Source organism: Chiloscyllium plagiosum, unplaced genomic scaffold, assembly GCF_037043375.1.
Source record: "Chiloscyllium plagiosum isolate Xiang-an unplaced genomic scaffold, Cpla_swu_hap1 HiC_scaffold_9, whole genome shotgun sequence".
NCBI lineage: Eukaryota > Metazoa > Chordata > Chondrichthyes > Orectolobiformes > Hemiscylliidae > Chiloscyllium > Chiloscyllium plagiosum.
This window is the reverse complement of record NW_028270147.1, coordinates 51,267,043-51,339,131: the sequence shown is the minus strand read 5'-3', so window position 1 is coordinate 51,339,131 and position 72,089 is coordinate 51,267,043. Positions and strand designations below refer to the sequence as shown.

At 39.3% G+C, this 72,089-nt stretch overlaps 1 protein-coding gene across 4 annotated transcripts; it reads right to left on the bottom strand.

Annotated features, from left to right (window-relative positions):
• Positions 1-16,387: 16,387 nt before the first annotated feature.
• On the bottom strand, positions 16,388-62,866 carry stil (STIL centriolar assembly protein). 4 transcript variants are annotated; one of them, XM_087990614.1, is made up of 18 exons: positions 62,671-62,843; positions 55,821-55,984; positions 55,432-55,520; positions 55,239-55,346; positions 52,244-52,359; positions 50,837-51,021; positions 48,616-48,863; positions 44,645-44,728; positions 40,679-40,765; positions 38,862-39,012; positions 35,554-35,663; positions 33,692-33,779; positions 31,876-32,949; positions 28,112-28,295; positions 24,171-24,402; positions 23,326-23,536; positions 22,161-22,402; positions 16,388-18,271 (listed from the first exon to the last, which is right to left on the bottom strand). In XM_087990614.1, the coding sequence occupies exons 3-18, from the start codon at positions 55,473-55,475 to the stop codon at positions 17,494-17,496; spliced, it is 3,942 nt and encodes a 1,313-aa protein (XP_087846740.1). In that variant the 5' UTR covers positions 55,476-55,520; positions 55,821-55,984; positions 62,671-62,843; the 3' UTR covers positions 16,388-17,493. The 4 variants fall into 4 exon arrangements, with proteins under 4 accessions (XP_087846740.1, XP_087846741.1, XP_043555189.2 ...); XM_087990615.1 differs by lacking the exon at positions 55,821-55,984 and having other exon boundaries at positions 62,764-62,866; XM_043699254.2 differs by lacking the exon at positions 55,821-55,984.
• Between the last annotated feature and the right edge of the window lie 9,223 nt (positions 62,867-72,089).

The window sequence follows — 72,089 nt, the reverse complement described above, 5'->3', positions numbered from 1 at the left end:
GTGATAACACTGGAGATAGTGCAGAGGAGATTTAACAGAATATTGCCTGGGCAGGAAATTTTAGTTATAAAAAGAGATTGGACAGTTGTTTACCTTAGAGAGGAGGAAACAGAGGAAAGTGTCATGACTGAGATGTATAAAATGATGAGCGGCATAGATAGGATAGATAGGAAGACTGTTTCCCCTTAGCAGAGGGATCAGTGACCTTGGGCATTGTATTTAAGGTAAAGGATGGGAGGTGTAGAGGGGATACGTGGAAAAATATTTTTACCCAGAGAGTGATAGGTATCTGGAACTCGCCTGTTAGGGTATTGCTCATAACATTTAGGAAATATTTAGATATGCGCTATGCTTGAAATGGGTTTAGAATAGTCAGATAGTTGGTTTTGCCTGGTGCAGACCCGATGGCTTTCTGTGCTGCAGATCTCTTTGACTCTATAACATCCTCCAATACCTTATCTATTTTTGGAACCAACCGAGAGCCGTCCTAACGTCATTCATTATCAGACCATTTTGTTTCACTTTAGACTCCTGAAATTTTACTACACAGAAATCCCAAGGTTACACCCTTGGTTCACTTAATTTCTTCATCTGCAGCTTAATGCATGGTAACGATATCCGCCTGTCTCTTCTTTTCTCTCAATTATTTCACTATCTCTGTACCATTGAGCTGATTCACAAACAATAATCTTGGATGAAGTCCATTTTAGCCTAATAAACATTGTAAAACAGGAAACATCATCTTCAACCCCCATTATATATTCCACATTTCCACCATGGTCTTCAATCCTCTTTCTGCTGTTGGTCTTAAAATAACCCTGACTGTGCACCACATCATTCAATCTCAAGTTGAGTTTCTCTCACCTTATCCTTTCCATTACAAAGACTGCACTTCAGTACAAGATTCTACAGAAACAAAAGAGAAGAGGGATTTTCAAATCAATTTGTTTATAGAGGGCAGGAATTATAGGAGATGTAGTGGTGAATACACTTAGAAATGCACAAAACTTAAAAAAAACTTGGTTTCAAAAGAAAGCAGCAATGTTTAGAAAACATACACTGATATAGTGAAGTGTAAAAATATAACACGATGTGGGAGTTAAAAACATTCAGGGAGGGAGTAAGACTAAACATACTTAAAGTCTTTGGAAAAGAAAGTGTGCTGAAATGATATTAAAATAGAAATAATGGAAGGGTTACTAAAAATATTCTTAAAGATAATTGAATAGCAAAACAAAAACACAATTAAGTTTGGGGGAGAAACAGAGGTGCATTTAATGGAAGCAAGAGTCAAAAGGAAGTAGCAGTCACTGTTCAAAACAGCAACATCTAGAAAGAGTGCTGAAAGTAGCAGCAGGATTGAATTGACAGACCACAAGGTTGAATTTAATTCCCTATAGCTGTTGCATGGAGAGACCGATAAATCTCGTAGATTTCTACAACAGAACATAATGTTTAGGCTATGGAATTAGTAATACAAAAATTGGATCAATGGTTCAGTACCATAAATTCAAATCCCACTATGGCAGCTGGGACCCTCAATTCAGCTAAACAAACAAATATGAAAAAAAAGTATCAAGTAAGGGTTGCCAAACAACAGAGTTGTTAAAAATTCAATTGGTTCATAAAGTCATTAAGATAGGAAATCTGCTGTCCTCATCCAGATGACCTACATGACTATAGGCTTACAGCAATGCTATTGACTCTTAATGGCCCTCTGAAATGGCAAAGAAGGCCACTCAAATGCATCATATCACTACAGAAAAACTCAAGAATGAAACTGGACAAGTCACCAAGCATCAATCTGAAAACAAGACATTAAAACAACATATCCAGCTCAGTTGAAGCTGTAAAATCCACACTAACATCAGGGATTGTGTGCCAAATTGGGAGAGTTATCCTAGAGATTACATTGACTGACTGCAAGGCATGATTTGGTGTTTGTGTTTATACCTCAAAATCTTCCATCATCATTCCAGGGTATACTCTGATTGGCAGGAAATGCCCACCAGAGGTGGTGGCACCACAATTATAGACAGTCAAGAATGAATGGCCTTGGGAGTATTCAACATTCACTTCAGGCCCTAGGACGTTTTCTGACATCCAACCAAGAACAGATGAGGTGACATCTTGTGAATTTCCACTTTCTTTCCTCCCTCAATTCAGGGATTGAAACTCAAAGAGAAAACTGTACATCGACTTGTGTAGTACTTAGTACAAAGATGGTGGTCACTGGGGTCAATGGTCTCAGCTTAGCAGAACCTCCTCAGGGTAGTGTCCTAGCCTTAGCAATCTTCAGTTGCTTCAATGCATGACCATCCATAAAAGGGTCACAATCGGGATCAAAAGGATCAATTTAGCAGATTTGTTTTAAAATAAAAAGCAGACTTTGGTTTCAAATCATAGTATAATGTTACTAAGCAAAGAAAGCAAAATTTTAATTGGTACATTTTTTAAAAACTTGAACTCCATTTAAAAGTAACTGAAGCATAGTTTTTGTAAGACTTCTTAAACATTCAAACTTTAAGCAGTAATTATTTATTTACAAAATAAAATGAATAGGTCAAAATTTAATAATTCCATTTAAATTGCCTAAAGAATTGACCAAAGTGACCAGAAATTTTCAAATGTAAAATGGATACAGAAAATTGTTTTTGCCCAAGTGTCTTATGTTGTTGAAAAGCCTTATCAAGGTTTCCAATAACATTTGAAACAAACTGTGCAGAAGAAATTCATTTGTTTTGCAGCATCTGTGGATGGAGAAACAGAGTTAACATTTCAAGTTGGGTATAATTCTTCTTTAGAACAGAAAGAGGTTGGAAAGTGGGTTTTTCTATTTTTGACAGAGAGGAAGAGGACCAAGCGGGCAGATGGTGTAGAGGTCCAGCTGCAAAAGACAAACAGGTTGTTAACGGAGCTGAAGTAGAAAGAGTTGTAAAATGGATGCAAATTAAGGAGTGAAAGGGAGAGAATGGGTCTGCTCCATTAAGAGCACAGTAAACAAGATACAAAGAAAGCTTCTGGTGAGGTGGAGGCTGTGGGGAGGGGTAGGGGAAAGTGGGGAGAAGAAAGAGAAAAGAAGAACACTAGAAAAATGGAGGACAGATACCATGCAGTCAGTCTCTGAACTGATGGAATTCAATAGAGACATTTTGGCTGTAAAGTGTCTAAATAGAATTGTTGTTCTTCACATTTGCATTGTGCTTCATCGAAACGTTGCAGCAAGCCCAAGACAAACAATAGCATGAGAGCTCGGTGGTTTATTGAAATAGCAAGTAACTGAGGATGTCAGAGTTCTTAAATCGCAGTAAAATTTACTGAGCACTGAAGATGACACCATTGCAACTTGCACTGTTAACCTATGTATTAGATTTGATAAATGATGGCCAGGATAAAAATAACAAAATTGAAATCCCAAAAACTTATTTCTGCTGCAATGAAGAGATAGGGATTGCCATCTGGTGGTTAAACTTGGAATTTCATTGCTATTACAGTAATTTGTAAACAATTCATACTTTTGTCCCAGTTTTTACAGGCCAAAAAACTTCACAACCTCACAATGCTTAAAGTTCCCTCAAATAGATAAGATAACCTAGATGAGTATCCAAGTATTTGATAATGGCTGCTATACTTCATTTAGACAAGCGATTAATTCTATATATCACACCAAAATCTGAAGTAAATTCATTAAGCTGAAAGTTGATTAAAAATTCAAGATGCAAATATAATCATTTTATTTACTCATGTTTAAAGGTAGGAATCTCAGTCGTTAGCACTGCTGCCTCATATTGCCAGGGACCCAGGTTCAATTCCAGCCTTGAGCGACTGTCTGTGTGGAGTTTGTACATTTTCCCTGTGTCTGCATGGGGTTCCTCCGGTTGCCTCCCACAATCCAAGTGCAGGTCAGGTGAATTGGCCATGCTAAATTGCCCATAGTGTTCAGAGATGTGTAGGTTAGATGCATTAGTCAGGAGTAAATGCAGAGTAATAGGGCAGGGAAATGAGTTTGGGTGGGATTCGGAGGGCCGGTGTAGACTTGTTGGGCCAAAGGGCCTGTTTCCACACTGTAGGGATTCTGTGATCTAAGATCTGGATTTCCAAAGTTCATATTTTGCCAAGGAAAGGTTTTATTTCTTCTTTGCCAATCTATAAATGTAGTTTGCTCACACAGGTTCATTTTCATCTTTTAAACTGGATTGTTTCATTAAAAAAAACTGATTCAGTAACAAGAGTTATTATAGGTCTAATATAAAAATAATGTCAAAGGGTTGATAACATTCATGGAATCAGGTGAAGTTTGTAAAACTGGCTGAACACTTAGTGAAACTAGAAAATGAAAGATTATGTTCTGATTGAGTAATGTTGCATGAATCTTGGGTATGTATGGCAAACATTCAAATTGTAGGGCCTGTAGGCTATTTGACTCCTTGAATTTGTCTCACGCTATTCAATAATTATGGCTAATCAGATTGTGCTCTCAAACCCACGTTCCTATTCACCTCCAATAACCTTCCAAACTCTTGATTAAAGAGGGACTATGTAGTTTTGCTTTAAAAATACTTAATGAATCTACCTCAACTGCTCTCTAGATATCAAGAAAGACCAGAGTATAAAGGAAGTAGAAAAGAACTGCAACAAGAAATTTGGAGAGTTAGTAGGGATAACAAAACATCCTTAGGCAAGTAGGATTTAGGAGAATCCCAAGGCATTTTATATATATATTAGGAGCAAGTGAGTAGCTAGGGAATAAGTAGATCTAATCAAAGGACAAAGGAGGGAACTTATGTATGGAGCCAGAAGACGTAGGTGAGGTCCTTAATGAGTACATCACACCAGCATTCGCCAAGAAGGTTATGGATGATGGTAGATTACGAAGGGATATGTTAATATTCTAGGGCATGTTGGTTTTAAGATAGCTGTGTTGGGTGCCATGAAAAACAGTAAAGTAGATAAGTTCTCAGGGCCTGATGGGATCTATCCGTGGATACCGAATAAGGTAAGGATGGGAATCTTTGCAGTTTTGATAGAGATTGATGCCCTCCACGGGCAAGGTTCGAGAAGACTGGGAGAATAGCCAGTGTTGATCTTTTGTTTTAGAATGGCAACAGGGATAATCCAGGAAATTATGGGCTGGTGAACCTACATTAGTAGCAGGGAAATTATTGGAGAAAACTATTAGAGAGAGGACTTTTTCATATTTGGAGAAGAATGGATTTATTGGGATAGTCAGCATGGCTTTATCAGGGATGTCTTGTCTCACAAACCTGATTGAGCTTTTGCAGGACATGAAGAAGATGACTATTAAGGGTAGAGCAGTGGATACTGTACATGGATTTTACTAAAGCATTTGACAAGGTCCCTCATGATCAACTGGTTTAGAAGATTAAATCATATGGGATCCATAATGAGTTGGTAAGTTAGATACAAAATTGGCTTGGTCATAGAAGACAGAGGGTAGTTGTGAAGGAGTGTTTTTCTGATTGGAGGTCTGTAACCAGTGGTGGTTCATAAGAATCATTACAAGAACTCTGCTGTAAAGGGAGGTGAAATGCAAGTGGAAAGTATACAGTAAATGGCAGGACCCTGGGGAACATTGCTAAAGAGGAATCTTACAGTGCAAATCCATAGCTCCCTCAAAGTGATAACACAAGATGATAAACATGATAAGGAAGGCTTCAGTGGTTGGAGCATTAAGTATAAGATTTGGCAAGCCATGTTGCAGTTATACAAAACTTTAGCTAGGCCATATTTGGAATATTGTGTACCGTCCTGGTTACCACACTACAGGAAGAATGTGAAGGCTTTAGATAGGGTATGAAAGACCTTTACCAGGATGTTGCCTGTGTTGAAGTGTAGTAGCTATAAGGAGTTTGATGAACTTGGATTGTTCTTGCTCGAGTGTTGATGGCTGAGAGGCAGCCTGATAGAAATATATGAGGTGTGGATCGGATGCACGGTCAGAGTCTTTTTCCCAGGGTGCAAATGTCAAATACTAGAGGACATAGGTTTAAAGTGAGGGTGTAAGTTTAAAGGAGATATGCAATGCAAGGTTTTTCTTTAAAACAAACAGTGGTGCCTAGGACACAATGGCAGGGGAGATTGTAGAAGCAGATACGGAGCAACATTTAAGAGGCATTTAGACAGACATGTGAACAGGCAGGGAATAGAGGGATATATTCCATGTGCAAGCAGATGGGATTAGTTTAAAATGGCATCATGATTGGCACCAAAATGGTGGGCCAAAGGGCTATTTCCTGTGCTGTACTGTTCTATCTTCTGTAACTCAAGATGCTCAGAAGAAAATTCTCAAATCTTAAAATAGAAGACCTCTGATTTTCAAATTGTGTCCTCTAATTCCTATTTCTCCCACAAAAGAGAAAGTTCCTTTGGCATCCACCTTGTCAATATCTCTCAGGATCTTGTGTAACATCAACTTATTTTTTTAAACTCCAAAATAGGCTCAGCATGCCCAGCTTAACCTGGAATGAGGGGATTATCTTAAGCATCAGTCTAGTTAACCTTTTTTGAATTGCTCTAATGCATTTACATCCCTTCATAAATAAAAGGAAACTAAACAGAACTCCAGATGTGGCCTAAAACACTCCACACAGTAGCAAACATGCCTTTTTAAAATATTCTATCCTCCTTACAATAAATGACAATATTATTTTTTCCTTCCTAATCACCTTCCATATCTGAACACAGACTTGTTGTATGGGACATAACATTTGGATCCCTTGAAGTCATGAAATCAATCATTTTAAATAGTACACGGTTTTTCAATTCTTTCTGCCAAATTGGATACGTTCACCTTTCCCTGCATGATACACCATTTACCAAACTTTTGTCCACTCACTGGTGGACCAGTTTATAACCTTTGCAAATTCCTCACGTTTCCTTTACAACTTACTTTCCTATCAGCAAATGTTGCAATCATACATTCAATTCCTTCATCCAAGTCATTGGTATAAATTATGATTAGTTGAGGCCCAAACAGTGATCCATAGTACTCATCACATCCTGTCAATCAGAGAATGACCCATTTGCATCTACTGTTTCCTGTTAGCTAAACAGTCCTCTGTGGTGTCATGGTACCACAATACCATGAATTCAGAAGAGAGTAGGCCTAGAGCATTTAGGAATGGAATCAAGAAACACTTTTTCCCTTGTAAAGATAGTGAAAATCAAGAACTTACTTCAAAACGTTGTGGATGCTAAAGCAATTGAAGATGAACATTACTGGTTATCTAGTTGCCGACCATTGCCTTTGCAAATATAGGAAATCGTAGTCGTCCTGCCAAACTGCCCACAAACAGGATTAAGTATGATGTATGAGCTGTCGCATTAAACAAAGTCCAAATGCTAAAATTACTCAAGTTCCTCAATATTAAAAGATGCCAAAGCTCTATCACATTTTTTGTATCTCTACACTGTAAAAGATTGCACCTGCAAGTTAAAGAAATAAGTATTAATTCCTAAAATCTATGAGAACATTTTATAAATTTATACAACTGCAACATTTGATGAGATCCAAGTCCTGTTTCTTTTTAGTTTTCAGTCCTTTCCTCTAGAAATATGAAGTTTTTTCATGAACTATTATTTGCTTAAAATAGCCTCTCTTTCATCATGCAAGGACTGGTGTTAAAATAGCTTTTTTTAAAAGAAAAAAAATTTCCTCAGGACTTACAAAACCATCTTCCATTCTTACCTCTGAATTGCTGTAACTATTGTCACATGAGTGACTGTGGCAATGAGTTTGTACATAATGTGGTCCTACATATAGCAAATGAATTAAGGACCATAAAACATGTTTTAGTGGTGAGAGAAGGCGAAATGTTTGAGAAAGCATTAGATGAATTTCTCATATGTAATAGTGATCTTGGTTTTTATTTCATTCACTGGCATATTTTTTAATCAGAAAGAAAAAGTAAGTCTTATGTCACCACCTCATTACATCTACATATTTTATAGTCACTATCAAGTAGGAAATGCAGCAACTAAATTACACAGCAAGATTCCACTAACAGCAATATGACAGTAACATGGCCAATTAAAATACAAGTGTTGATCAAGGTCTAAATGTTGGCAAAGCAAAGCACTGCTTTTCAGAATATTATTGCGGTATACTTTATTGCCAGCAAAAATGTTAATGAATCTCCTTTTTAAGATATCACGATACTGTGCAGCATTCCCTAAATATCTAATGGAGTACAAGCTAAATTGTAATCAAGCTTCTGATGTGCCTGAAAAGGTAAGGGTACCATTGAGCCATATGTATGGTACTTACTCAGTATTGCTTTGAAATGTTAACTTAGATTATACCTCTCGCTAACTCAGATGATGGGAATGCTAAGTGAACCAAATAGAAACACCTTTCCTTGCTCTAAGTTTTTAAAATGAAAATAATTGCATTCACCAGTCACTAAACAGTCTTTGGTGCTTGAAGTTGGTCTATTCTTTGACACTGTGTCTTGAGTTTGGAACAATTTTGTTTAAAAAAAAAGAATAAGACAGACAAAGGTAGTGACCACATGGTCAGAGAAAGAAACCTGGCACAGCAGTGAATCTGCAGTTACAGCCTTTGCTGTTTGACTTCAAGTATCTCTGGACATCAGAGTGTATCGAGGAAAACTTAATAAACAGTGAAATTCACAGCTGACCTTGGAGGAACCCGTGTGGGAGAGCTCACAGCACAGAAACAGACAAGTATATAGTTTTTAATTGTAGTCTTGCTGTAAATCTGCAATAGTGAGTAGAGTGGATTGTTTCTGGACTATATGTTGTATGAAGATCCGCCTCGGTTAAATTTAAAATATAAGCCATGAGTATTAAGTTAGCCTGGAGCAGGGCTTTTTTTTTTCAGAGCAACAAGAGAATGCTATTTTCTGGGTCTGTAAATTGTGGAAGAGCAAAGATGGCCTTTAGTAGAGTGACTTGCTCTTCCTGTCGGATGTGGGAGTTTAGGGAGATTTTCCATGTTACTGATGATTATGTCTGCAGGAAGTGTCTGGTTACAAATCCTATCAGATTGCATGGATCAGTTGGAGCGGCAGTTAGAGGTAATAAGGGATTTACAGGAACTTGGGATGTGACAGGTGGCAGTTACAGAAAGGGAGAAAAGTCACGGATACCACCAGGTAGATGGGTTAACTCCAGGAAAGGTAGGAGGGATAGGCAAATGAGTCAGTATTCTCCTGTGGCTATCCCTACCTCAAACAAGTATGCTGTTTTGGAAAATGTAGGGTGAGATGGACTCTCCGGGAAACATAGCACAACCAGACAAGTTTCTGGTACTGAGAATGGCTCTAATGTAATGAGGGGTATGTCGGTTCCTAGTGATCAACTGTAATAGGGAACTCTCCTGTCAGAAGCACATACATATGTTTCTGCAGCTGGCAACAAAAAATCAGAATGGTGTGTGCCTCCCTGGTGCCAGGGTCAAGGATATCTTGGAGAAGGTGCAGAATGCTCTCAAAGGGGTGAGGGACCAGCAGGAGGTCATTGTACACTTTAGAACTAATGAAATAGGAAAGGAAAAGGATGAGATTCTGAAGGGAGCATGAAGAAAGAAGGCAGGAATTTTAAAAAGAAGTCCTTGAAGCTAGTAATATGTGGATTACTCCCAGTGCTACAAGCTAGTTGCTACAAGATAGTGACGGTAGGAATAGGAAGATAGAACAGATGAATGCGTGGCTGAGGAACTGGTGCAGAGGAGAAGGGTTCACACTTTTGGATAGTTGGAATCTCTTTTGGGGTACAAGTGACCTGTATAAGGATGGACAGATTGCACACCTGATTTGGAAGTGGACTGTTCTGTTCTTGAGGCAGGAACAGCGGGAGCTGTAACCAAGAAGGACTCTTGTGTGTTGTTAAGGTAAGGCTTTTCAATTCGTATTTCTTGTGTATCATGTGATCGATTAAAAGTTTAATTGGTTAATTGAATAAGACTGGAACAGAAAGTACTAGAAATTATTTAATACATTAACTTTTACAATTTATTAAATAAATAGTTATGGCTGGACAGGTGATGTGCTGTAGCTGTGTGATGTGGGAGCTGGCTGATCCCATTGCGAACGGAAGTGACCACATCTGCAGCAAGTGTTGGTTGCTGGAAGAACTCCAAATCAAAATTGATGCTCTGGAATCTGAGCTTTAAACTCTGTGGAACGTCCAGGAGGGGGAGAGTTACCTGGACACTTTGTTTTAGGAGGCAGTCACACCCAATAGATTAAGTAATTCAAATTCAGTCAGTGATCAGGGACAACAGGGCGTGACTGTAAGTGAGGCAGGTAGGGGGATTCTGAGTTCAGGTGGAGGACCCTCAGCCCTTGACCTTGCCCAACAGATATGAGATTCTTGTTCCCTGTATGGATGAGGGAAAGGGCTATGGACAGGATGAGCCAGCTGACCACTCAAGAAGGGGGAGCAAAAAGACAAATAATTGTTATAGGGGATTCTATAATTAGGGGACCAGATCGGGAGTCCTGTATGGTGCAATACCTGCCTGGTGCCAGGGTGCAGGACATCTCCGACCAGCTTGAAAGGATATTGGAGTGGGAGGGGGAGGATCCAATTGTTGTGGTCCACACTGGAACTAACAACATAGGCAAAGCTGGGTAGAAAATCTGTTTTAGGGATTATCAAGCACGAGGAAGGAAATAGAAATACAGGTTCTCAAGGATCATAATCTCTGGATTGCTACCCGAGCCATGTGCCAATTGGCACAGGGATAAAAAAAGTTAGGGAAGTAAACATGTGGCTAAGGGATTGGTGTGGGAAAGAGGGATTCCATTTCATGGGGCATTGGCATCAGTTTTGGAACTGGTTGGGGGGCAGGGTGGGCAGAATCTGTATCGTTGGGACAGTATCCACCTGAACTGATCTGGAACCGTGTTCTAGAGAAAAAGATAAATAGGGTGGTCAGTAGGACTTTCAACCTGAGTCGGGGGAAGGGAAAGCAAAAGTGACAGAGTATGGAGTTAAATGGAAAGATAAGCAGCAGGATAGCATGTGTGCAGGTGGGTTTAAGCTCGAGGCATGCAGCAAAAATGAAGGATAACTTAGGACACCTTACAATTTCCAATATCTCTAATAATGATAAGAAAGTTAGCATTAGGGTATTTACCTGAATGCTCGTAGTATTCGTAACAAAGTAGATGAATTAACAGGTGGTGGGCATCACAGAGACATAGTTCCAGGGGGTTCAGGACTGGTAGTTAAACATCCAAAGATTTACAACTTATGGAAAAGAGGTAGGCAGAGGGGACAGGGTTGCCTTGTTAGCTAAGAATGAAATTAAACCTGTGGCACCAAATGACATAGGGTCAGATGATGTTGGAGTCTGTGTGGGGGGTGTTGAGGAACCACAAATGGAATTATGTACAGACTTCCTAACAGTGGTCAGGACCAGGGGGCAAGATATACCAGGAAGTAGATAGGACACGTCAGAAAGGTAAGGTCACTGTGATCATGGGAGACTTCAATATGCAGGTGGACTGGGTGAATAATATTGCTGGTGGATCCAAGGAAAGAGAATTCATGGAATGCTTACAGGATGGTTTTTTGGAACAGCTTGTGATGGAGCCCACAAGGGAGCAGGCTATTCTGGACTTTATAAAAGATCTTAAAAGAGAACACTTAAGAGGCAGCGATCATAATGAGTTCAGTCTGCAGTTTGAAAGAGAGAAGGCAAAGTCGGATGTAATGGTGTTACAGTTAAATAAAAGGTAATTACAGGAGCATGAGAGAGGAACTGATGAAAATCGACTGGAAGCAGAGCCTAGGGGGAAGACAGTAGAGCAACAAATGGCAGGTGTTTTTGGGTGTAATTGTGGTCACAGTATTGAGGGTCGTCTCAAAGAAAGATTATCCGGTTGTGGGGGGTGCTGGAATTAGACAGTCATAGCTGACAAAAGAAGTGAGGAAATGTATCAAAGAAAAAGAGACAACCTATAAAGTGGCTAAGAGTACTGGGAAATCAGAAGATTGGGAAGACTACAAAAACAAACAGGATAACAAAGAGAGAAATAAGGAAGGAGAGGATCAAATATGAAGGTAGGCTAGCCAGTAATATTAGATTAGATTCCCTATGGTATGGAAACAGGCCCTTCGACACAACAAGTCCACACCGACCCTCCAAAGAGTAACCCACCCAGACCCATTTCCCTCTGCCTATTGCAACTAATACCATGGGCAATTTAGCATGGTCAATTCACCTGACCTGCACATCTTTGGACTGTGGGAGGAAACCAGAGCATCCAGAGAAAACCCACGCAGAGGGGAGCGGGGGGAGAATGTGCAAACTCCACACAGTCACCTGAGGCTGGAATCGAACCTGGGTCCCTGGCACTGAGGCAGCAGTACTAACCACTGAGCCACTATGCCGCCCTAGAAATGATAGTAAAAGTTTCTTTCAATACAAAGAAACAAACAAGAGGCAAAAGTAGACACTGGGCCACTCCAAATTAATGCTGGAAGGCTAGTGATGGGAGATAAGGAAATAGCTGAAAAACGTAAGTACTTTGCGTCAGTCTTCACAGTGCAAGACAGGAGTAATATCCCAACAATTATGGAGAATCGGGGGCAGAGTTGAGTATGGTAGGCATTGCAAAAGAGAAAGTGCTAGAAAAGCTAAAGGGTCTAAAATGTGATAGATCTCCTGGCCCTGAAGGGCTGCATCCTAGAGTTCTGAGGGAGGTGGCTGAGGAAATAGCAGAGGCGTTGGTTGTGATCTTTCAAAAGTCACTGGAGTCAGGGATTGTCTCAGATGATTGGGGGAGAACAAAAAAAAAATCACTGTTGTAACCCCCTTGTTCAAGAAACGATCAAGACAAAGAGAAAATTATAGGCCGATTAGCCTAAACTCTGTTGTTGGTAAAATTATAGAATCCATGGTTTAAAGATGAGATTTCTAATTTCTTGCAAGTGGGGGGTCGGATTAGAACAGGTCAGCATAGATTTAGTAAGGGAAGGTCGTGCCTGACAAACCTGTTCAAATTCTATGAAGGGGTAACAAGTAGGTTAGATCAGGGAAACCCAGAGGATGTTATCTATCCAGACTTCCAAAAAGCCTTTAATAAGGTGCCTCACGGGAGGCTGCGAAGTAAGGTGAAGCCCATGGTGTTCAAGGTGAGCTACTGGCATGGATTGAGGACTGCCTTCGATCAGACTGCCGGAGTTGGGATAAAAGGTTCTTTTTTTGGATGGCAGACAGTGACAAGTGATGTCCCACAGGGTTCAGTAGTGGAGCCGCAATTGTTCACTTTGTAATGATCTGGATGAAGGGACTGAGGGCATTCTGGCAAAGTTTGCTGATGATATGAATTTAGGTGGACAGACAGGTAGTACCGAGGTGGTGAAGAGTATGCAGAAAGATTTACAGTTTAGGAGAGTGGTCCAGGAAATGGCTGATGAAATCCATATTAACAAACGCAAGGTCTTGCACTTTGGGGAAAAAAAAAAGAATACAGGCATGGAATGTTTTCTAAATTGTAAGAAAATTCATAAAGCCAAAGTACAAAGGGATGTGGGAGCGCTAGTCCAGGATTCTCTAAAGGTTAACTTGCAGATTGAGTCCGTGATTAAGAAACCAAATGTTGTCATTTGTCTCAAGAGGTTTGGAATATAAAAGCAGTGATGTGCTTCTGAGACTTTATAAAGCTCTAGCTCGGCCCCATTTAGAATACAGTGTACAAGTTTAGGCCCCACACCTCTGGAAGGTCATACAGGCACTGGAGCATGTCCAGTGGAGATTCACATAAATGATCCCTGGAATGGTAGGCCTAACATATGATAAACAGCTGAAGGTCCTGGCCCCAAAGATCTAATAGAAACTCACAAGATAATGCATGGCTTAGAAAGGGTGGGAAGTTGTTTCCGTTAGGCGGGGAGACTAGGACCTGTGGGCACAGCCTTAGAATTAGAGGGAGTCAATTTGGAATGGAAGTGAGGAGACATTTCTTCAGCCAGAGAGTGGTGGGTCTGTGGAATTCATTGCTATGGAGCTCGGTGGAGGCCGGAACATTAAATGCCTTCAAGACAGAGATTGACAATTCCTTTCGAGATCAAGAATTTAATAGCTACAGGGAGAGTGCAGGAAAGTGGAGTTGAAATGCCGATCAGCCATGAATAATTGACAGAGTGAACTTCATTGGCCGAATGGCCTTATTGCTGCTTTTATGTCTTATGGACTAATATACTGGCAGGGAGATTTGCTAGAGGTGCTTAGGAAGATTTAAACTAGTAAGGTGGAGGATTAGGACCTAAGAAGATAGTGAGCAAAGAGATCAATCTGAGACTTGTACAGTTGGGAAAAGGAACAAGTCAAAAGTCAGGGGAGGCAGGAACAAAGCAGAGAATGGAGGAAGGACTGATGTATTGAAATAAATGCAGTTCAATTTAAGTTAACAGGGAAGGCAGATGAAGGGAAAAAATAGGGCCCCTCAAAGATCAGCAAGACAGCCCATGTGTGAAACCGCAGGAGATGGGGGAGACACTAAATGAGTATTTTGCATTAGTATTTACTGTGGAGAAGGACATGGAAGATATCGAATGTGAGGAAATAGATGGGGACATCTTAAAAAAAAAAGTCCATATTGCAGAGGTGGTGGTGCTGGATGTCTTAAAACACATGAAAGTGGATAAACCCCCAGGATTTGATTGGGTTACCCTAAAACTATGCAGGAAGCTAGGGAAGTGATTGCTGGGCCCCTTCCTGAGACATTTGTATCAGCGATGGTCACAGGTGGGGTGCTGAAACACTGGAGGTTGGTTAACGTGGTACCACTACTTTAGAAAACTGGTAAGGAAAAGTCAGGGAACTATGGATCACTGGGGCAAGTTGTTGGAGAGAATACTGAGGGATAGGACTTAATGCATTTGGAAAGACAAGGACTGATTAAGGATAGTCCACATGGCTTTGTCAGAGGGAAATCATGTCTCACGAACTTGAAGTTTTTAAAAGTAGTATCAAGAGGATTGATGAGGGAACAGCAATGAACGTGATCTATATGGACTTCGGTTAAGGCTTTTGAGAAGGTTCCTCATGGCAAACTGGTTAGCAAGGTTGGATCTCATGGAATACAGAGAGAACTAACCATTTGGATACAGAACTGGCTCAAAAGGTAGAAGACAGAGGGTGGTGGAGAGTTGCTTTTCAGACTGGAGGCCTGTGACCAGTGGAGTGCCACAAGGATCGGTGGTGGGTCCATTACTTTTCATCATTTATATAAATGATTTGGATGCGAACATAGGAGGTACAGTTAATAAGTTTGCAGATGGCACCAAAATTAGAGATGCAATGACAGTGAAGATGGTTATCTCAGTACAAAGGGATCTTGATCAGATGGGCTGGGAAGTGGCAGATGGAGGTTAATTTAAATAACAGTCCATTACTAGAGGGCATCGGTTTAGGGTGAAGGGGGATATATTTGAAAGGGACCTAAAGGGCAACTTTTTCACGCAGAGGGTGGTGTATGTATGGAATGAGCTGCCAGAGGAAGTGGTGCAGGCTGGTACAACAACATTTAAAAAGGCATTTGGATGGGTATATGAATAGGAAGGGTTTAGAGGGATATGGGCAAAAGGCTGGAAAATGGGACTAGATTAATTTAGGATACCTGGTCAGCATGGATGAGTTGGACTGAAGGGTCTGTTTCCGTGCTGCACATCTCTAGGACTATTCTTTGTACGACTAAAACTCAATATGTAGGGGCAATTTACTGCAGATGCTGTAATCTGTACTGAAAAACAACAAATGCTGCAATCACAGCAGGTCAGACAGCATCCACGGAGAGGGAGCACCTGGGTGGGTTATTCAGTGTGGACTAGTTGTGTTGAAGGGCCTGTTTCCACACTGTAGGGAATCTAATCTAATCTAATGTTTTGAGTCTAAATGACTCTTCAGAGCTGAAGTAAATTGTGGAAGGCTTAGCATTTATGCTGCAGTTTTGGGGTGGGGAGGGTGTGAGAGAGAGTGATGGCTGTAGGGTGCAAGTGGAGAAAAGATGTTGAGTTCAGATAGTGATCGGAACGTGAGAATGGCAAAACAATGGTGGGCCCTTTCTCAACCAGCATCCTCCACCACTAGCCCCATACCCCTCTCCCCCAAAACTACAGCATTATTGCTGTCCCCTCCATATTTCACTTCAGCTCCGAAGAGTCATCTAGACTCAAAACATTAGCTTGCTCTCTCCCCATGGATGCTGGAGATCACAGCAAGTCAGACATTATTTAAAGTAAAACTCAATATGCCTCTTAAATTAATGACCCACATTTCACATTATGCTTAAAAGACAGCTATTCGGCTAGTCAAACGTGAACAGTGCAATTACAAACAAAATATTAGGAAATATGATAGTTTAGATGGTGAAGAAACACTACATGCAGAAATTATGCAATGTTTTATTTATAAATTGTCCACAAAATCCAGTGATTGAACAAAGTAACTTGCAGAAGTCACAGAAAGGTAAGAATTGATCCAATGGCTGTATGACAAACTGACCAAAAGCACAAATATCAGATTGAAACATTGATAAACACCTTACACAGTAATGTAAAAAAAAACACATGAACATCCCTAAATTTCTGTAAATTTTAGCTACAAAGGTTTAGCCAAAACTATTAAGAATTCATTCACTGGCACTTTCAATTGAGTGGAGGGGAGCATAAGTACTTAGGAAAAATTGGATGGTCAAAGCCGTAGCCTTCTCGAATAATGACATTTGTGTTAGCATCAAGTTTTCAACTACCCTACCAAGTCAAATTTTAATCCACCTGAAAGGTTTTGCATTTATACCAGATTAGAGATACCTTCTCTTTATGGTATAGTTTGTCTTGCATTAGCAATCATTCATGATCTTTCACATTAGTTTTGTATATAACAAATCATTAGTTTTCAATCCAGCAATAATTCAAAATAAATTGTTAAGTACAGGCAAAATTTTATGAAATTCTGGAGGCATGCACACAAAAGGGAGACTACTTATTTCTCATTTTGTTCTCCACTGATCACAATGTAGAACAAAAATGCTTATTGGAACATGAAATTAGAATTACCCACTGAGGAAACGAACTTCAAGTATGAACTCCAGGTCTCCATATTTATTGTTGTAGTTGATTGTTCGCTTGACACTGACCACAACCGGTATGAAACTACACAACTATATTTATCCACAGATTATAATTCGGAGACAGTTGTACTACACAAGTTTCTACCAAGTATAAAAACCCCATAAATTATATAAACAAATTACAGTATGAGCAGAATAGAATATTTACAATGGACTTTCCACTATACTGTAGTTGACAGTTGATAATTGTAATTTTACATTAGCAATCCTTTACTAAATGTTGCATATTTAACTGACCTATGTTATAATACATTAAATTTGTGATCTTGACCATATTTGGTATGAAAAAATGGTGTCTACAAAATAGCTTGTTTCTTGGGAAGTGTCTTGGTTTTTCCAATTGGAGTTACATCAATCCAGTTAATTAGAAGAGTTTGGGTAGTTGTCGGAGCCGATTTACATCCAGAATGTTGCCCACTGCATCACTGCTTTTTGTAGACTTGTGTGTCTCTAAGACAGTTGGCCTTACTTTCTTGGAAAAGTCTGAAATTCTTTCAATTCCATTTTCTTTTTCAGGGTTTTTGGTGGAACTGATTTCTTTGGCAAACTTATTCGTTTTAGGTTTTGGATTATTTCGAATCTGCTGACAATGACAGTCCTGTGTATCCACATTCTGTGGTTTTGTGGGAGAAATTTCATTAGTAATGTTTCTTAGAATGTTCCCATCTGCCTTTGGGAAAGACTCCGGTGTACAACAGTTTTTAAGCTGGGCTTCAACCACTTTTTCAGAACTTGTTTTTTTAGCAGAAGGAATTTCTGATTGAGATTTTATAGGCCGTATGGCAGAATCTGACAAAACATCCTCCTCTTCACTGCTATATGTTTCTTCTACGAGTCCATACCTCCTCATGTATTTGCGTGTGGCAAATGACATGTTATTGGGTGAAATTAAGCTCAGGCCAACCATGCTTCCATCTCTGTTCATTTCCAGTAAGTTATTTAGAGATGGTGATTCGCAGTTACCACTACGTCTGAGAGATATCTGGGAGAGCTGAGCATCATTCAGGTACTTCAGAGCAATAGCATTGGCCTCCATGCTAAGGTCAACCCCAGCAGCTCCAAGGTCAACTGCACCAACGTTGACAAAGGAAGTATAGTTCAACCTTGGGATAACGGCTTCAGGGTTTATGCGAGCCAATGTGCTGAAAACAAGAAAATCATATTACAAATGCAAACATGCATATTATAAAAGTTTTTGTCTGGCACTACCATGCACATCAGCTAGATATACGTTAGGGATGTGATGCTTTTTGTGTATCATTGGAACAAGGCAGCAGATCACCATGATCTACTCAATGTTAAGAGATAGTAATGCTTAGCCAACATCCACATTGTGAATTAATAAAATAACTTCAAAGTTTTTACTAATCATTATGTAAGCAAATACAAAATCTATTTCTCACCAGCAACATTTCACAAACTTAATCTATTAATGAAGGAATGCTCAGTAGAAAAGACTCCCTATCTTTTGATAGCCAACCTGAACGTTAGCACTTTTAACATTCAGCACTCTCATTCATAACTCAGGCTAAGTTCACAAGAGTGCTGAGGTTTGAACATTCAAAGAAAAACAATCCACAGATCAGAAAGCTATCAGCAAAACAACCAGGAAATGGTTTTTTAAAATCATCAAGGATAATAACATTTATTGAAGTTTACATAGAAGGGGTTAACTCCTGGAAAGATAGAGGGGTAGCAGGTAGTGCAGGAGTCTTCTGTGGCTATCCCCATTTAAAACACGTATGCTGTTTTAGAAAATGCAGGGGGTGATTGATTCTTAGGGGAATGTAGCACTAACAGCCAAGTTCCTCGTATTGAGATTGGCTCTAATGTAATGAGAGGTACGTCGGGTTCCAAGCGATCGATTGCGTTAGGGGACTCTCTAGTCCGAGGTAGATGTTTCTGTGGCCAATAGTGAAAAATCAGAATGGTGTGTTGCTTCCCTGATGCCAGGATCAAAGATATTTCAGAGAGGGTGCAGAATGTTCAAGGCTGAGAGGGGCCAGTAGGAGGTCATTAGTTCCCATGTGTACAATGACATAGGAAGGGAAAAGGTTGACATTCTGAAGGGAGATTACAGACTTAGGCAGGAATTTAAAAAGGAGGTCCTCGAGAGTAGTAATATCTGGATTACTCCGGGTGCTACGAGCTAGTGAGGGCAGGAATAGGAAGACAGAACAGATGAATGCATGGCTGAGGAGCTGGTGTGTCGGAGAAGGATTCACATTTTTGGATCATTGGAATCTCTTTTGGAGTAGAAGTGACCTGTACAAGGAGGACGGATTGCACCGAAATTGGAAGGGACTAATATATTGGCAGGGAGATTTGCTAGAGCCGCTCGGGAGGATTTAAACTAATAGTGTGGGGTGGAGGGGGGGGGGGGGGGGGGGGGGGGGTAGGACCCAGGGAGATAGTGAGGAAAGAGATCAATCTGAGACTGGTACAGTTGAGAACAGAAGTGAGTCAAACAGTCAGGGCAGGAAGGGACAAGGTACGACTAATAAATTAAACTGCATTTATTTCAATGCAAGGGGCCTAACAGGGAAGGCAGATGAACTCAGGGCATGGTTAGGAAGATGGGATATCATAGCAATTACAGAAACATGGCTCAGGGGTGGACAGGACTGGCGGCTTAATGTTCCAGGATACAAATGCTATAGGAAGAAGAGAATGTGAGACGACAGAGGAGGGGTGTGGCGTTTTTGATAAGGGATAGCAATACAGTTGTGCTGAAGGAGGATATTACTGGAAATACATCCAGGGAAGTTATTTGGGTGGAACAGAGAAATAAGAAAGGGATGATCACCTTATTGGAATTGCATTATAGACTACCTAATGGTCAGAGGGAAATTGAGAAACAAATGTGTAAGGAGATCTCACTTACCTGTAAGAATAATAGGGTGGTTATGGTTGGGGAATTTACCTTTCCAAACATAGACTGGGACTGCCACAGTGTTAAGGGCTTAGATGGAGAGGAATTTGTTAAGTGTGTACAAGAACATTTTCTGATTCAGTATGTGGTTGCATCTCAAGCCAGGGAACTACAGACCAGTGAGCCTGACGTCGGTGGTGGGCAAGTTGTTGGAGGGAATCCTGAGGGACAGGATGTACATGTAGTTGGAAAGGCAAGGACTAATTAGGGATAGTCAACATGGCTTTGCGCATGGGAAATCATGTCTCAGAAACTTGATTGAGTTTTTTGAAGAAGTAACAAAAAGGATTGACGAGGGCAGAGCGGTAAATGTGATCTATATGGACTTCAGTAAGGCATTCGATAAAGTTCCCCATGGGAGACTGGTGAGCAAGGTTAGACAGAGTGGTGGTGGAGGGTTGTTTTTCGGACTGGAGGACTGACTAGTGGAGTGCCATGAGAATCAGTGCTGGGACCACTGCGTTTCATCATTTATATAAATGGTTTGGATGTGAGCATAAGGAGTATAGTTAGTATGTTTGCTGATGACACCAAAATTGGAGGTGTAGTGGACAGCGAAGGTTATCTCAGGTTACAACAGGATCCTGAACAGATGGGCCATTGGGTTGAGAAGTGGCAGATGGAGTTTAATTCAGATAAATGCAAGGTGCTGCATTTTGAGAAAGCAAATCTTAGCAGCACTTATACACTGAATGGTAAAGGTCCTAGGGCATGTTGCTGAATAAAGAGGCCTTGGAGTGCAGGTTCATAGCTCCTTGAAAGTAATCGCAGGTAGATACGATAATGAAGGCGGCATTTGGTATGCTTTCCTTTATCGGTCAGAATATTGAGTACAGGAGTTGGGAGGTCATATTGCGGCTGTACAAGGCCACTGTTGGAATACTGCATGTAATTCTGGTCTCCTTCCTATCGGAAAGATGTTGTGAAATTTGAAAGGGCTCAGAAAAGATTTACAAGGATATTGCCAGGGTTGGAGGATTTGAGCAATAGGGAGAAGTTGAAAAGGCTCGGCTGTTTTCCCTGGAGTGTCTGAGGCCGAGGGGTGACCTTATAGAGGTTTATAAAATCATGAGGAGCATGGATAGGATAAATAGACAAAATCTTTTCCCTGGGGTGGGGGAGTCCAGAACTAGAGGGCATCGGTTTAGAGTGTGGAGGTGAAAGATATAAAAGAGACCTAAGGGGTAACTTTTTCAGAGGGTGGTAGGTGTATGGAATGAGCTGCCAGAGGAAGTGGTGGAGGCTAGTACAATTGCAACATTTAAAAGTGCATCTGGATGGGTGTATGAGTAGGAAGGGTTTCGAGGGATATGGGCCAGGTGCTGGCAGGTGGGACTAGATTGGGTTGGGATATCTGGTCGGCATGGACAAGTTGGACTGAAGGGTCTGTTTCCGTGCTGTACATCTCTCCGACTTTATGACTAATTCCACATTTTTTATACAGAATTCACATCCCATCAACTTTCATAGTGGGATTCAAACCTGATATCCAGAACATAGGTCTGTGGAATGATAACAGCACTAGGCCTTCATCTGCCTTAGAGTGGTGAGTGCAGTAGAGATTCTCATTTTCAGCCTATATAGTCTGATATCGGGTCGTACACAATATAGAATTCATCACATGACGAAACATGTCAGTCTTCAACAGGGACCTGATATTAGTCAGACTTTGCTGGGGTTCTGTGGCTCCAAAATCAATGTCCAATTCCAACTAGAAAAAGCCCAGTGACCTTTAACTGTATCACCAGTAAACAAAAATGTAAAGCATTAGCCTTTTAGACAACTGCACTTCAACTGAATAGGCTTTTCCTTCATTGACGTGCTCAATTTCCTCTGATGGCTTTAAGTTTCACCAATTATCTATTAAAAATAGAAAAATGTCGGAAATATTCAGCAGATGTGGTATCATTTATGGGGAGAAGAAGTTAATGTTGAATGCAATTGGACTCTTCTTCATAAGATATCAGACTTAAAGTTAACTTTCTCTCTCCACAGACCTGAATCTCTCCAGCATTTTGTTTATTTCAGATTTTCAGCATCTGCATATTCTAAGCATCAGTATCATATTCTAAGCACAGATGCCTTAACTGTTACATTACCTTGCATTTTCAACTTTGCTCTTGGTCATGCTTGTACAGTCAAGATCAAATTTCACTCCCATTTTCTTCAGCTGTTTCACAGTTGCACTCAACACATCATTATCTTCCTTTTGAAAGGTCTGGGGTTCAGATTGTTTGTTCAGAGTCTCAGTGTTCTGCACCGAGACTTCTGATTCAGCATCTTTATTTTCTGCTTCATTTTGTTTTTCAGAAGATGATTCCAATAGTTGGTTGACCTGGCCCTTACAGAAAATAAACATTAAATGTATTCAAACTTGGCTCGTGCTTGTATTTTTACATATTGAATGCACATTTGTGGTGATCTTTACACTAATTGAGCTACAATTGTTTACCATGCAGATGATATTTTAACAACAGGAAAAACAATTGCTAAAATAATAACTCAAGCTAACATAATGAATTATCATCTTAGTACCATAAAAATATCCTCTGGAAAAAAAAAGAATTCTCTCAGGCCATCACTTGTTTAACAGGCAGATTTTAAAATTTGAAACAGGCCTATTTTCAAAAATTATTTGGTCTGGAAAATGTCAAGCAAGCAAAATTAAACTTGACCCTAAATATCTTCAGATTGTCAAAACAAAATCAAGCACAATGCCTTCTGTACCACATTTAAGGATTTTGCTTAGCATGTGATCACAACCACCCTCACCTGAGGGAATCAGAGAACATCGGGTGGTAAATCTAACTAGCACTAAGTCAGTAAGCAAAAGATGTGACCACGCAGAATAAAATGTGCAGATCCAAAGTCTGCAGAATGAACCTTCATCTACACTGAGTTAAACATCCCAGGTTCGAACAACAGATAAAAGGTGCTATATGGTTTCAAATTTCACTTATACTGAGGAGAGGGAACAGAAAAGGAAGGGACAAAAAAAAACAAAATCAGGTTTTGCATTCCTGACAGATTAACATAATACTGAAAGTGCTTGCAGTTATTGGGAAAAAACTCAATAACTGCCTGACAAACACTAAGAACACACAAATATTAGGTATTGGTGAATATTTACATATGTTACTAGCATTTTTAGATTTTCAAATATTGGTGAACATGAAAAGAAAAGGAAAAAAGGGAAAGATGTCCATACACTTCACTTACAAAATTATCCTAAGGCAAATGAAATCTTAATAACAGAACGCTCACCATTAAGTTTTGGTAAAATCTTCTCTCATCTTGTAATGGAGAGCTATTGTGTGATTCTGTGATAAGATCATACTTTTCTGTTTTGCTATTATTCACATGTGGTACTTCTGTTGGGCTATTTTTCAGACAAGTACTTGCACTCTCCCCAAGCACTGGGCTCTGAAAATCAACATGAAGGTCCCAGCTGCTTTTTGTACCTTCAGGTGTACAGCTAAATATAACCAAAATTAGAAGTTATAAGCCCATGCAATAGAAAGATTTTAAATGTATGTAAAATATAAATAGAAACAAGCAAGAACAATTCAAGAGCTCAAAGTGACAGAAGATAAAACTGAAATTGGAAATAGAGAAACTCTGGTTTCTAACAGATTTCAAAATTGTTCCAGGACAAAAATTGGCATCATGTTTACAAAGCTACATAATATACAAGCAGTTAGTTTCATTAAGATAGTTGCACAATACAGAAAATGCAGATGCATATCAATGACCACAAGCTTAAAATTATCCTTGTTTCATTCGCAGATGCCCCATCCGCTAACCTAACCCGACGTCTCTTCTCTCACCACCTTACCATTCTCCACTACAATTTACAGTGAAACAAATCAAGGCAATCCCTCATTACTGTTGTTTTAAAGTCTTTCTACCTTTTTGATGTTCTCGGCTTAACTGGAGATCTATTCCAAAGTCCAGGTCATTGGTGCAGTTTTAGTACAATTGCAGCTTTAAATATAAAAATTAAATGGGCATGCACACAAACTTTAGATTGCTTAGTTGTCTCCCAATACAAAATGCTTTGCCATGCTTGAAAACTTCTTAAATAATTCTCTAATTTATTACAGTCTTACCTTTGAACACTAATAGCTTGATCTGATGAATCTGTTGTATTCTGACTATTCTCCACAAAGTTATGTATGTCCACTTCATTCATTGAAGATACAACACTGGTGTGGCTGGTATTGTCAGTTTTAACAGAGACCCCCATTTCTTCATTGGATAATTCAGAGTCATTCAGTTCGAGATTCTGTACAGTTTGATGTGCCTCATGTTCCTCAGATGGAACCAAGAACAAACTAGCACCTAAGAAAGAAGCTGCAACTAAGCAATATAGTACAGGATTATCCTCCTTTCAACAATGCTATAGGAGCCATTAAAGATCGGAATTACTAGACTAAGCAGACATGGAGTAGATTTAACAGTACTTTTCATGAGCAATTGAGCATATTCAAAGTGTCAGGTGACTTTGCATACTGCATTTGAGACTTTGGATCTCCAGATTAGAACACATAAAGAGGCAGACAATGCAACAGCCTCCAGTGCTACTATTCAACCATGCTCAGCATTAAGGTCACACTAATATCACACTGGAAATGCAACATGCCATGACTTCAGATAGCAGTTGTCTGTCAAAAGCTACTACTATAGATACAAGACCTACAGAAAATAGTGTACATTGTATGGTTTGTACAGAGGGTACCAGTGCATTAACTAGTTAATTGCCAACCTCTACACTGAAATATACTGAGAACTGTTGCAATTACCAGATTATTGGTGCAAATATGTTCTACCAGGAATGCGCCTTAGAACAGATTAGATAACAGGTAAAACCACAATAGCAAAATACTTTATTGCAGTACCAGTAAATTATACCATGTCAAAAACAGAAAATAAGTAAATTTTAAAAATATAGAACTGTTGAAGTTGTGTGTGTTTCTTTTAATGAAATATTGTGCTGGTTAAAAAGGGAAATATTCACTTAAAGTCAACCAGATGACCTGAAAAACTTTATAAAATGGTTGGATGAGTTGCACAGTTTTGGCTAGAAGAAGAGATCTCCAGGGTCACCCAAACCATGAAAAGTTAGTACTGGAATTAGAATTTATCCAAATAAGAAAGGAAAAAGACAGCAGGCCATCAGGAGTGGAGAATAGTTGTGGATTGATTCCCAGAGTATAAAACGCGTCCATGTAAGGAACACCAAAACATAATCATGACAAGGATTTTTAGTGATGTTTAAAAGTTAAAAGGGAGGGAAAATATTTTTAATGTCCTAAAAGTAAAGAATGAAAGCTATTTTCAAAAATAGCTTTAATCAATATTATTTTTAGTTTCTCATTTCAAAATTAGTGAAACTTAATTTTAGAACTTAATTTCATATGATTCCTCCAGTCCAACACTGAAAACTATTTTCTTAAATATTATTCGGTCTTTCTCGCAATCATAATACATAATCTTGTTGAATTAAAGTGCACTTTCGGATCCTTGTGGAATAGCAGCTGGAACTGTATGTACCAAGCTACATGGGTATTTTCGAAACATCATACTCTTTGGGCACACAAAGGAATATTTAGTAACATGGAGATATGAGGTCACATGTTTTAATAGTGAAGGACCACTCATTTCAGTTGATAGGTCAACAGTTTACAAATATGACAGTATGTAAACTTCACAGACTTAAAGTAACAGACCATTTAAACCTGAACCTTTATATCTAAGTAGGCAAAGCTGTCATAAGGAGCTTCCCAAAGGCGCTGATACTCAGTTCTTTTGTTTTATCATGTGACATTGCTCTCACTTTAGAACCTTTCCTACATAAACAGTAATTATAAACAACCATTTAATTTTCACTAAAGTATTTGCTTACTCTCACCTGGCCAAACTGACAATCTTCCCTTCCTTAAGTCTCCAGCTCTGGCAATAAGAATATGAATTTTTATTCATTAAAAGCTGACTAACCTCTCATAGTTATTGTGTTACACCTCTGCTATTCACAATTTTCATGAAAAACTTGCCTTCTTTCCTCTCATCCATTATAGGATGTGACTTTAGCTACAATGATAGGTAGGAACTTTATCTTGTGAAAAAAAGATATAAGGAGCTTGCAGATAGGAGGTGGTAAGTTGACTAAGTGTGCAGAAATCTGACAGATGGACTAGAATGCAACAAAAATGTGAAGTTTCTATTTTGGCATAAAATAAAAGAGTAGAGTACTACTTAGGACAGAACCAGTGCAGAATTCTAAGGTACAGACAGATGTATGCGTTCGAGTGCAAGTGTCACAAAAAAGTGACTATGCCAGTACTCTTAGTGATTATAACGATGAATGGAATGCTGCCCTTTATTCTAAGGAAAATTGAACATAAGAGGATGTTATGCTTCAGTTACACAGGGCATTGGTGAGGTCACATTTCAAATATTGTGCACACAGTCTTGGCCCCCTTACTTAAAGGAAGTACGTCCAATGCATTGGACAGAATTGAAAGGAGGTTTATAAATTGATATTTGGAAAGAGCAGGCTGGTCCAAGAGGAAAACTTTGGATAGACCAGGCTGGTTTCCACTCAAGTTTAGAAAAGCAAAGGGTGGCTTACTTGAAATAAAAAATCTTGAACAGTCTTGCTAAGGTGGTATGCAGAAATGATGTTTCTTCTCATGGGTGGGTTCTGAATTAGATGGCAATGCTTAAAAAATTAAAGTTGCCCTTTAAGGACAGAGGAGTTTGCTCCTCTCCCAAGAGCGCTCACCGCAAGGAACCCATGACATTGGTAGAGTTTCTCAGATGCTATCACATCTGTTTGGAAGATGGAAGTTTTCACACTATTGCTTCTAAAAATTATGTTTATGTCTTCAACTGAGAATTCCCCTTCCACCTAGTTACTGAGGCCCACACCCGCATCACTTATTTCTTGCATTTCTGTTCTCACCCCATTCTGCACCCTCCATGATGCCACAAAGCATACTTTTTCTCTCAGCATCTAAAGGGATGGTTCCCTCGATAATACCCTGGTCCATTATGAGCCACTCCTAACCTCCCTTGGATATTTTTAAATTCAAGTACAGGAAATGAGATACGAGTTTCTTTTACCTTTTTCCATTACAAAATCCAAGATTCTGAACACACCTTCCAGTCGATTTATTTGTACTTTTTGAAATTTAGTAGACTGCACATATTACTTACTATGTAGTCTCTCCACATTAGGGAGACTGACCATAAAGCAAGTGACTGATTTGCAATGCAGTCTGAAAGCATGATTCCAAAGTTTTTGGGCTGGTCATTTTAATTCTCTATCGCATTCCTGCTTTGAACTTTGTCCTTGGCCTGATGCATTGAACTTCATTCAATGACTAAGTTCCTGGGATAGCATCTGACCTTTAACTGAGCCTTTGTGCAGCGTTTTGAACCGATTGTGACTTTAGATGGTAATAGCTCCCCACTCCTTCCCCATCTCGTTTATTTCTTTAGCTTTGCTTTTTGAAAGCAGCTGTTCAGAATCCTATCATTTGTACCTCTTCTTGACACATTGTTTCTTAACCTTGTTACCACTCCCTTCAGCCTTGCACATAAACCCTGTGTCAATTAATCCTCACCTTTCACTCATTGACCCTCTTCTTCACAGCAGCCCCCTTTCACTTTCTCAAGAGACTTATTACATTTCAACTTTACTCAGTCCAGTGAAAGATCTGATCTGAAATGCTAACAGTCCCTCTTTCCACAGAGGCTACTAGACCTCAGTATTCTGAAATAAAAACAGAAAATAAAACAAATTTCTTTCACTTGATACCACCCAACAAACAGGGGATACACAAACTTGTTGCAAGTCTGGTGGACTATCTGCATTTTAAAATTTACACAAAATTGCTCAGAGAACAATTAAAATATCTTTCGGTAGATAAATGATATAGCAGCTCTCAAGAGAATGAATGAAATAGCTTTTATATTTCCCCAGTGTACAAAACATACAAAATCAAAAAAGAATTATTCAATCCATATGCTAAATATGTTGTTTTACCTGTGCTTACTGCAATGCTAACACTTTTCTTCATGTGGATTCCAGGAGATGTCTGGGTTTCTATAGCAACAAATTCCATTTGTCTCTCTGGCTGTGGTGAGCAGTCAGAAATACCAATATTCTTAGAAGAACAATGTGTCACAGGAGTTGTAACACCACTTTGCGTGCCCAAGAGTCGCTGAATCTGAGCAAAGCAAATGAATGTTAGCTGAAGAACAAATGATTTGATAGTTACAATACCTCAACATTTTGATCTATAATTAGATTAAAGATTGAAGCCCTTGGGGGTCAGTTTATTTTGTCATGGGGTACGATGGACTGAACTCATTGGTCTAGGGCATTAAGTGAGTAACATGTCTGTAAGGAAGAGAAGGTTCCAAATTAGACCAAAGAGTACATCAGGAATCTCTAGTCCTAGACAAACAAAAATTCGAATTTAGCCAAGTTAAAATGCTGGTGCAGCTGAGATCTCTCAGAACCAGTGGCTTGCAACATTATTTGGAGCATAAGAACGCCTCCAATCCAATCTGCAAATTCATTTAACATCATGGAGCTAAGCTAGCAAGTCAATAACACTTAAAATATGCAGTTGTTTGTAGCTACTGTTATACAGAACAGAAACAGCTGTTACTGTCTCAGCTAAATCACCTTGGAGGGATTGAGTTGATTTGGTTTTGCTCTAACTTCTCCCCTTCAAAAAGGGAGCAGAGTCAGCATTAGGGGAGGCAACTCAAAATTCTGAATTAGAGCTCATGCTAAGCAGTTAACAACACTGCAAATCAAGATAGTAATTAGCTACAGCATATGAGATCAGGTGTCTCTCCAATGGGGAGAGATACACCCAAGTGGTTATATAGCTTGAGAGATTTAATTCGAAAATCAAGTATGGCAAGACAAAGAGGTGGGCCTCTGAATCACCACAGCCAGTAACAAAGTTGAACTGGTGTACTTGCAATCACCGACACCTCAGTTAATTGACTTCTACCGTACTCTGAAACTATTCAAGTAGTATGATAACCAGTGCACATTGCTATTATTTGAAGTCCTATGGATAGTTTACTGATTTGGTGCTACACAATCTTTCTAATGTAATCAAAAATGGGCAATGACCCATGAACAGAGGAGCATGTTTTAACCAGGACTTTGTTTTTTTTCTTACTGTATAATATAACAACACTATTGTGGAAGAATATATGCTCACAATGTTCCAGTTACTTCAATGTTCTCACTGCCTGAGCTGAATAGTAAAGACAGGGAAAGGAAAAGTGCACGTAAAGACCAAATGTACACAGCCTCTGTGTCCCAAAATATTTAGTTGAAACACAGTTGTAGTCACTGTCATACTGTAGGGAAACAGACAGTTAAATATGGTCCTCCAAAAAAAAAACCAAATACATGACGAGCTAATCAGTTTCAGTACTTTTCTTGGAGACAATGTTGTCCAGGACATTGATAGAAATCTTCTATTATTTACCATAGCCAATGACAAGGTGATCACCAGTAACTTGACAGAGGACAAAACAAAAAACTCTGGTGCAGCATTTTATGATGCTTAGAAATATAAATCGACCATTGGGTTGGGAAGTTGGAAGCAAGATTAAAAAGATAATCCTTTGTACTGTTATGGTTACAGGAGTAGACAGGAAGAACAAATAAAAGACACCTTCACAACGGGAAAATAGAGTATTTTAATAGGCAATCAGGACAAAATCAATGAAGCTGTGGGATTTGGAGGAGGGGAGTGGTGTGAATATACTAGACATTTAAAAATCTCTGCAATGTCAACGCTCAATATAACGGAAATCTGCATTTTCAATTCCAGTAGTAATGCGTAGTATTTTTAATCTTGTTGCACATGTAGGTTATGGAGTAAATTTGCTGCATAATAACAGGCAAACTGCTGGCACATTTAGATCTTTATAGAGCCACGTGAACTGTAAAACCTGTTCCCGATTCTGAAGATCTGTCAACTTGTTAAGTTTTATGGAATTTAAAAGATTTGAATTAATGGCCTCAGTGTTACGAACGACAAAATATTAACAAATCAGGTTAATTGAGCAGATATTTCCTTACCTTACTTTCTCCTCGACTACAAGGTTGCCTATTTTAGTGAGCCCTCAATACTTAACCTCAATTTAATTATTTATTATATATTTTGATTTGACTGTTGAAATCAAAACCTGCTGCTCAAGATTCAACTTTGTTTTCTTCACCTAACATCTGTGCTTAGTGATTTACAACATCTCAGAAACAAGCAACATTGATTTTCAAATTCTCACCATGTTTCCAAACCTCTCCCTGAACTTGCCTGCTTCCTTGGTCTTGATTCTCCAGGCAGCAATCCCTGCAATCTAATACACTGTGGAAACTTGGACAACAAACAACAAGCCATGGTTCGATCCCAAGTTCTAATCACCTGCTTTACATATCTCTGCTTTTCTACCTTGCTTTCTTATTCAAAGATATTCTTCAGAAGTTACTTTCTTGTCAAAGTTTACCTTCTCACTCATACAGCCATGGAATCATACAGCATAGAAACAGAACCTTCAGTCCAACTCATCCACACCAATCAGGTTTCCTCAACTCAACTAACCCCATTTGCTCGAAGCCTTTCCTATTCATGTACTTGCCCAAATGTCTTGCAAATGTTGTATCTGTATCAGCATTTACCACTTCCTTTGGTAGTAGTTCCACATACGAACTAGCCTTTTAAATCTTTCTCCACCAACTTTAAAAATTATGCCCTTTAGTTTTGAACTCCCCTATCCTAGTGAAAAGGCCTTTGCTATTTACTTTATCTGTATCCCTCATGATTTTGTGAACATCTACAAGGTCACTCCTCAACCTCCTATACGCTAGTGAAAAAACTTCCCAGCATCTCCTCAGAACTCAAACCCTCCTGTCCCAACAAAATCTTTGTAAACCTTCTCTGCTCCCTGCTTCCAATTTAATAATATCCTTTCTATAGCAGGATGACTAGAACAGTACGCAGTACTCCAAAAGTGGCCTCACCAATGTCTTGTACAACCACAACATGACCTCCCAACTCATATTCACTTAATGGTTTGAGCAACGAAGGCAAGTATGCTAAACGCTTTCTTCACCTCCTTGCCAACTGTGATGGGACTTTGAAGGAACAGTGTACCTGTACCCAGAGGTCCCCCTGTTCGACAACACTCCCTGGGGCCCTACCATTATTGTATAAGTCCAGCCGTGTTCATCTTACTGAACACAACACCTCGCTTTTATCTAAACTAAACTCCATCTGCCACTCATCACCCCATCGGCCCAGTTGATCAAGATCCTGGTGCATTCTTAGATAACCTTCTTCACTGTCTCCTATACTACCTATTTTGGCGTCATCTGCAAACTTACTAACCATGTTTTGTATATTCTCACCCAAATCGTTGATACAAATGACAAACAACAGTGGACCCAGCACCAATCCTTGTGGAACACTGCAGGTCACACACCGCCAGTCCAAAAAAAAACAAATCTCCTACTATCAAGCCAACTTTGTATCCAGTGTTCAGCACCATGCTTTCTTTATGCTCCCCAGATACCCTTGAGACATTTTATATTTAGAGAGATATACTACATAAATCACTATCATAGAAATTATCAAAATACAGTGTACTCAAAAATGTCATTCAAATACAGAAGTTTCTAGTATACTAATGTTTCCTTTTTTTTGGGAGTGGAATTAAAAAAGACAAAGGGAAAAGTCAAGGACCGATGAAAAAAAATTATTAGAATCACCGTACCTGAGCTTGAAGGAGCTTTAGTTGTCTATCCTGTTCCACAAGAATCTTGTAAGCATTAACAGGCAATCCCATTGTTCCATTTCCTTCTTGATCATGTTCTAGACTTCCAATGGGCAAATGTAAACACGCAGAAGGCACTGTGCATATCTTACACTGATTTAGTGGTGGAATGTAAGAGCCGCCAGGTGATTTCATCAAACTGCTGTTTGAAGGTGATGTGCTTCCTACTTGTCCAGGTAAACTCTGGTTTATTGAATTGTTATTCACACACACAATACTACAGTGAGAATTTGGTAAACAAGTCAGAGTTTGTGGGCATGGTGTAGAACTACATTCATGACAAGATAGTGAATGGACTCCTTTTGCGCCATATGCTGGAGTGTTTCCTTGCCAATTAGAATTCAATGAAGGTCCACAACAGGGTCCATGACGTTGGCAGCAATTACAGTAACTAGTTGGGTATGGCATGTGAAAATATGGTGAAAATCCTAAATGCTGCATTTCAGGAGAATGAGATGGAAGGGGAGGAATGCACTGTAATGAATGCCGATTGGATTTGTTTGGAGATGGAGGCCTTTGTGGAAGCTGTGTATCAGACATAGATTGCCAGAGTCCGGGAGAAATCCCTCCTTTATTCAAAATAACATTCTTTATTGTATCAGCTGCATCAGTAGACATAACTAACTTTGGCTGATCTACAGAAGCATCAGGTGAAGGCCCACTTGGAGGAGTAGAGCAGGATGATGATGATGATCCAGAACTCTTACTGGCAAAATGACTACTTTTTGATTGCGACTTTGTTATTTTTTCTTTACAAGACTTAACAGATGCTACTGATCCATGTGAAAGAATCAGATTGTGTTTTAATGGAGGTGTTATCATTTTGGAGGTCACTCCCTGCTGCCCATTTTCAGAAGGTTGTTTGTTTCCATTAAAAGGTCCAGATGCTTCACGGGTTTTCATTGTCTGTTGCAATTTATTTTGTTGTAATCTTGTTGGAGTATACTTTGATTCTATAAAACTTCCATCAAATACAAGTGACAGCTCAGGTACAGAAGGATAGACTCTAGGAAACTGTTAATAGAAAGAAAGATTGATTATTCAAACTTATTTCATTTTAGAAATTAAAAAAGGTATTTAATGCAGGTAACAATTTTCAAAATGGAAACTAAGCTTATGACAGTTTGACCATTTTAACATCCATAGTGTGTGCTAGGCTCTTGTCACATCATGTCACTTAAAATCGGAGTTCAATTCATATGACATTACAACACTTTATTTTAACCATGCATCTCATTTGCATGACAAATAGTGCCAGGGATTGAAAAATACTGGAAAGGAGTCAAATTTCCAAACGTGAGCACAAGAATTGTAGATTGAAGTGTGCCTCAAAATGCTTCCTGTGCACATGATATATTCATAATGATATTCTTAAGCTGTAAACTTAAATCGTTGAAGATAAGAACAGGTTAAAGGATTAAGTTGCAAGTGAGTTAATCAAAATTTTACATGACGACGAGCGTCATGTGACAAAAGACAGCCTGGTTTAAAAAATAAGAAATGAGTGAAAAGAATCACCTAATTATGTGAAGATATACCAAGTAAGTTGTGCTCAGGATAAGATCCAGAAAACTGGAACTTGATTAATCTAATCTCCCAGCACGTTTACTGGAATAAAAGGTCTTCTCTCATTCTATCTTTAGTAAGTTAATCTTTAAATATGGACTACTGACCATGATAATATCCAACCCCCTCCCAGAAACACATTTAAAATAGTCCATGTAATTACTTTTTAAAAGTATTAGTAACTAATAACCTTTTGTACAACTGGGTGCGGACTTGGTGTTGGTCTTGGAGATAGGTCGTCTTCCTCCACACCAGAATCATTGTCACCAACTGACATCCTGTTGGAAAGAAAGACCCATTATACAAGTTAATCTGATTATTCAATTTTTAATAATATCATGCAATCTCGACTGACACTGACAAAGTAACAGATTTCCAGTCTCAGCCCATACACTCTACCTGAAGCAGAATGGAGAGTTGAATTTGAAATTTTGCTAATAATCCTGCTTAAATTTTAGCTTATATGCTTTTAGTCTAGTTGTAGTTCAACAGGAAAATTAAGAAAATACAACCTAAGGGGGAAAAAAAATTTGCTCAGCTCTGAGCAGGAATCCCTTCTATCACCTGAACATTTTGTATCAAACCAGTCATCTCCATATACGATAATTTTTTTTTTAATATCGGCTGTCACAACATTTAAAACATCCTGTCTATACTTAAAAGTCCATAGTACAAATTTACTTCTCAGTTCTGGAATACAAGATAATGAAACTAACAGAAGACTAAATGTGTCTTATTTGGAAGACATAAATAACAGTAACATCAAGTTTGGATAACTTGAGTTACCCCTGAGCAAATACTGTAGCAGCATAGCTAGAATACAGACATCCGTCCAGAAATGTGGAAAATAAGTCACTTTAAACATAGTTAATCATCCACTATTGGTGCAACATAACTACAACGTACACCATCTGAAGGATGCATGCAACAACCAGTGAGTTGTTGTGCTGCAAAAGCCTATCAAATACACCAACTGTATCACTTGACAGACAAGGGAACAATCATAACTGGGAGGATCATAATCTTCAATTTGACACCATCCTAACTTGGATGTTTAATTGCCATTCCTTCAGATTAGGTTCCCTAGTGTGGAATTAGGCCCTTCAGCCCAACAAGTCCACATCAACCCTCCGAAGAGTAAGCCACCCAGACTCATTTCCCTCTGACTAATGCACCTAACACTATGGGCAATTCAGCATGGCCAATTCACATGATCTGCACATCATAGAACTGGGGGAGGAAACCAGAGCATCTGGAGGAAATCCACACAGACAGTGGGAGAATGTGCAAACCCCACACAGATAGTCGCCCAAGGCTGGAATCGAACTCGGGTCCCTGGCGCTGTGAGGCAGCAGTGCTAACCACTGAGCCACTGTGCCGCCCAACTATCATTAGTTCAAACATTCAGTTTATGCCCTATCAAACATGACTGTCAGAGTACCTTTAATATATGGATCTGTAAAAATTACAGTTCAAGAAATCTATTCAACTGTGGATAGGTAAATGTTGATCTTGGAGATATCCACATCCAAGAATGTTTGTTTTTTAAAGCAGTTGGAACAATACACAAACAGGAGGTTCTGAAGATTGTACTGTTTTCTCATCTTTCTTAGTTCTGTATTTTTTTCATTATGGAAGCATGATCTTTATTATGGAATAAAACTGCTTATAAATCAAAGAGAACAAATTAAGATGAGGCGGACTACATTCTGCTTTTGGACATTGGATGCATGTGTTCAAACAACAAGGGAGCCTTAATAATGTATTCTCAGATACTGCTAGAAGGTGACCAGGCACTCATTACCCTTTAAGGGTGATGATAATTCACTGGGTTCTGTGGTGCCACCTACAACATGCCTGAATGCATCACAGTGCCCCCCAAAAAAATTCCATTTCAAGATAATGCACCAACATCAAAAGATATCCTCAACTTACAATGTAACAAAGATTTAGATTGGCAAATAGAGGTGCATTTCTTCCTGTTAATATGTAACAGTTTTTCAAATGCACTTCAAATATCATCAGAAATGCACTATGTTCAACAATACTTACGGAATGCCCATAATATTGCTAACCACTTCCTTAAAGAAATCACTGTTTGGATTTTTATTTTCATCACTTAGTTCAAATTCAGTGAGTTGTTTTCCTGAAGGCTCTATGCTCTGAAAAGATTACAAACAGAGTTAAACCGTCAGTTGGGGAGTGTTGTCGAAGAGGTACAAGGGCAAAGGCTCATAGTTCTTTGAAAATTGTGGTCATAGGTAGACAGGGTGGTTAAGGCGGCATTTAGCATGTTTGCCTTCGCTGCTCAGACCATTGAATGTAGGAGTTTGAAAATTGATGAGGCCACAGTTCTGGTTACCCTGCTATAGGAATGATATTATTAAAACTGGAAAGGGGGTAGAGAAGATGTACAAGAATATTGTTGGAACTGGAGGGTTTGAGTTAACGAGAGGCAGGACAGGCTGCGACTTTCACTAGAGAATAAAAGATTTAGGTGTGAGCTTACACAGGTTTATGAAATCACAAGGGCATAGATAAGGTAAGTAACGAAGGACTTTTCCCTAGGACAGGGGAGTTCAATACTAGAGGACATAATTATAAAGGTAACAGGAGAAATAGTTAAAAGGGATGAGGAGCAAGTTTTTCCACACGGATGGTGTGGAATGCACTGCCCGAGGAAGTGGTAAATGTTGTATAGTTACATTATTTAAGACATTTGGACAGATACATGAATAGGAAAGGGTTAGAGGGATATGGGCCAAATGCAGGCAAGTGGGACTCGACTTAGTTTGACAAACTTGGTCAGCATGGATGAGTTGGATCAAATGGCCTGTTTCTGTGCTGTTCGACTATTTAGATATAATTGTAGAATATTACTAATAACAAAGAGCCCTTGAAAGATTATTGCCAAGAAAAGAGTAGGGCTGATAAGGAAGGTAACTGAAGAGTTGAATTTTTAAAACGAACGAAGATGTAGGATGAAGGTAGAGACTTGGGTATCTGAAAGTGTGGATTAGCGTGGGCAAAGGCTAGTGGTGTTGCCAAAAACAAAAGCGAGCAGTCTTGACAGAGAAGACAGCATGAAGCAAGATCAACAAGCAATGTGTTAAAATTAAAAATGTTGGAGAAACAACAGATCTGGTAGCATTTGTGAAGAGAAAAAGAGCCAATGCTGAGACCCAAATGACTGTTTCAGAACAGAAAGGAGCTGGAAAATGGTGGTTTTCCTCCTGGAAAACCAGAGAAGAAAGTGAAAGCTCTTACAAAAATATTATGAAATATCTGAACAGATTGTGGGCGGCACGGTGGCACAGTGGTTAGCACTGCTGCCTCACAGCGCCTGAGACCCAGGTTCAATTCCCCCCTCAGGCGACTGACTGTGTGGAGTTTGCACGTTCTCCCCGCGTCTGCGTGGGTTTCCTCCGGGTGCTCCAGTTTCCTCCCACAGTCCAAAGATGTGCAGGGTCAGGTGAATTGGCCATGCTAAATTGCCCGTAGTGTTAGGTAAGGGGTAAATGTAGGGGTATGGGTGGGTTTCGCTTACAATGTAATGTAATGTAATGTAATGTAATAGCACCAAAAAAGCTGAGCTAACTGGAAGATCATAAGCAGTAGTAAGCCATTCATCCCATTGAGTCTACTCCTCCGTTCAATGAGATCATGGCAGATTGGAATCTTCAACTCCATTTTCCTGCTTTCTTCCCCATGCCGCCAATAATCCTGGATTCCCTTACTAATTAAAAGTCAGTCTACCCCAGCTCTGAATATACCTAATAACCTAGCCATCTGCAGTAAAGAATGCCATCAATTTACTACCCTCAAAAGAAATACCTCATCTGCCTTAAATGTGGTCCCCCTTATTTTGAGATTATGCCCTCTGGTCCTTGACTCTCCCAAAGAAGGAAATAACTTTTCTTCATTGACCCTATCACGCTCCACAAGAAGCTTGTAAGCTTCAATAATATTGCCTCTCACACTTCTATATTCCAACATATACAGGCACAATCTACTTAACCTTCCTTCATAAAGGCTGACACCAAAACAGAAAGGAGCTGGACTGCTCCCAATGGCAATACATCTTTCCTTAGATAAGGGGCCCAAAATTGTTCATAGTATTATGGCTGAGTTCTGACAAATGCCTTGTATAATTTTAACAAGGCCTCCCTAACTTATACTCAATTCCCTTTGAAATAATTAAGATCAAGGTGATTGCTTCACTTCCTAGCACCCGATTGAAAAAAATAATTGGTCCAGCATGAGACTTTGACTAAAAAGACTGATACCATACAGGAAACATAACATCTACATATTATAGACAAATTCTAGATCAGTGAATGCCATTGAGTCACAGAGTTGAGAATTGATTTTTAAAGGACTTCAGAAGTGACTATTGGATTGGGAAGAGATGCCTTTGTTAGTTAACCGATTTTAGCTAGACTTTAAGAATGGAATCAGGTAAAGGTAGTTTTATGGTCAGAACATCAATACAACCATATAGAGGGTCCTGTTTTCAGTAAAAGGATGCTTTACTAGAGCAACAAGTTATATAAAACCAGAAATCTACTTGTTCCAACCAGAGGAACGCAACCTCTGAAATCCCAATGCAATAAGCTGCTCAATAGCTGCATGTTCTTGTAGGGAGCAGCAGATCAGCATTCCCAGAACTCTTAAATTTGCCTGTGAAACATGTGGCTGACTAATAGAAGGTAAAACTGGACTATATGCAAAACTAAGTCATATTATCAACCATTTATCCATCATATGAGTTAGGATAACATGGTACACGTTTATAAATTTATTCTTTCATGGCAAAGTCATCATCTAGTGATCATCCCTAATTACCATTGAGAAGATGGCGGTAAAAAGCTGCCTTCTGGAACCATTGCAATCCATGTGGTAAAGGTACATCTAATGCTGGAAAGGTATCTCCAGTATTTGTGAATAGTGAGGGAAGTTCCAAGTCAGATGCGGAACTTGGAGCAGATTGCGCAGGTAGTCGTGTCCCCTTGTCTCTATTACACTTATCCTTTAAAGTGGTAGGTTGGCAGCTTGGAAGGTGTGATTAAAAGAGAGAGTCTTAGAATACTTCAGTGCATCTTGTTGCCATTGATGTGCTGGTAATGGAGGGAAAGAATGTTTAGATGGGGTGCTGATCAAATGGATATTGGAAATGACGAGCAAAATTGGAACTGCAATTATCTAGATAAGAGGAGAGTATTTCCATCATACTCTCCCCACTGGTGTCTTATAGATGGTGCACAGAAATTTAGAAAAAAGTTAGCAAATTGACTTTTTGAAAAATGTTTACAGTAACTTGAAGAATGTGATTCTTTCCTTGAATAAGCCCATATACTTACGGTGCAAATATTCAGCACTTCTGTACTAGTAAGCAGCTGGAAATCTAGTTTCTGATGCTCACCGCAAGGATGGCATTCATAGAATTCTGGCTGTCTGTGCGTAACTGAATAGAGAACTAGAAGAAAACGTTTCTGTTCAGTCGAGAAAACTCTAAACAAAAAAAAAGAACCAGGAGTTATCTTGTAATATTGGACAATAGGTTGAGGCATCAGATTAAAACACTCTGGAAATTATTCAGCATTTGACCAATGTGTGCAGTCATGGCTGGTTCATTTTGAAATCTCATCAATGGTAGCTTCCAGAATGTTGAAAGCAGCATTCTGAATCCTTTGATTAAGAAGGGGCTCGAGCCCTCAGATGAAGAAAAGTTTCGCAATTCCATCACCAATACCAACTGAATTATAGCCCTTCAAATAAAGGAAATCAATTTGAAAAAGAAAAAGTTAGCAGTGCAGAGGTCAGGAATTCAAATTCGGCTATGAAATTGAAGTTGATAAGCCTTATCATCCATTAGCGGGCACCAAAAAAAATTAAACTGAATTGTCAAATTGATGGTCAAAATGGTTCAAGAATTTGCCTCTATATGCCTCACTTGGGATGAGTACAAAAGCAAGGAAGTTACACTAAGCCCCTATAAGTCAGTTTTTAGTATCTTCAACTCTGAGCACCACACTTTGTAGTCTTGCCAAGGACTGACATCCTTTACAAAGGTGGTTTATTAAACTAGTACTAGTGAAGAGGGATTTCAGTTAAGAAATAGAGGAGAATCTGGGATCTTTTTCCTTAGAGCACAGGTTTGAAGGAGATTTAGCAGAGATATTTAACTGAAGATTTAATAATCAATATTGCAATGACTTTTTGAAAGCACATGGAGAAACATTCATTTGGCAGGAGGATTGGTAACGCAAGGTAACAGATCAAAGATAATTGGTAAAAGAGGAGGGATTAGGTTTGGAGGGATGAGTTTGAGTTTTTTTAAAAAAGTAAATGCAACTTGCTATGACCTGGAATGCATTGCCTGAAAAGGATGTTGCAAGCAGATTGAATTGTTGAAAAGGAGCAAAACGTATGCTTGTGCAGAAGTTGCAGAGAAATGGATCTCTTACAAAACAGCTGGCACAGGCAAAATGGATGACAGACAGACAACCACAGAGCTACATGATTCCAACTTACTGCTGTCCCACATCAGGTAACTGAATAACAGAGTGAAGTATGCAACTCATCCAAAAGCAATTGCTATAATTTGAGCAACAGTTTCCTGCTACCTTATTGAGGCAATGGGGATTAGGCAAAGAGTATAGCTTTGTTAATACAAGTGTATTCCAGCACAAAAGCAGCTTTGGAATGCTGAAGCTTGCATACTGTTTTGACTTTTGCAATTCCAGTATTAGTGAGTTCTCTAATAGAAATGGAACCACTAATTTTTTGTGAAAGAAACTTTGATATTTTGCTTCCTAAAGCTCATAAATAGCATTAACATGTGGGTTCTTTGCAGAATAAAAACAGCAAAAATATGAAGTTTTAAAGCTCTTGTAAAAGTTCTAATATAACTATTTTTAAAATTCGTAACTTCAAGTTTCAAAGCTATGTGCAACATTTAATTAAAGTCAGATATTGGACACATTTAACATTGGCAGTAATAAACTGAAATGGACTTAATACCTATTCCAGCCAAACAGTGGTAGGTTATTAGATACAAAATTGGAGAGCACAAGTACTTATTTTAATGAGACATAAATGGTTCAATTCTTCGGAAAGTTGAAAATATTCATCTGTTAAGAATTATTTACCAGAAAAGGATCTCTTCATATCTCACCTCTCTTGAATTGAAGAACTGAATAGATAGCGTAAGCAACAGGCCCAGACTTGTGGACTACGAACGTGTGTTGCACCGCTCAACCAACTGGAATATCAAAAATGTGAATCAAAGTTACAAAAAAAAAGACTTGAAAAATATTTTTCACAACTGCAAGTTTGTGTGGAGAAATGCTGTGTTCTCAACAAACTAACATGCAGTGACACTGAACATATGTTCCAAAGTTGATAAGAGAATTTTCAAAAAGGGAAAGAAGAAACTACCGTTGGAAACAGGAACTTTAAAAAAGCCAAAAACACATCAGCAGGGATTTAAAAGGCAGCTAGGGCAAATTCTAGCCTGCAAAATGTTGGTACATAGAATTAGTTTTTTGATCAGTTCAATTAAACTTATGTGAAAATTAGACTTTAAAGTAGCAAGCCAGAAAAAAAAAGTGTTGAAGTTGCACTAGTGGAGGAGGCCCTGAACTTACAACAGCACAGAAATCAATATATGAACTGCAGCACGGTTGATCGCACCACTCTACGCAAAGTACTAGCCCAGACTGCACCCCCCCTGCTTATTCAAAACAAAAAGTCATTTTGTGGAAGAGCTGGTGTTGAACTGGGGTCGACAAAATTTAAAACACCACCACCAGGTTTTAGTCCAATAGGTTTATTTGGAAACACTAGCTTTTGGAGCACTGCTCCTTCATCAGGTAGTTGTGCAGCAGGATCATAAGACACAGAATTTATAGCAATAAATTACAGTGTCAAGCAAGTGAAATGATATATTGAACAAAGCTGGACAGCTTTTTTTTGGGGGAGGGTGTGGGGAGGAGAGAGAGAGAGAGAGAGAGAGAGAGAGAGAGAGGAAGCATGTGAATGAGAGCGAGAGCAAGAGGGGGTGGAAGCATGTGAATGAGAGAGAGCGCGAGAGAGAGAGAGCGCGAGAGCGAAAAAAAGAGTACGATGCTCAACTCGATCAGCGAGAGACTGGAATGACCTCCTCAGGAGATATGGGATGCAACTGATAGTGAATAAATAGTACACTACTTCCTGGGAGCCAAAAAAATTACGCCATGTTCGCCCTAGCCTACAATGTATTAATTGATAAAGATGAGCACCTTGCCAAGACATTACTTATGCCTCCCCTTTCGCCTTTAAAAACCGCCAAACCTTAAACAGACCATTGTTTGCAGCGAACTCCCCAGCCTTCAGGACAACATGGACCACTACACCACACAACCCTGTCATGGCAACCACTGCAAGACATGTTAAAGTGTCAACACTGATACTGCCATTACATGTGGGGATGCCACCCATGTGGCTCAGCTAACATGGTCTGGAGCATATGAGAGAGACAAAGATGCCCAGAGGCATGGCGAGACCAAGCAGAGGCTACAACAATGGATGAATGGACACCGCACAACAAATAACAGACAGGGGTGTTTTCTCCCAGTCACAGATCTCATCAGCAGTCAGGGACATTTGGCCTCGGATCTTTGGGTGACCATCTCTCCAAGGCGGACTTCAGGATAGGCAACAACAGAAAAGGGCCAGGCTGAGGCTAATAGCCAAGTTCGGCACCCATGTGGATGGCCTCAACCAGGACCTTGGGTTCATGTCACACTACAAGTGACCCCATTCCACACTCTCTTACAGGCTTATACTCTATCTCACACAAACACTCCCTCTCCCATGCACACACACACACACAAACAAGTCTATGGGTTGAATTTGTATTTGCAGAATAATATTTGCAGATACATTCTATTTTGTGCAATTTTTGAGCAAGCTGCAGACAATCCATATAATATTTTGTAAATTCTTCTTTGGAAATAGAACTATTCTGTCTCAAAATCGGGACACAAACAAGCTCTAATCTTACACCTTTCATGTATTGTCTGAGCTGAGATGTCACCTTTTGTTATAAAACCTTAAGTTATCTCGAGAGGTTGACTTAAAAGTAGTACATACTAATGAACTGAAACTTGCAACCCATTCTAAAAGATGAAAGACTTAACAGCAATCTAGCTTTGTTCAATATATCATTTCAGTTGCATGACAATGTAATCTTTTGCTATAAATTCTGTCTTATGGTCCTGCTCCACAACTACCTAAAGAAAGAGAAGCGCTCCGAAAACTAATGCTTCCAAATAAACCTGTTGGACAAAAAAAAAAAGCATACAACCCTTCTAACTAGGAGCTGCTGCAAAACTTATACCAGAAAACAGGAAAAAAAAATTACAATACAGCATCTATCTTCAGATACCACTAATAAACTGCTCCTTGCCACCAGATAGTCCTCAATCTAACTGCCCTTTTGCTCATCTCCATTGTCCTTCTGCATCCCATTCGCACATCAGTAACTTTTTCAACCTCCCTCTCTACTTGTCTTCTCTCCCACTTTGAATCAATTATCTTGCCATCTTTGTACTTCATCTGACCTGAAAAAGCACACTAGGTATTGCTTCCTTATTTACAAGGCAATACAAGGCCAAACAGTAATAAAGTAAAGATACATACATTATAACCTGCTTTGGCATATTTTGAACGTGAAACTGTTAGCATTCATCATAATTAGTTTTCTGAAACTCAGGAATTCTATAACCTGCTTGATTGGGAAATCTACAAGTTAGCATCAGCGAATTTCATACACAGGCAGTATTGGTGAAGTTCAATGAAACTACAATAAGTAGAAACTATTGAACCATTGCCTTTTAATGCTAATAGTCTGTTTAAAAAAAATCTTTGGAATTACAACTTTTTGAATAAGACTTAACTGCCAGAGTTCATAATTATTGCTGAACAGGCTTTCTAGCTCTGGAATATCCACATTCATAAATACAGGATGACGAATTACTCCTTTATGATCATTTTCAAAAATTTAATATCAACTTCTTCCAAATCCCACGTGCATGTCCCATTCATTTAAGGTTTTACATGAAAGCAAACTAATCAGATAAGAACATCAGCACATTTTAGTTTTTAAAAGAACCTAAAGAACTGGAGATGCTGTGAATCAAAAGCAAAACCAAATTGCTGGTAAAAATTCAGCAGGTCTGGCAGCATCTGTGAAGAGAGATCAGAGTTAATGTTTCAGGTCCGGTGACCCTTCTTCAGACCACGTGCATGCAAGCACATTTTAGTTCCTCGATTGCTGTTAGATTCAAGACTGCAAATGCGATTAAGTAGTTCATCACAATTTTGCTGGAGTATTAAAGATCCCTCAACTCCAACAAGTTGACACCGAGAACAAAGAAAACCATTTACTAGAATGTTGTGACCAGCTTTCTTCAAAAATCAATGGCAAACATCACGGGCGGCACGGTGGCACAGTAGTCAGCACTGCTGCCTCACAGCGCCAGAGACCTGGGTTCAATTCCCATCTCAGGCGATTCTCTGTGTGGAGTTTGCACATTCTCCCAGTGTCTGCATGGGTTTCCTCCAGGTGCTCCAGTTTCCTCCCACAAATCCAAAAATGTGCGGGTTAGGTGAATTGGCCATGCTAAATTGCCCACAGTGTGAGGTGAAGGGGTAAATGTAGGGGAATGGGTCTGGATGGCTTGCGCTTCGGCAGGTCGGTGTGGACTTGTTGGGCCGAAGGGCCTGTTTCCACACTGTAAGTAATCTAATCTAATCTAATCTAATCTAAACCATCACATTGCTGATTACATGACCCAGGAAATACTACAAACAAACAAACAAACATTCAGGCGCTCAATATTGTTAATCTCTGTCTTAACATTGCTGCACATTGTATTAGATAAAAATTAGAAACATAATGAATGACTAACAGATGATATTTATGAACTTAGTGGTTTGTACTCCTTTAGTTACAAAGCGTTCCTGCTGAAACCATAGTTTTCATCTTTTACACATTGGTGTTGAAATTTTAAAATTTCCATTTGCACTTTTCACTACAATCCTCGTTTCTCAAGGCTTTAAATTGAACTCACTTTTAAACACTGAATTCTCTACTTACATTCCTACTAAAGGCAAAGTGAATACTTTTGGATCCGATTCAAGTATTAATAGAAGCTTGCGTGTCTGATCCATTGTAAGATACCTGTAATTAATAGAAACAGATAAAACAGATGCACTTTAAATTTTAAATGTGAATTCACAAAAAGAAAAGCAGAAAACATTTCATTTCCTGTCATATATGGTAAAATAATGTAGAAAAGGAACATAAAACAATTCCTTCACAATCAACTAAGATGACTAAAATAAATTCCATGCCACAGATACAGCATGACTTTCAATAAGTACAACATATATATTTATCAGTTAATACAATTATTAATGACTTTTTCGAGTACTGTGTTCAGCTACAAGTTGACAGCTACAGTAATAAAAAAAATTAGGAAATACTGAAAAGTTCATAAAAATCTGTATCTTATTAAATAATGCTTTAATACAGCTTTAATTTTAATCTATTTATTATTTATTCAACCCAAAAAGGAATTACCCTTCATTCTGACTGCCCATTTCTGAAATGCAACATTTTATAATCAAAAGAGGAAATAAAAAAAATTTAAAGATCACTTTTCTTGAGAAAAATGGTCACTATTAATTGACTACATCCAATATGGCCATTTTATTCTGACCCTCTTCATCTACCTTTATAAAATGCAAAGTATTAAAAATTCAATAATGAAGTATATTAATCATACATCAATTTTTCAGATAACACCTCATTTTGCAATAGGTATGACCAGTCTTTTTACTGTTTGATAACCAAAAGCCAGCATTTGGATCTGACGGTTATGACAAAGATGGGAGTGGTGCACAGTCTCGCTTTAGTTTCACTGCATCACAAGTCCCAACATAATTATAACTGCTTTACCCGGATCCCTGTTCCCAATATAGTTAACTCTCTCTTGAAAACTTAAAAAGCTCCATAAACCACTTTTCTTTGATAAAGATTATATTGTTTTATAACAAAATCAACTTGTAAAATGAAGATTCAAAATTAGTTAACACACTTTGTTTAAAACAACATTAAAATCAGTATTTCCTCCTCTAAATAATCAAACAAAAACATATGCATATTTGCACACCAGGTTTTTTTTTGGGTGGGTGATGGTGGGGAAAAATTGAGAGGAAGAAAAGGTGAGAAAAAAGGAAAAAAAAAAGGATTTGTCACTACAGGAGATTCACTTGAGAGAAAAAACATACTTGGCTGATAGTCTCAAACACAAGCAAGAGGTCTCTAGAATCATTGCTCACATATTACTCAAACAGTATTTATGGTTCCCCTCAATGTTCTCAAGGAGGATAAATCAGGATTTAAAAATGGATCAGGGCTCCAAGTATCACTTTGAAGCCATCAGTTCTTTTTTCCAGAAAACTGGAGAACAGGGCTGCAAAACACTTTCCCGATCACATCAAGTTGACCTTAAAATGTTTTTCCTTCCCTAAGCTGTCTACCAACTGGAAAAGCAGAAGCTACAACAGTCATAAACCAAATAAGCAGTTATCACATGTGATTTAAGAATGGCACTGCCTCAAAGAAAATAATTCCTTTCATTGACCTCAAGAAAATCCAGCTAACCACAATCTTTCAAACTAATCTATACAAATTAATTATGTAGCCATTATAACTTTATAGACTCACAGTTTGATGTGACTCGTAAAATGATATTGGCGGTTTCTTAATTCTACAGAATATCTTACATAGCAAGTTTCTGGGGAGGTATGAGGGAGCAAAAAGGAGGAGTGTTTTACTACTGTATGCTTAGGGTGGTAACAGAAATATTTTATACTAAAAGCACACTTCAAACTTGAACTGATTTCTTGAACCTGTTCTCTAAATTGTCCCCAGTAGCAATCATAGTTTGTAACAGATATGATTTCAATCTTGAAATTTTCATTCCCTTTTTGTTAGCAGTCATAAGCAGGTATCAATACGGACTCTCGTGTTCATGGTATAGATTGACACAAGACAGGCTTAAAATGTACTAATGATTACAACAGTATTGAACATACAAAACGAACCACTTTCTTGAGAATTATCTTGTACATAAAAATCAATCAACCTAGTAAAAAAAGCAAACTCAATTGACTCAAATGAGTGAAAAAATACTTAAAAATTAGATTGCATGATATTATTTACATAACATCATGGAAGCAACACATTTAATCAATGCTGGAAAAAATTCTTTTTTGAACAGCATTAATTTTTGTCAATAGCTACAGCACACAAATGTAAAATATAGGTATATGTAAAAGTAATACAGGCTGAACTTATCATTAATCAAAAATGCCATAAAAATGGTTAATTGGGACGATCAACTATAATTGAACATAAAATGGATAGCCAAAGAATGGCTAATGGATTTTTCCATCTATTCGCCACATGAGACTCAGCCAAACACAAAAAAATGCTTTATAGTCTAGGTTGATGACGGGTCAGTGGTTGGGACAAGTCTTAATTTGTATACCAACTGCAAATGACATTTGCTTTTTGCCTTGATTAAGAATCCTGTAGTTATCCAATTCTTAAAAAGATATAGAAGCAAATTACTGCGGATGCTGGAACCTGAAACCAAAAGAGGAAATGCTGAAACATCTCAGCAGGTCTGGCAGCATCTGTAAGGAGAGAAAAGAGCTGACGTTGCGAGTCTAACTGACCCTTTGTCAAAGCTACAAAAAGGAGAGAAATAGAGAGGTATTTATAAGAGGCTGAGTAAGCCGAGTACCAGTAGCCTCGTATAAACACCTCCCTATTTCTCCCCTTTTTTTTTTTAAGCTCTGACAAAGGGTCAGTTAGACTCGAAATGTCAGCTCTTTTCTCTCCTTACAGATGCTGCCAGACCTGCTGAGATTTTCCAGCATTTTCTCTTTTGATCTTAAATGTATAGGCTCCACTCAAAATTATTGAACAGTAATACAGAGGAACGTTGATTATCCGAACGAGATGAGTGGGCACTATTCCATTTAGATAATTGATAATTCAGTTAATTGATTCAATGCCTCTCCTTTGGGGTTAGGAGTTTTCAGAAGTTTCCTTTATCCTTGCTCACACACTCTGTCTCCGGGTTTGTTTCTGAGCACAGACACTCATGTGTAAGGGACCTGCAGCATTGCTGAAGCCTCCTACCCCCTCAACAGTTCAATGGGATTGACACAGCGAGCACTTGCTAAAGTCTGCTTACCCGTTCAGGAGACTAGGCAGCAGCACACTGCGTGCAAGAGCACTCCACCTAACCTCCCCAACCGAGGCAGCCAAACTGAACACCAATAGTAAGACTGTTGTTGTGTTTGGGAGGGGGCGAGTCTCCAAATAACAAAACAAACAGACTTTTTACTGCAGGTTTTCCTCAGGTTCCATCTTTGCCCTGTACAGGACAATGTTGGAGAGATTATCTGGGGAAGGGGGGGTTTAGGGTACAGCCTTTGTGTCAAACTGCAGGGAAAGCTGAGGAGGAAAGGAGAGTCAGAGAGATTTTAATCATTGTAAAACAAAAGGTGCGATTACTGTAAGAAACACCGCTGATGTAATGTTTCGATCGACACCTCAAGATCTCATTCAGATAATTCAGTATTTGGATAATCAAGGTTTCTCTGTATATCATAAATAACCATTTCATTTTGTAGGTCACAAATTGTTTAACAGCAATACAAAAATTGTCACACTTTGGGTCAGATGCAAAAGCAAGTTAAACTCAAGTTACCATATTGTTAATCATTGCATGAAAATTTTAAAGTTACCAGTAACAAATGCCAGAGAAAATTTAAAATTGCAAGTTTGAGATGTGTATCCTACTGTAAAGATGGTATATTAATACTTTATACTGAAATCACACGTACAGTCAATCCAATTTTTAAAGTTAATTCTAAATTCTTGTCCAATATCTATTGCCCAATTTGTTCCAAGTTATCTTTAAATATTTATAAATTCATAATGACATTCTTACAAACTTTTCAACTACCTTCTCATAACCAACTTACCCAAATTTGTACGTCCCTTGAACCTGAGCAATATTTAATGGGCTTGTTAAATTTCTTGCCAAAGCTGTAGGAATTATGGGAACTGCGTTGATTGGAGTGGCATCAAATGTGATTGCTACTGTAACAGCTGCCCATTGGAGTTCCAAGCTTAGATTATCCAAGTACTCAGTACAGTTAATGCGACCTCTCAACACAATGAGTCTGGAAGAGTCAATTGTTTCCTTGCTACAGCAATAATGGTATAGCATCTGGTAAATTAAGTCATAAACAATTACTGACAAATCTGTATTGCGTCTATTATTCGAACACAAACAAGTACATGTCAAATCCTCAAGACTACCACTTTCAGAATTCAAAACAAGGATTGCCTTAATCAATAGAGATAATATAATCAACTTCAGATATTCTAGCCAATTGGGATTAAAAAACACTTTTAATAATCATAAGGGAGTATGTTAGGGCAGCTTGTCCTGGTATATTTTTATGCAGTTGTACAGCATCAATTTTGTATAAAATTGAAATATTTAGAAGTTGGACTCCTGCGATTCATCGAGACCTGAAAACATTTCCTTCACTTGCTTTCTTAGGAAGTGTTTTGATAGAATCAACAACTCTACAATAGCTGTCATTAAGTGTGGTGAGAGTCACCAGTAGCAGTAGTAAGAACAGCAACAACAACAACGAAATAAAAGGTCTAAGGCCTCAAGGAAAATTCACATCCCCCTTTGTCCTAATAACTCAACGGACAGTCCACTACCATGCTCAAAAATAAGAGAAATTCATTCAGATAATTATGGTGGATAGTGTTGTATACAGCAATAACTATAAAACAGAACACATGTCTTGGTTTAGGGAGCAAGATTGTTCTGAAAACGTCAAGCAATACCAGATTCATGCTAACATGGGTCCAAGGAGATTATTGAATTCATTATAGTACTGGACAGAATTTATAGATTTTTTTTTATTAATGGGATTCTGGGGTAAAATACTGCTGTATGACAGAATTTTACTTTACTGAAAACAGTCTGAAAATTTGCAGATCATGATTTAGGCACAGATAGCACTGACAGTCACTATTATCTTTAGTGAGACAACATCTCTAACCCGGAGGTAAATCCATCATCAGTTCTTTCCAATCACCTATTAGGAGATGGTTTAATTTTGATTTTATATTTTCCCCCTCAACTATGGTAATTTTCCCATCTTATTTAAATAATTTGGATTGAAGTTTGCATTTAGCGTTCATATGTTAAAAAGTATACACATTATGATACTTCATATTTAGAATTAAAGGTTTGCTCAGTAATACTGGCCATACTATTATATTATTCAATAATTAAAGAGAGAGCTGAATTTGACAACTTATAACATGTGCTGCTGGCAGCTAAAGCAAACATATTTCTTGCCCCTCTTTAGCTAACTGAATTTTTGATGGCACAGACAGCCATCAATAGACAAGAATACTTTCATTTATGCTTGATAGAGCTCTTTTTGTTTAAAAAAACCCTGTAAATTAGCTAAGGTCAGCAAAAATCCTACAACAATAATCTCAAGCTTGAGAAATAGGAAAACCGAATAGAGGAAATCTATAACAGATCAAAAATGCTAAACATTCTATTCCCACACTTTAGAAATAAATTAGTTCTGTTCGCCGAGCTGGGAATTTGTGTTGCAGATGTTTCCTGTGAAGCGCTTCTGTGATGTTTCCTCCGGCATTTATAGTGATTTGTACCTGCCACTTCCAGTTGTCAGTTCCAGCTGTCCGCTGCAGTGGCCAGTATATTGGGTCCAGGTCGATGTGCTTATTGATTGAATCTGTGGATGAGCGGCAGGTACAAATCACTATAAATGCCGGAGGAAACATCACAGAAGCGCTTCACAGGAGGCTCCCAAGCACTGAGGATGTCACCTAGACAGGGGACGAAACGTCTGAAACACAAATTCCCAGCTCGGCTAACAGAACCACAACAACGAGCACCCAAGCTACAAATCTTCTCCCAAACTTAGAAATAAATTAGACTATCAAACATTTGTAGAAGTTCAGCTTTGCAAGTATGGATAGCTAAAAACAAAAGCAGGACAGAACATTTTTTCTTAAGAAAATCACTCTTGCTTTCTCACTCACTGTCACAATGCTGAATCGAGGAGAGCTGGGGGGAGAATGAACACTTGCATCCTCTTGTTTAAGTGCAATATTATGTTTTCATTCAGTCGAAATTACCTTAAACGTTGTTTTGAAATCCTCAGATGAATAAACTTTCGTGTCTCTGGAAACAAGTCCCTGAGTATCAATTATACATGGAATGATGAAATCTTCAGGCAGGGGAGCTGTAGGTACCTTATCTGAATGCCCTGCCTCTCGCCCAGGATCAAGACGATCAACAATTAACGTAACACCTTCCTCATCTGTATTAAGTGAATAAGTTATATTTACTCAGCTGACTGCAGATTTCAATTAATTTTGAAGAAAATATCACATTTGATCTTAAATGTAAACTCTTTTATTCTATGTTCGGCTATGACATTCACTGAACAATATATATAAATGAATTCCAAGTTAAAAACTTGATCAAAGCTTTTAAGTGAGAATCTCAAAAGAAAAAGGAAACATGTTGAAATGTTGGAAAGTGGAGAGCAGAAGTTATTCCAGAGCTTAAGGCCCAAAAATCAGCAATGAAAGCATAGCCAATGGCAGAGTAAGTAACATTTTGGATGCATAAGCAGCCAGAATTAAGAGGAAGCCCGATACCAGAGTGTTGAAGGACTGACAGAAAGATAAAAAAGCAGACCATATGGATTCAAAAACAAGGATGAGAATTTGAAAACTAGATGCTGCTTGATTGTAAGCCAATGTTGGTGAATGAGCACTGGTATGACATGAGAATGAAACTTGTTGCAAGTTAAGAGATGGGCCGAGTTTTGAATGGCCTCAAGCTTAAGAATAGAATGAGAGAGAGAGACCAGCTAGGACTACCCCTGAAGAGTTGAAGATCCAACACCAGATTATAGTCCAACAGTCTTCCAATTAAACCTGTTGGACTATAACCTGGTGTGGTGTGATTTTTAACTTTGTACACCCTAGTCCAACACCGGCATCTCCAAATCCAAATAGTTAAGTCTAAAAGACATGAATGTGAGTGAAGCTGTAGAACATTAGTGGTCTTAGCAAGGACATGGATCAGAGGTCAAGAAACTCAGCTTGGGTTCACATGCTTTGCACAAATTATGAACACCAACTTAATTTCAGACCCTTGTCAGAGTGAGGAAATGATTTAATATATAGGGAAGGGAATTTAGAGCAAGTGCATGCATGTGCGCGCATGTGTAGAAGGCGTGCATTAAAAGAGGTGGTGGAAGTTCCGAGTATTCATGGATGTGGTGCCAGTCAAGCGGGTTGGGGCAACTGGGGCCATGAAAAGCACTATACAAATAACATATAAAGACTTTTGATGTATAAACATTGGCAAAATTAGCGCACACAAGTATAAATATATAAAATATTGAACATTTAATATTAAAATTTAAAGACAGAGCACAAACTTCCTAACACTGTCATTAAACAAGACTTAATACAAGAGATTCACTGGTTACTTCAAAAACTTTAAAGAAATGAACATAATGGACTTACCATCATCCACAACAAATGACCCTAGTAAAAAACAGGAAAATACTTTTCTTCCACTCTGTTTGGCATGACGATGGACAAAACGCAAGATCTTTTCTGTCACAAGCAGCTTCGGGTTTCTGTAGAGTGGTATATAATTCTCAGTAGTGTACATGCAGTGACAGAACTTTTCTTCAGAAATAATTTAAAAAACTTTCTATACTTCAGTTGTCTTACAGCAATGTGTACAGTTTATAAAAGATGGAATAACGAAGGAAAAGACAATAACAACATTTTTTAAAAAAGTGCTTATGTTAGAAAATACCGACCTCTATTTACAAAAGGCCTTCAAAATAAAGATTTGCATGTAGATTTAGAGTTTTAATAAACAAAATTAAGTACTGGACTACATAGGAGCTGCTGTATTAATGATGATGACCAAACGTTTGGACAAAGAGTTAAGTTTTAGGGAGCATCTTAAACAAATTTCAGGTTAGGCTACTTTTGGAATATTACATTCAATTCTGGTCTCCCTGCTTATTGGAAAGATGTAAATCTTTTCTGATTTCAAGTTTCACAACAAGGATGTTGCCAGGGTTGGAGGATTTGAGCTGAATAGGCTGGGGTTATTTTACTTGGAGCATCAGTGGCGGAAGGGTGGCCTTATAGAGATTTTTTAAAAAGTCACGGAAAGCATCAACAGGATAAATGGACAAGGTTTTTCCCTGGTTTGGGGAGACTAGAAGTAGAGGGCATAGGTTTGAGGTGAGGGGGTGGGGGGAAGGATTTAAAAGGGACCTAACAGGCAACTTTTTCCACACAGAGGTTGGTGCAGAGGTTGGAATGAACTGCCAGAAGAAGTGGAGGAGGTTGGTACAATTACAACTTTTAAAAAGCATCTGGATGGATATATGAATAGGAGAAGTTGAGAGGGATATGGGCCAAATGGGACTATATTAATTTAAGATATCTGGTTGGCATTGACGAGTGGACCAAATGGTCTGTTTCCATGCAGTCCATCTCCAGGACTCCAATCCCATAACTTAGGGTGTTGGCAACTGAAGATATTTCACATTTCTATCTGATTCACACCGGAGATGCTCAAGAGGCAAGAGAAAGGCAGATCTGCAGATATCTAGGAAGGTTAAGGTTGAAGATGATTTAAAAAAAACAAGAAAAACAATTTCAAGATTTGCTTAACTAGAAGCCAATATAGGTCAAAAGATAACTAGGTGCAAACACAGGAATAGAAACCTGAATGAACTCAAGCTTGCGTAGGGTCAAAGATGACTCATAGTGGGCAGGCAGTGGCATGACCAGATTCTAGATGTGCAAGGAGGGGATACTGATGGTGTAAATACATTCACCTTGTGAGTTATTAAAATGTAACACCAAGGTTGCAAACAATCTAGGTCATCTGTTGCCAGGAAGGTGGATGCATTTAGGAGCCATGGAACAGAGGAGCTGATGTTGCCAGGAATGGAGGGTTTGAATTTAAGGCGATGCTGGATAGGCTGGGACTTTTTGATTGGAGCACAAAAGGTTGAGGGGTGACCATACAGAAGTTTATAAAATTATGACAGGTATAGATAAGGTGAATGGCAAGCATCTTTTCCCTAAGGTGGAGTTTCAAAATCAGGTGAAGAAGAAAGATTTAAAAGACATGAGGAGCAATTTAAAAATAAAAACACACAATGGCTCATGTGCATAATGAACTTCCAGAGGAAGCAGTGAATATGGGTACATTTACAACATTTAAAAGGCATTTGGATAAGTAGATGCATAAGAAACGTTTGGAGGGATATGGACCAAGTGCTGGCAGTAGGACCAGTTTGGTTTAGGATTTTGGTTGCTGTAGACTGGTGAACCCAAGGGTCTGTTTCCATGCTGTATGATACGGTTTTGCTTGGCTGTTTAGAAAGTAAGGGCCAGATCACAATTCACAAAACTTTTGAGACATTATTGCTCACTATTTTGGCCATATCCCAAACAAACAGTCAATGGACACAAACCAGTAATGTGTGCAACCACTCCAACCTGTTACTGCAAACTCACTGCTCTAGTTGTGATAAATACATCAGTAAGGCCAAAAGCAGATGAGTAAACCACTTTTTTATGCAAACCTCACCCTGACCTTTGGTTTCCTACAAGCGTTTTCTTTTAACTTTCATTCCAAGTAAAAGCAAACTTCTGTACCAATTAATGTCTTAGCCAGCATTTTTCACTTTTATTCATTGCCTTGCTTAGGTTATTCTAATTTGTTTGTGTCTTTATTGGTTTTAAAAAAAGGAACTGTTCACCAGTGGTGTCAAAATAAAATGCAACCACATATGCTGGAGATCAAAAATAACAAAAATTGGAAACCCAAAAGCTTTAATCTTATGAGAAGGAAGGATGTTCTTAATGACTGGGAAGTACAAACAAGGGGTCACAGTTTAAGGATACAGTGTCGGAAATGTATGTTTGAGATGAGGTGGTTTTTATTTTTCTGTCCAGAGTGGCAAAACTGTAGACTTCTCTGCTGTAGACAGTAAAGACCAAAACTTTAAGTGCTTTCAAGGAGGAGTTAGATATAGTTCTTAGGGCTAAAAATGGACCAAAGGGTATGGGAGGACGTGGGAACAAATGTACTGGAGTTGGATGCTTAGTCATGATCATATTGACTGATGGAGCAGGCTCAAGGAACAAAATGCCTATTCCTGCTCCTATTTTCTATATTTCCTATATCTTTTTACTTTGATGTATTATATTTCAATCTGTTACCTTCCAAACAATTCAATACCAAAAAAAAGCATAGTCAACACTCCGTAATTTCGGAAATGATCAAATACTTTGAACTATTAGAAACTAGCATCTCAAAAGTTCAAGTCATCTTTGTTTTTGCACTCAAATGCATTTACAAATAATGCAGTGCTATATAAATTCAAACTGTTAGAAATTAAGCTCATTAATAAACAGATTATTTAAAAAGTCAAAAGATAATCTCAAAATGGACAAGCAAATAATCTGCAAATCATACCTATAATAAGTTAGGTGTATGCTTATTGAATCATCAAGGGGTGTTGGATCCCATAATGCTGACTTTGTCTTGGGAAAGTTGAAAGGAGTTATTCCCCGCTCTAGTGGTCTGTGAAGATCATAAACTTTCAGAAAATGTCTCACAAAATCAAACGGTTAAATCAACTATAGTAACTCTTCAACAAGTAATTTACCTTTGGACCAACTGGCTTTCGACAGTATTATTCAAAAACTCCATTTGATGACAACTAAAGGTTTTCAAAGTTCACGTCAATATTCATACCTAAAATCAAGCAATAATGCATGTCACAGTTTAAATATCATTGTCAATTGTTTACAAAGCAGAAAACCCACAATGGCACGCAAAGATGGCTCAGACCAATACTTCAAATTTTAGTTATTGTTTTAGTAGCCTTAGTTATCATTTAATGAAAGACAACAAACAAAATTAATGCCATTTACAAAATAATATGCAACTGTAACAAACACTACATTGAACAAACAGACAGAAAACCAGTTACCAGGATAGATAAATATCAACTAACCACAAATGACATGACCCCTCTCTCATTAGTATCCTTACATAAAGATAAGGAAGGACACCACGTCGACTGGGGTAACACATCCATCCTAGGACAAGCACGAGAATTCCTAGAAGCACGGCATTCCAACCAGAACGGAAACCCAAACATAAATAGAAAGCAGGAATCAGCAGTGCTTCGTCCAGAGGCTCACTGAAGATATTACCTAATATGGTGACAAAACGTCTGAAAGTGAACCTTCCATTTCAGTGAGCAAAACCTACCTCAATTCTTTTTTCCTTTGAGGCAAATATAATTGAGAAAAAAAAGTTCTACATTCTTTGACATTGTGCACTTTAATTCCATTGTCTTCTTGGTGTATCATTGTGGTCTCCTGTAACCAATCCAGATTTAGAATTCGAAGTCGAATAACATATTGTTGATTCTCAAACACATCTAGTTCAATAAAGGTCCAATGTCATTTAGAATAGGAAATGATCATCCTGACTCCATAGACATGGAGGTATGGTTTACCCTTAACTGCCTTCAAATAATCTAGCAAACCACTCAGTTGTGTCAAACACTAGAAAATCTCAAAGAAAGGAACAAATCAAGTGGAAATCCTGCCTTCAACTAAAACACCAGGCAATACAGCCTTATCAACCATGCAAGCTACTCCACACTAATATGTGGGGATCAAGACCAAAATTGGGAGAGCTAGAGACTGGTCAAGCAACAGGCTACAACCACATTCTCAGAACCAAACCTTACACACAATGCTCCACACCTCTGATATATCCTGTCCCATTAGCAGGATAGACAAAGTGAAGTGGACCAAATAAAAGAGTCGAAAAGTGTGGTTCTGGAAAAGCACAGCTGGCCAGGCAGCATCCGAGCAGCAGGAGAGTCGATGTTTTGAGCATGAGCTCTTCGTCAAGAATGAAGGGGTGGCCCAAGGGGGCTGCGAGATAAGTGGGGAAGAAGGTAGCTGGGAATGCGATCGATAGATGAAGTGGGGGTGGGGGGATGGTTCATCTACCTTTGCAGTCCTCATGTTCTCCCAAATAAAGAACAGTAGTATACACAGTTGGGAGGGTGTTCGGGATTTCTAGAACAACATGAACTTCTGTCCCCATGAATTCTCATGGCATCATGTCAAACATAGACAAGGAAATTACTAAGTATTAAGCCTCCTCAGCTGATGAATCAGTACTCAAATGCTGATCATCACTTGAAGGAAGTTTTATATCCTTGCTACTCTATGTGGGGAAATTTCAAAACCTCTAGTGACACTATGACTAACAGCGGATAGAGTCCAACAAAAAGGGCATAGTTTCCAGACTGCATTTATGGCAGGTTGTAAGGAAACCAAGAGGGCAAAATGCATTTGACCAGAGTCTCACCAACCTGCCTACCATAGGTGTATCTGTCCATAACAATATCAGTAAAAGAGTGACCTTTATAGATGCAAAGTTCCATCTTCATATTGGAAATAGCCTCCATTGTGGTTCGGCACTGTGTTAAATGGGATAGACATCAAACAGATTAAGCATTCAAGACTGTGCATTTACAAGGCACTGTGGACCTTAATCACCAGATCTGTACTCCACGCAATCTGTGGCCTCATGCCTAGCATAGCTCTCACTCTTTTGTTACCATCAAGTCAGGGGATGAGTCCTGGTTCAAATGGAACGAGGAGGAAGGCATGCTATGAGCTCTACCAATTGTGCATAAAAGGTGTCAATCTGATGAAGCTACAAAACAGGACTACTGGTGCAAACAGCATAAGTAGCACAATGATAGACAAGCCAAGCAATTCCACAACCAATGAATCAGGTTCAAGCGCTGTAGTTCTGCCACATCCAGTCATGAATAGTGATGGACAATCAAACAATTCACAGGGAGGTGGCGGCTCTACAAATACCCCCATACTCAATGATGGGAGAACCAATACAAAAGACAAGGCTGATACATTCTTAACCTTCAGCCAGAAGTGCTGAGTGGATGATCTATGTTTACCTCAAGATTCCAGACTCCATTCACTCCATGGGATATTAAGAAATGGTTGGATGTACTTGAAACAGCAAAATCCACAAGTTCTGATACCTGAATAACGTATCCGATCCAAAAACCAGACAGACTTCCAGGCTTAAATGATGCTGTTCCAAAATACTTGCAACAGTCCCAATAAATAAACAGACCCCATAGCACAAAGAGTAAAAAAGACAAAAAAGCTTGCAGATTACAAAGTCAGAAGAGAGAGTTCAGCAACCTGTTTCACACATCCTTTGCTGTAACTAACTCAAATCTAAACAAGACTAGCTACATACCTAGCTGGCCATTCCCCTTTGATTATAACAATATTTTTCATGGCATGAAAGCCTTAGGCCGGAGGCATTATCTATTAGAAGCAAACAAAAAGGGCCCCAATAAACCTTTCAAACCCAGCCTAGTTGGAGCCTAACCAATTACTCCCTCTGAAAAAAACTCAAGGGCATAGTAACCAGCTTTATGACATAATGTAGAAAATATTTTCACTTATTGACACATGTATTCAAGATAAAACAGTTAAAAAGTATGTACCATCACCATACATAGGTGCCATTCACATTAAGTATCTATCTTTATATTTTTAAGATAAAAGTCCAACTTCTTCTTCTCTGCTGCTACAATTCCACTCTAGGTTATACCTGTCCACGCCATGCCAGCTCAATTGTCCCACTCTCGGCTTCCCAGCCCATGCCATACTGTTGCCAGAATCCTACCTCAGGCTTCCCATCCCATGTCACTTTTCCACTATCTTCAAGGTATAAATAAGCAGCACAATGAAATATTCTTCATTTGTCTGGATAAATGCAGCTCCAATAATGCCCGAAGTGCAACACCATGCAGAATAAAGCAGACCAGGAGAAAGTGAGGACTGCAGATCTTGGAGATCATTGTCGAAAATTTTGTTGTTGAAAAAGCACAGCAGATCAGGCAGCAACTGAGGAGCAGGGGAAATCAATGTTTCATGCATAAGCCCAAGTCCCAAGACAAAGCAACCTGCCAATGTGCACCACCTGAAAGATTCATAGCAGAAATTTATCAAGGCTCATTTGACAGCACATTCTACCACCCTGAAGGATAAGAGGTAATAGGTACGTGGAAACACCACCTGCGGGATCTATGAGAGAGAATTAGAAATCTCTGTTCCTACATTGTTATTACATTAGAAGCCTGGCCCAACAGAATCGTGAAGTGCACGCCAAGGTTCATCTTTCAAAGGACAATTTGGGATGGGCAACAAAAGCAGCCCATATCCCAAGAAAGAGCAAACTGTTTACTTTTATAAAGTGAGCGCTTCAATTATGCCAAAATAGATAAGATGAAAAACAGAAAGGGAGAAGAGGGATGTGAAAAACTCCTAAAGCTTCTACTGCAGAAATGTCTTCATCAGTATGCTTTAGCCCAACAAAGCAAGGAAACAGACTATAACTCTAAGAAATTGTGTAGGGTACGTAGAACACATTGAAGTGGGAGAACATCTGGACAATAGTGATCACAAAATAATTTGGCTTGAATGTAGTTACGGAAAATGTATAAAAAAAGAAAATCCATGGTCCTTTTAAGAACATGCTCAAGAGATACAGGGAACAGTTGTGCTCAATAGAGAACACATTCAATGACTGATCTTTCTCTAAAAAGAATGGCTGAATTTTCAGTGGAAATGTACTCACCTCTGAGCCAGAGGCCAGAATTTAAGTCCCACCTGCTTCATAAGCATGTAATCACACCTCTGAGCAGGTAGGTTAGAAAATATTTAAAAACGTTGAATAACAGGAACGAATCAGGCAGAAGAGCAAGCAAACTAGTGTTTGTTCACCTGGTACTTTGATGAACAAACAGCAGTTCAACAAAACACATCCAACTGAAAAAAAAAGAGATCAATTTCCATGCTTTGAAACAGAATTAAACAGATGGTTGGAGTAATGCATGAACAGAAACAGTTAATGAAGCAATTGCAGGCCTTTATTGTTGAAATACTTTGGATAGAAACCACATGCATCTCTCAAAACAAAAGTGGAAAGATAGAACATCCAAAGCTCAACCTCCCAAAGGAAGTAAAGATAATAGTAAAAATAGAGACATTTACCAGATAGAATGAAGAGCACACGTAAGAAAATTTAAAAATAATTACAAAAGAGTAAACCAAAAAAAAACAAGGAATTCAATGATCATTATAAACCTTACAAAAAGTTAAAGAAACAGCAGTGTTAATTAGAGAAAAAGTAAACATTGTTGAGGCAGACAGCATATTGGAACTCCGACATTCACAACTTTCTTGAACACAGACGTGATGCTGTTGAGCCACTGATGACAAGATTTTCTGTTGTGGTGCATCTTTTCTGCAATCGATGACTAATAACTCTATTCAATAAACATTTATCACTTTCTTGCTTAGCCTTCAATATCACATAGTAATCCTTTAAAAGTAACATATCTGCATTCAATATTAACTGAGCCATAGATCATTGTACTTCTATTCTTAATCTTATTCCTTAGTGTCTGGGCCACAACTTACCGGTTCACATTTCTTTAGAAGGAAGTGCATTCACTTATCACTGAATCTAACAGTTTCCCCTCAGATTGCTATTCTCTCATATCAGCAGGCTTCAGCATAGTTAGAAACAAGAAAGGTAACTGGGGATTCCCTTTCCACTCTAGAGATCATATAGCACACTTACTCCTGCTTTCTATTCCCTACTCATCATGTCTAAATACTTATATTGTATACAACTGAGTTCAATTTGTTAAATGTTTTTGAAAATACAGGTATGGCATTACTTAAGATGTCATGTACGAGTTCAACAATAACTTGCTCTTTATGAATCCATGCAAACCAGCCTTTGTTCAGTTACACAAGAGTCAGAAGATTGTGGGCTCAAAACTTGATCAGCAAATCAGTACATTAGTAAAGCAGGGTTACATTGTCAAAATTAACTCAATCTTTTTGGTGTCATTAAAGTGGCAACTGTCAAGGCTGATATTAAAAGACAACATTGGTTAAAAAGGTTAAAAACAAGGTCAGAAGGTGAGAGACATAGAAAAATTAATCCTTACTCTGAGCCAAAACCTTAAATTTAAAAATAAACAAAGCTTGCAGTACAAGAATTGTGACAACATTCAATAAGCTAACTCATTAAAATGTAATACCTTTAAGTTAGCAATAGACTGTACCTCAGATACAAGTCTGAGTCCAATGAAACAATATTTTTCAAAAGTAATTTTTGCATAGTAGACACAGCTGGTTTACTAAAATCAATCTGTCCAAATCAGCTGTGCTAATGTTTGCGGCCAACATATACAAATTATGTTGACAATCTTTTATAATTCAAACTTTAAAATAATGCAATATTGCATTTTCATTTATTTCAAATTTGTACTTTTAAACAAAAAGATAAAGTTCAGACCATAGTTGAATTGCTAAAGTAATCCAAAATGTAAAGTACAAAAGCATTTCATAGCAAAGGCATAAATCAATGGCAAAGACGTCACTCAAAACTTTTAGAAGAATACAAGAAAAGTCAGAACAAACACATACACTACTGTGACATCTAAACAAAAACATAAAAACCCAACTCAAGCAACATTAGAATCTCAAATCAGTGTCTCTACCGTTAAGGCTACTGGATAGAAAGTTCAAATCCTTTTGCATATTTGGTGGGACAGAAGACAATACTTGTTTTGGATATAACACTGCCAAAACAGAAGAAAAGTAACAGAGTATTCATAATAGTTGCATAATTAGTACCTAGTTGGTCACATGCCCTGTGGAAATCGTAATAAAAAGTTGATTTCTGATTTTCAGCTTCTTTACAAAGCTCATAATTTCTCATATATCTAAAAATCAGTTTATTTTCCACACATCACACTGAAGTGCAACAACTTAAAAGTTTGAGACACTAGAAAAACTTTTCTTAAAACCAACAGAATTAAGAATTGAAATGACAAATCCACCACCCAAATCGGCTAATGCAATAACAGAATTTCAAGGATTCTTTCTTCAAAATTTTCCTGATTCATGACACTAAGATTTGCAATATTTCTTAAAGTACATCAAAGATTAAGTTTAAAACCCCACTACAGGTATACCACTTACTTGGAATTCCATTCATAATGAATGAAAATTAAGAAAGCTGTAGTATAATCACTTCATACAAAAAGTTTTTACTCAAATATGTTTTGAAATGTGAAATGTATTGACCCTAGTCAATCTATACAGGATTTTTAACTTTGTAGACCCCAGTCTAACACCGGCATCTCCAAATCATGACTACACAGGTAGTGGTATTAAATAGAACACCCGAGTATATCAAAATTAAAAATACATGTAAATTTCACTTGCTTGGCAGAGATCGACTTCAGATTTAGAACAGCACCAATATTTCCAAAAAAAACCTCACTTTTAACAGACTCAGAAAGGAAGCATTCCATTCAAAATGAGAGCGACTTGACAAGTTTGAAGTTATCCACACGCTGATACTGCAGCGCAAATATCTGATTAATTTAAACCTATCAACTTCATTTTAGTTGCCCAGGAAATTTTAGTTCAGCCTCACAAGGGACGTTCATCACAACAATACTAGCACTTGTGGCAAAATTGAGTTACGAGTACAACGCCTTCACGGTGACAGAAATAAAAACCTGAAAACACGATGTAGAGATGCCGGTGTTGAACTGGATTGGCAAAGTTAAGAATCACTCAACACTGGGATTTAGTCTAAAAGGTTCATTTGAAGTTCCAATCTATTGGTCTGTAACCTGGTGTTGCGTGATTTTTAACTTGAAAACACAATCGGTTTTCCCGTCTCCTAAAAAGCCCTAAAAGGCTAACGTAAGGCCGCTACACCTACAGCCACCGCCCCTTACCCCGAAGGCTTTCCTACGGACTCTCTGCTGCTCGTTTGTACCAATTCGATCACCGGCAATATACCACGATCCTTAGTGAAAATATTTCCTAACCATTCTCAACGACACCGACAGCAACAGCAACAAGACACTTTGATCACCCCTCCCATTCCGCCACCGTTAACAAACACTTTCTGCAGCCATCATTCAAAAGTAAATATGGCGCCAATGTCCAGACAGGCTGCGCGAGCACCAATCACGTGCCTCTCCCCTGACCTGTCCAATCACGCGCCTCTTCCCCCGAACTTGTCCAATCACGTGTCTCTCCCCGACCCTGTCCAATCTCGCGCCTATCCTCCCGCCCTGTCCAATCACCCGCCTCTCACCCCGCCCTGTCCAATCACGCGCCACTCCTCCCGCCCTGTCCAATCAACAAACCCCCCTTCCCGCCGCGTGGCGCTCGATTCAACCGTCATAAAACGCAATCGGCCAGTGCGCATGCGCCTGTTGCCTTTGTTGAAAGGTAACGAAATTAATTAGTTTTTTTGGTTAATCAAGTTATATGTTTTTAATAGTAGCTTTATTAAGTTGATATGAAATAAGAGGAACGGAGATACATTCATTATGTGCATGAAATAGGAGATGTCTATTTTGAATACCGATTCAGAAGAAATCATGTCATAGGAGTGTTGTAAGAATATAGGAGAGTGATACGGTCGATCAGTGGTTAGCACTGGTGCATTACAACGGCAGCGGCCCGGGTTCGATTCTCGCCTCGGGTGATTATGTGTGTGGAATTTACACGTTTTTCTCGTGTCTGATACGGGTGCTCCGGTTTCCTCCCACAATCCAAAGAAGTGCAAGTGAATTGGCTCTATGTTTGGTATAATAGTTAGGAGTAAATATAGGGTAGGTGGCTGGGTGGGTTACTCTTCGGACGGTCAGTGTGGATCTCTTAGCCCAACCTAATCCTGAACTTTTCCAATTGGTACATTCTCACACTGTGGTCAGAGCTAGTCAGGCATCCTCATTCTCACAATGGTGTCAGTATACCTGTGGGCTTATCTTTCCCTGCCTTTTTTTTGCAGTATAATACATGGGAGACCTGATGCTACCTTAATCCCATCTGCAGTATACAGCAATTTCTCTGTAATTTCCTATATATACTCTGTTTTGAGACATTGGATAAGGGGCTTAAATGCATGACTTCCTGATTCAGTAGATAAAAACAATGACTGCAGATGCTGGAAACCAGATTCTGGATTAGTGGTGCTGGAAGAGTACAGCATCCGAGGAGCAGTAAAATCGATGTTTCGGGCAAAAGCCCTTCATCAGGAATACAGGCAGAGAGCCTGAAGGGTGGAGAGATAAGTGAGAGGAAGGTGGGGGTGGGGAGAAAGAAGCATAGAGTACAATAGGTGAGTGGGGGAGGGGATGAAGGTGATAGGTTGGTGGGGGGAGGGTGGAGTGGATAGGTGGAAAAGAAGATAGGCAGGTAGGACAAGTCATGGGGACAGTGCTGAGCTGGAAGTTTGGAACTGTGGTGAGGTGGGGGAAGGGGAAATGAGGAAACTGTTGCAGTCCACATTGATGCCCTGGGGTTGAAGTGTTCTGAGGCGAAAGATGAGGCATTCTTCCTCCAGGCATCTGGTGGTGAGGGAGCAGCGGTGAAGGTGGCCCAGGATCTCCATGTCCTCGGGAGGGGAAGTTGAAATGTTGGGCCACAGGGAGATGTGGTTGATTGGTGCGGGTGGTCCGGAGATGTTCCCGAAAGCGCTCTGCTAGGAGGCATCCAGTCTCCCCAATGTAGAGGAGACTGCATCGGGAGCAACGGATACAATAAATGATATTGGTGAATGTGCAGGTAAAACTTTGGATGTGGAAAGCTCCTTTAGGGCCTTGGATGGAGGTGAGGGAGGAGGTGTGGGTGCAGGTTTTGCAATTCCTGCAGTGGCAGGGGAAGGTGCCAGGATGGGAGGGTGGGTTGTAGGGGGGTGTGGACCTGACCAGGTAGTCACGGAGGGAACGGTCTTTGCGAAGGCGGAAAGGGGTGGGGAGGGAAATATATCCCTGGTGGTCGGGTCTTTTTGGAGGTGGCGGAAATGTCGGCAGATGATTTGGTTTATGCGAAGGTTTGTAGGATGGAAGGTGAGCACCAGGGGTGTTCTGTCCTTGTTACGGTTGGAAGGGTGGAGTCTGAGGGCGGAGGTGCGGGATGTGGACAAGATGCATTGGAGGGCATCTTTAGCCATGTGGGAAGGGGAATTGCGGTCTCTAAAGAAGGAGGCCATGTGGTGTGTTCCTGATTCAGTAGTCTGTGTCCAAAAGGGCTAATGGTAAATTGTAGGATTTTTGCCATGGAACCAGTGTTTTTATCCAACCAATTGCACTGGAAAAACAGAATTAAAAGCATTGTTACAATGCACATTGGAGCTTAACAGGTCTGTGCTAGCTTTGAGTATTTTAACTTACTGTCATGCTAATTAATCCAAGTCAGTCCCTGTTTTTTACCGAGTGACTGTCAATTCTGTCCTGAGTAATTGTTTTTATATGTTTGTCCACCACTGAAGTTAAATTGACTGGTCTGTAATTGCTTAGCCTAAGTTTACATTTATGTTTGAACAAGGACATTATGTTTACAAATCTCCAATCCTCTGGCATTATCAGTGATTACAGGAAAGATCAAAAAATAATTGTCAATGCCGCTGCAATTTCCTCTTTTTCTTAAATATTCTGGGATGCAGCTCATCCAGTTCAAATGTCTTATCAGCTTTAAGTGTTGATACTTATATAGTTTTTCCAATTTTAAATCCTTCTAATAATGGAGTTTCCTCCTCGGTCACTGTGGCCAAGACAGCATCTGCTTCATAAGTAAAGACAGATGCAAGTTATTCATTTAATTCCTCAGCTATGTTTCTGGTCTCTGTAAATCCTCTTAATCAACCCTACTCCTCATTGTAATTCCCTTTAAAAACTAATTTGCCTATGGAAGACTCTGTGATTTATTTATGTTAACTGCCTGTTTCTTTTTCATAATCCTTGTTTGTTTCTCTGCTCCCTTTTGAACCTTCCATAGTCTGCTTGGTACAGTCGCAGGAAAAGTACTTATTACCTAACACCTGACAAAGCACACTTTTTCTGTTTAATTTCTATTTCCATCCAGGAACCTCTGGACTTCTTTGTCCTTACCGTTTTGAGAATGGACCTTGACTGTGCTCAGATCATTTGCGCTTTGAACACAGCTCACTGTTCAGCCACCGTATTTCCTGCCAACCTTTGGTTCCAGTGTAACTGACCCACCTTTGTTCTTCTCCGTTTTCCACAATGTTGATTAATCTTGCTCTGGATTGACAAATGTCACTTTTCTCACTCTCATAAAAGCAAAATATTGTGGATGCTGGAAATCTGAAATAATCACAAAAAATGTTATGTCCCAGGATACAAATGCTATAGGAAGGTTAGAAAGGGAGGCAAGAGAGGAGGGGGAGTGGCATTTTTGATAAGGGATAGCATTACAGCTGTGCTGAGGGAAGATATTCCCGGAAACACATCCAGGGAAGTTATTTTAGTGGAACTGAGAAATAAGAAAGGGATGATCACCTTATTGGGATTGTATTATAGCCCCCCCCAATAGTCAGAGAGAAATTGAGAAACAAACTTGGAAGGAGATCTCAGCTATCTGTAAGAATAATAGGGTAGTTATGGTAGGGGATTTTAACTTTCCAAACATCGACTGGGACTGCCATAGTATTAAAGATTTAGATGGAGAGGAATTTGTTAAGTGTGTACAAGACAATTTTCTGATTCAATATGTGGATGTACCCACTAGAGAAGGTGCAAAACTTGACCTACTCTTGGGAAATAAGACAGGGCAGGTGACTAGGTGTCAGTGGGGGAGCACTTTGGGGCCAGCGACCATAATTCTATTCGTTTTAAAATAGTGATGGAAAAGGATAGACCAGATGTAAAAGTTGAAGTCCTAAATTGGAGAAAGGCCAATTTTGACGGTAATAGGCAAGAACTTTCGAAAGCTGATTGTAGGCAGATGTTCGCAGGTAAAAGGACGGCTGGAAAATGGGAAGCCTTCAGAAATGAGATAACAAGAATCCAGAGAAAGTATATTCCTGTCAGGGTGAAAGGGAAGGCTGGTAGGTATAGGGAATGATGGATGATTAAAGAAATTGAGGGTTTGGTTAAGAAAAAGAAGGAAGCTTATGTCAGGTATACACAGGATAGATCGAGTGAATCCTTAAAAGAGTATAAAGACAGTAGGAGTATACTAAGAGGGAAATCAGGAGGGCAAAAAGAGGACATGAGATAGCTTTGGCAAATAGAATTAAGGAGAATTCAAAGGGTTTTTACAAATATATTAAGGACAAAGGGTAACTAGGGAGAGAGTAAGGCCCCTCAAAGATCAGCAAGGCGGCCTTTGTGTGGAGACACAGAAAATGGGGGAGATACTAAATGAATATTTTACATCGGTATTTACTGTGGAAAAGGATGTGGAAGATATAGACCGTAGGGAAATAGATGGTAACATCTTGCAAAATGTCCAGATTCCAGAGGAGGAAGTGCTGGATGTCTTGAAACGGTTAAAAGTGGATAAATCCCCAGGACCTGATCAGGTGTACCCGAGAACTCTGTGGAAAGCTAGAGAAGTGATTACTGGGCCTCTTGCTAAGATATTTGTATCATTGATAGTCACAGATGAGATGCCGGAAGACTGGAGGTTGGCAAACGTACATGTATTTGGAAAGGCAAGGACTGATTTGGGATAGTCAACATGGCTTTGTGTGTGGGAAATCATGTCTCACAAACTTGATTGAGTTTTTTGAAAAAGTAACAAAGACGATTGATGAGAGCACGGCAGTAGATATGATCTATATGGACTTCAGTAAGGCGTTCGACAAGATTCCCCATGGGAAACTGATTAGGAAGGATAGATCTCATGGAATACAGGAAAAACTAGCCATTTGGATACAGAACTGGCTCAAAGGTAGAAGACAGAGGGTGGTGGTGGAGGGTTGTTTTTCAGAAGGAGGCCTGTGACCAGTGGAGTGCCACAAGGATCGGTGCTGGGCCATTTACGTTTTGTCATTTACATAAATGATTTGGATGCAAGCATAAGAGGTACAGTTAGTAAGTTTGCAGATGATACCAAAGTTGGAGGAGTAGTGGACAGCGAAATGGATTAGCTCCGATTACAACAAGATCCGGACCAGATGGGCCAATGGGCTGAGAAGTGGCAGATGGAGTTTAATTCAGATAAATGTGAGGTGCTGCATTTTTGGAAAGCAAATCTTTACAGGACTTATACATTTAATGGTAAGGTCCTAGGTCGTGTTGCTGAACAAAGAGACCTTGGAGTGCAGGTTCATAGCTCCTTGAAAATGGAATTGCAGGTAGATAGGATAGTGAAGAAGGCATTTGGTATGCTTTCCTTTCATGGTCAGAGTATTGAGTACAGGAGTTTGGAGGTCATGTTGCGGCTGTACAGGACATTGGTTAGGCCACTGTTGGAATATTGCGTGCATTTCTGGTCTCCTTCCTATCGGAAAGATGTTGTGAAACTGGAAAGGGTTCAGAAAAGATTTACAAGGATGTTGCCAGGGTTGGAGGATATGAGCTACAGGGAGAGGCTGAACAGGCTGGGGCTGTTTTCCCTGGAGCGTCGGCGACTGAGGGGTGACCTTGTGGAGGTTTACAAAATTATGAGGGGCATGGATAGGAAGAATAGGCAAAGTCTTTTCCTTGCGGTCGGGGAGTCCAGAACTAGAGGGCATAGGTTTAGGGTGAGAGGGGAAAGATATAAGAGAGACCTAAGGGGCAACTTTTTCATGCAGAGGGTGGTATGTGTATGGAATGAGCTGCCAGAGGGTGTGGTGGAGGCTGGTACAATTTCAACATTTAAGAGGCATTTGGATGGGTATATGAATAGGAAGGGTTTGGAGGGATATGGGCCGAGTCCTGGCAGGTGGGACTAGATGGGGTTGGATATCTGGTCGGCGTGGACGGGTTGGACCGAAGGGTCTGTTTCCATGCTGTACATCTCTATAACAGGTCTGGCACCAGCTATGGAGGGAGGAATAATTAACATTAAATCTAATAAGACTGAAGAAAAGTCATACAAGACTTGAAATGTTAATTCTGCTTCTCTTTCCACACATGCTGCCAAATCCACTGCATTTATCCAGCATTTTCTGTTTTTATGTCATTTTCTACCATCATCCTAACCTTATGATGCAATGATCACTCTCCCCTAAATAGTCCCCCACTGTCATTTGATATACTTGGCCAACCTCATTGCTGAGAACCAGACCAAGCAGTGCCTCCTTTCTTATTGGATTGGTCACACACTGCAATGGGACATTCTGTTGAATCCAAGATGCTTATCCCTTGCTACCCCTTACACTATCATCAACCCAGTTTTTATATGGGTGATTAAAGTTATAACTGCCCTATGATGTTTACACCTCTGTCATTTCTATGGGATTTGGTTCACTATATAATCCTTCTCATTATTTGATGATTTGTCTTTTACAGTAAGTTAAGTAATTTCCACCTTCTTATTCCTTAGCTCTGGCCAAATCAATTCCATTTTATCAATTGAAACATCCTCTTTCTCCAGTACTGTATTGGTCTCCTTAAAATGCCACTTCTCTCTTTTTTTCTCTTTTCCTATCTTTTTTGAAAACCTTGTAACCAAGGATAACCTACCTTTCCTTAAAACAGATCTCCATTATTGCCATGTTGCATTAATCCTACAAGGCAATCTATGCCTGTAACTCGCCAATCTTATTAACTATGCTCCATGCATTCACATGTATGCAGTGAAACTCTGATGGAGACTTCATTAATTTTTCTCCTTTTCTGAATCCACCAATTAACTTACCATTTTCTGTTTAAGCATTATTTGCCTCTCTCAGCACTTTGTGTATTACTTTCTGTTATTTTCTTGTGTTTTCCATACACAACAAAACAGCAAAATTCCCTGAATACACTCCAAGCTGTGTTGAGATTCAGCCTGTCCAGCCTGGACAATCCTAAGGAGCTTGATCAGATGGGCCAGTGAGTAGAGGAGTGGCAGGTGGAGTTTAATTTAGATAAATGTGAGATGATGTATTTTGGAAAGGCAAGTCACAGCAGAACTTATACAATTTAATAGTAAGGTCTTTGGGAGTGTTGTTGAATAAAGAGACCTTGGAGTGCAGGTTCATAGTTCTTTGAAAGTGGAGTCCCACATAGACAGGATATTGAAAAAGGCTTTTGGTGTGCTTGCCTTTATTGGTCCATGCATTGAGTATAGGAGTTGGGAGGTCATGTTACGGTTGTACAGGATTTTGGAATACTGTATTCACTTCTTGGCTTCCTGCTATAGGATGTTGTGAAATTTTGAGAGAGTTCAGAAAAGATTTACAAGGATGTTGCCAGGGTTGGCGAGTTTGACCTATATGGAGAGACTGAATAGGCTGGGGCTATTTTTCTGGACTGTCAGAGGCTGAGGGGTGACCTTATAGAAGTTTATAAAATCATGAGGGGCATAGGTAGGGTTGTGGAGTCCAAAACTAGAGAGTATAGGTTTAAGATGAGAGGGATAAGATTTAAAATGGACCTCAGAGGTGTTGCACGTGTGGAATGAACTGCTAGAGGAAGTGGAGGCTCGTACATTTACAACATTTAAGAGGTACCTGGAAGGGTACATGAATAGGAAGGGTTTGGTGGGATATGGGCCAAATGCTGGTAAATGAGATTAGAGGAATTTAGGACGTAGAGGGCTATACAGCATGGAAACAGACCCTTTGGTCCAACTCGTCCAAGCTGACCAGATATCCTCAATAAATCTAGGCCCATTTGCCATCATTTAGCCCATATCTCTCTCAACACATCGCATTCATATACTCATCCAGATGCCTTTTAAATGTTGTAATTGTATCAGCCTCCATCACTTCTTCTGGCAGCTCATTCCACGCATGCACCACCCTCTGCATGAAAATGTTGCCCTTTTGGTCCTTTTTAAATATTTCCTTCTCACCTTAAACCTATGACCTCTAGTTTTGGAATTGCCCACCCCAGGGAAAAGACCTTGCCTATTTACCCTATCCATGTCCTCATAATTTGATAAACCTCTATAAGATCACCCATCAGCCTGGAACACGCCAGGGAAAATAGCCCCAGCCTATTCAGCCTCTCCCTATAGCTCAAACCCTCCAACCCTGGCAACATTCTTGTAAATCTTTCCTGAACCCTTTCAAGTTTCACATCTGGTCAACATGGGCAAGTTGGACTGTATGTGCTGTATAGATCTGTGATTCAAAACTCTATTTCCCCCAGAGTCAGTCCCACTAATTTAATGCCCTACCTCCTTTGTCACATTTCAGCCATGCTTTCGTCTGTCTTATCTTCCTGCTTCTGTACTTGCCTGCTCGGGTTAATCTGAAGATAACTACTTTGAGTTCCTACTTGCTAATTTTTTACTTAGTGACTACATCACTGTTCAAGCCCATGTTGTTTACATCATGTGGACTACAGCCTATAGCTGTTTGCCTTCCCCTGGAAGATATCCTGCAGTGATTCAGTGACATCCTTGACCCCAGCACCAGGGAATCCTTGAGGCATATGAAGACAACAGAAACATCTTTCTATTGCCCTAACCAAAGAATCTGTTATCAGTATTGCCCTTCTGCTCTTTTTCCTGTCTACCTGCATATTTAGGCCACATGTGGTGCCACAAGCTTGACTCTTGCTGCACTCTTTCAAGAACTGATCATGTTCACCAATACTGAAAGTGGAAAACCACTTAGTGAGAGGACTGCTGGTGACTCCCATCACACAATGCTGTCCTTCTTTGACTGTCTAGTGGTTATCCATTCCCTATCTATCCACTTGCACCTAATGTTCAGAGTGACTACTTTTCTGAATATGTTATCCACTTAGTTCTCTGCCATGTGGAAGCACTTCTGTGACTAGTCAATGCTTGAGCTCAGAAATCTGGAGTTCAAGTTTGATCAGCCAGTGACATTTGCTTTACATGGGCTTCTCTAGATTACGAGAAGTGTCTGTGACTCCCCGGGATGGGCATTCTACTTAGTTGCAGGAAAATCGACATTTCGGGTAAAAGTCCTTCATCATGAATAGAGGCAGGATGCCTGCAGAGTGGAGAGATAAATGAGAGGGGAATGGGGGTGGGGGTGGGGAGAAAATAGCATAGAGTACAATAGGTGAATGGGGGTAGGGATGGAGGTGATAGGTCAGAGAGGAGGGTGGGGGGAGTTAGCAAAGAGTACAATGGGTGAATGGGGGTGGGGATGAAGGTAATGGGTCAGAGAGGAGGGTGGAATGGATATGTGGAAAGGAAGATAGGTAGGTGGTACAGGTCATGGGGACAGTGCTGAGCTGGAAGGTTGGAGGTGGGGTGAGGTGGGGGAAGGGGAAATGAGGAA

Coding starts and splice junctions, on each gene's coding strand:
- stil (XM_087990615.1), bottom strand. CDS start 55,475: ATGGAGTTTTTGAATAATACTGTCGAAAGCCAGTTGGTCCAAAG. Junction 44,729..48,615: donor CAAGGGACGTACAAATTTGG/GTAAGTTGGTTA, acceptor TATTAATTACAG/GTATCTTACAATGGATCAGA. Junction 33,780..35,553: donor AGCAATATTATGGGCATTCC/GTAAGTATTGTT, acceptor TCTTTCCAACAG/GATGTCAGTTGGTGACAATG.